Raw genomic sequence first — 72089 nt, 5'->3', positions numbered from 1 at the left:
AATGATCCTAATAAAAACCCTGAAGGTTCATAACAATTTCTATTACTAGTGCAATATAAACCAATTGCCCTAAGATATTGCCTTCATTAATGAGTTTGCAATAATTTATTTTTGCTCTATGGACACTACAGTTTGGTTTTAAAAAAATGTAATTATAAATAGAGACCAGTGTGACTCCAACACAGGATCTTAGTACAACTAAGACCTACAAAACCAAGCACACCCTACTTGCTCTAATAAACATGTCTGTAGGAGCTAATGCCGACATCCCAAATAAATAAATAACCTAACACCTCCTCCTTGAAGCTGTGGCCTCTTGCTGCCTGTCTCCGTAATGTGCTATCTATTGGCAATGGTTCAGCAGTCTGCTCTCTATAGGAGGATGGCTTGTTTCTCCACTTGGTGTCTTGGTTGACCCCTCAGGAGGTGTGGCTGAAAGTTCAGCATCAAATGGCTTTTAAAACCTAGGTTTTATCCTAGAATCTCCCTCAAGTTCAGCAATAATGAAGCAATTGCGTGTCCTGCCATAATAAATCTGAGTCAAAGTAAAGCCAGTGCTCCCTTCCTTTCAGTGAGCACAGAGTATTTTGGGGTTTAGATGGATATGAAAGCTTTTGTGCAGTGCTCTGATTGGAGGAGGGCTGGCAGCTCCATCTTTGGCAGAGAGCAACTCTGTTTTCCTTGTGCTGTATGCCCTTTGCATTAGAATTTTGATTGTCAAGGATTTTAAGCTTTGTTGGTAAATTTCTAATCCTTTCTTTCAATGTTCCTGCTTCGGTTGATGTCTTATATTTTATGCATTTAGAATTAATTCAATCACTCTCAAAGGGAAAAAAAGAAAAAGGTGCATACCTACTGAGTACCAAGCATAGCATTAGATTCCAGGGATCTTAGGATAAACAGGACATGGATATTTTGCTCTCAAAGGACTTTCATTTCTTTTTTTAAGTTTCTTTTAATTCACAATGCCATTGCATTCCCTTATTAGTCTATTTTATTTATACTATTTACCAGTATCAGATAGTATCCTATTTATTTATTATTATGCTTATTGCCCATTTCCCCAACCAGAATGATTCTCCATGAGGGCATAGATCTTGCCTTCTTTGCTCACTGCTGTGTTATCAGACCCAAAATAGTGCCTGAAATACTGTAGACATTCATAAAGAATGAGTAATCTACAGCCAGCAAACATTGGTACAGGACACTTAATAAGTTTGAGTGATTTGAGAACATTGTCTTTCTTCCCTAAGGACACTAATCTTATGACTGAGTTCAGAAGACTGCATACTAGCTCACCTCGTATACTTCTATTTTCTTAGAAGGGATTTTGGAATATCTGTTAAAACCCATCTGAAACTGTGATGTTCTAATGGCTGGATGATTTCCACAAATTTTAAGTGTAGTAAAATGCTTTCCCAAGAATCCCTTTGTCTTCATTCATTTGAGTTGCTTTAACAGAACACCATAGACTACATGGATTAAACAACAAACATTTATTTCTCACATTTCTGGTAGCTGGGAAGTCCAAGATCAAGGTGTCCACAGTTTTAGTGTCTGGGGAGAGCCCGCTTCTTGGTTCATAGATGGCTGTGTTTTTGCCATGTCCTCACATGGTAGAAGGGGCAAGGGAGATCTCTGGGGTCTCTTTTATAACAGTCCATTCATGAAAGACTCCACTCTCAGCATCTAACCAACTCCCAAAGGCCCTACCACCAAATACCATCACATTGGGGGTAAAGTTTCAACATACGAATTTTGGGGGACAAAAACATTCAATCAGTGGCACCCTTTCAACCATCTCCTTGACTTGAAAAAATAGAAAACATTTTCATGTGGATTCCACTTTATAACCCAGTGTCTAGAACCATCTGTTGTGACACTCTCACCTTGAATGACACCGTAGAATGCAAGCAACTTGTCAAATGGTTCTTGAGGAGAATCTCTGTAGAGATTATCTTTAACATTTTGAGAAATTCTACAATCAGAATTGCCTTCTAACTTGCGCATGACTTCTGTGGCAAAAATTCTGTTTTCTGAGGCACCTTCTCTTTACCCTCGGAGGAAGATACATCTCCCCATAATTTCTGGTGTTAGAGTAAGAAAAACATCTGGCACCGAGCGATATGATTATATATTGCAGGACCTTTGATTTATAGCCTTGAATGCACACAGAACATGCGTGTGTGTGCATGTATTGTGTGGCTGGGTGGAGAAATAGGCATTGGCCTTTTGCAGAATTCAATTCTGTGGTTTTTCCACACTGGGCATTTCCTATATTTGGCTGACCCACATGATAAGAATACTTTGCAGCTATGATGGCTTTGACTGTTAAGAATGTTTCAGTGAGTTTCATGAATGATGCCTTTTTCTTGGACTGTTAAACGTGTCCAGTGAAGAGGCACTCATAGACATTTATTTTTTTTGGTCTCTGCATATGAAATGCTTCCATGGCATGCCATATATTCCCAAGTTTCAGTGTTGACAGATGGTGCTGCTCTGCAATATAAGCAGCAATGTCCTCACAAGACTATTGATTTTGTTTGTGAACTATAAATCCCTAAACAGTGACTGATGGGCTGGTAAGAAATGCTTCTTTAATAATTCAATAATTTCATTAAATGATCTGGTCCTAAGTGAAACAGGAGTGGTGAGAGACTGGACTGGACTGCATTTAAGTCTCATATAAAAACAAGAACATGGTCTCCTTTGTTCATGTTCATCTATGTTGTTTGCTTCAAGATAAACTGAAATCTTTAGTATATAAATTCCAAGAAACAGAGTAAATGACATCAGATTCTTCACTGTGTCTCACAGCAGCCTTTACAGTTCAGTTGGCCCAAATTCAAGGCAATGGCTTGGCTCATTTGCTTACTAGGTAGACTTGAACATTGATTTATTTTGCCTGCTGCTGTTTAGCTTTCTTTTTTCTTAGCAGGCTCTTCTCTTAATAGAGAATGGGCTGTCTGTAGGGTGTAGAAACCAAGAAGATTCCAGCATAGAACTTTATTACAGGTAAAATGACATACTAACCAAAGCCTCCTTTTTCTGATGTGCCAGAAGCAACAAGACACAAAAACTCTAAAAAACAAATACAACCTGAAACTAAACCATAGAAACTCCTAGAAACACAACTAACATTAACCCAAGGATATCTTCATGCACTTGTGTGTTTATTATTTGAGTAAAGTCCTGTAGAATCCAGCTGATTTATTTTACCTTGATTTACTTCAGAAAAGATTTAAAACATCAGCAAATTCATATAATATGCTTGCTTTTACAAAGGAGTTACAAATCTGTTTTGTATATTAATTTGTTATCTTAATTAGAGACTCCTAGATCTTCAAAGAGATGTAATATATTTTAAAGTAATAGAATTAAGAGTCACAGAGTAAACACATATATAATTTATTCTTTTTGGCCAGTCTCCGAAAAAAACAATTTTGGTATGCTAATGGATTCTAATGGGCAAGTAGTAGCTATTAATTAAATAAATAACCCATCAGGCTGAAAAGTGAAATGTCAACACAAGGACAGTCTACTAACATTGTTGAAGAATAGTAATTAACTTAGTCTTTAGCAGTGGCACAGATATATTTGTATTTCATTTTGCAGATATTTGTGTCAGCTGTACCAAATTAATTAAATTAACAAATTAAACCAACAACTGCTTAATAAATGTCTACAGTTTTCTGTGCTAAAATTTGGACTAGCACAGGAAAGTAGAAGACATTATCTAGATTCTCAGAGAAAATATAATATAGGTGAGAGAGGCAAAACATAAGTAATTCAAAATACAATGGTTGTACATGTCACATATTAGGAATGTTTTCAGGCCTTACATCATCACTTACCATTTTTATCATAGTCCATCGTCACTTTCTAACATTTGTTGAGGATTAATAAGTAGGGAAAAAATAATGGTGAGATAAGGCCTGGGGATATCGAGAAGGTGTAAATCCTGGTCTCTGTATAGAAAACCAATGGTTTAATTTGGAAGGTTGATTGTTAAATGAAATCTCTACCAAAGTGGAAAGTCTACCAAAGTAGAATGGGAGAGAAAGCTGAGGGCTAGAATGTTCTGACAAGTTTTATGGAAAACTTGAACTGGGGTACAGGTAGAATATATCTAGACAAAGGAGGGGGAGGTAATGGCTCAGGTGGGGAACAAAGACTGGAGCCAGCATCATCATGGGGTATTGATGGGGTATCATGGGGAGAAGAGATAGATGTATGTAATTGGAACCACATTGTGTGCATTCAGAGGGTTGAGGAATTTGGACTCAGCTATCCTGAGGAGAGTGGCAGAGTTAGTGGTCTTAGGAAGATTGATCACATGAAAGAGTGCCAGGCAGATTTCTGGTAGGAAGTAGAGACTGGAGAAAGCAAGACTAGCTGGGAGGCCCCTGTGAAGGGATACAATATGAACATACCTTCCCAAACCAGATCACAGACTTTGGAAGGGAAAGGATAGTATCTTGCTTTTCATTTGTTTGTTTGCTTTTCTGGCACATTCAGTCCATAATATTCACTGCAATGCAATAACCCCTCATAGGGCCACTAAGTTTATGAGCTATCTAAAGACAGGTGCTGACCTTGGCCTCCTGGAACAAGAGTGCCTCATGAATAAAACAAATTAGAGAAACCGAATGAGATTTGAGCAGAGGTCATTCTATAGTGAGGTGATAAATTCTGTGACTATCAGGGACTAGTCACAAGCAATCATTATTGAATTGCCTGGTAATAACAACTGGAGGTGAACAAAAATTTGCAGTCTAAGCACACTGCAAATGCAAATTACTAGCTTCCTGGAGATCTGATCAAGTAAAACTTAGGTTTTAATTAAACTGTGACCAAGTTAATTGAAAGTTACTGTATTGTATGATAATTATCAACTAGAATGATTTTTATTTTGCTGTAGAATCCTGATTTCATTTTCTTCTTCTAAAAATGCAAAAGTCCTTTTAGTCTCTTAGTTATAGTCAGAGGCTAAAATATTGAGTTAGCAGAATGTATTAACAGTAATTTAATAAGAGCTCAATCATGGAAGCCTAAATTTCTTTTTTCTCTATAGTTTAAGCTCTCAAGATAAATTTTTCTGTGGCACATCTATTTTTTTCATGAATTTTTTATAAAATGTGATAATAGCAACTAACAATAATGATAGCTGTCATTTCTCTCTGTCGCCTCAGTGTCATTCTGTGCTGTGTTCACAACTGAGTCGTAATTGTCTATGTTAAAGGATGGTTCCTAGATTTTATTTATCTTGTTCAGCAAATAACGAAGCCTTTTAATTCAATTGGTTTCTTGGCTGATTTGCCTCTCAGTGTGATTAATCAATGGGAACTAGGGACCCAATTCACATTTTCACTTAAGTCGATAGAAATGTGGAGTGTGGTTGTGGTTGTTTAGAAGGGGATAAAATGGGGTCATTGACTTAAGGATCATTTCTTCTTGTTTTTGTCCCTTAACTTTATTTTCCCCCAGCAGGCTTTCTGGTAACTGATTCTCCTGGTTATAGAAGCCTGCAGGGAGCAGAAAGGGAGGTAACAATTTCTCTCCAGCAGACAGTTTCCATTAATTTTGTTATGTCTCATCAACAACTGATGTATACCCAAAGGTGATCTAAGTGAAGGTAAATGATCGGTTTCACTTCATATCTAATACTTTTCCCAAAGCATCTTGTGACCAATATCTAATAGAATTGAATAGAAATCTAAAGCTGGAAGAAAACGTGGGGGCTTTACTCTTCACCTCCAAGTTCTTCTCACCCATCTAGCACGAGACACAATGGTGCTGCTTCTCTTCTTCAAGGTGCCCAAGCTGGAGGCTCCTGCGACAAACCTAGGTGACCCATTTCAATATTAATACCCTTCATGGCCAAGAAAGAAGTAATTGGGTTCACATATAATGTGGTTCCTCCTCCTCTATGTTGAAAGCCCTTAATGATGCAGTGTCTTCCCTCAGCAGGGTTGGGTATTCTGTCAAACTGCCATGATGGATTATGCGCTCGGTGACCTTCTCTGACTTTCTGCAAGGCATAAAAAAGGAATGAAAGGGTGGCGAAGAGGCAGGGGAATACCTCTATCTGCCATGCCTGCCATCTCAGAGCCGGAGGAAGGTTCACGAAGAAAAAGCTGAAGGAGACTCTGTCCTCCCGCTTCCCTGCTCCCCATCTTCCACCCCACCAGCGACCTTCCCTCCAGGGAGGGCATGAGCCAACACTGGAAATGGGAGGAGTGCTGGCAGCAGTGGACTATATCCTCCACTTTGATAGCTTAACAGAAGGAGTGACAACTCTTTAGGGAAAAAGGGAAAATCTTCTGTGTGCTCAAGAATGCCATTTTCGGGATTGTTGCAGTTTAATACAAGGGAAACCTGGCCTCATTCCTGCACACCTCCTATGGTAACTCATTTGACATAGACATGATACAAATTAGAATACACTTAGTGTTAAATTCTTGTGGACACTTTTTATTATTTAAGTTTTCCCCCCACAAAGCAATTATGGAAAACAAAGAGCTCACTACATTTAAAGGGACTTAGTAAGAGGCTGTGACAACAGAATCAGGGGTTTGTTCACTTCAAAACTGCTCAGGTAAAGAGAACATCTCTTCACCATAAAGGAGCCACCCCACTGGACAGTGACCACTTTTAGTTTGTCAGAAGTAACCTCAGAATTATAGATGGGAGAGGGTTGCAGTCATCGCTCTATGGCCAGAGCCCACTTTGGATTTTGTAACACATGTATTTGCAAGAAACACTACCGTCAAACCATGAGATAGCAATTTTAAATAATAACATTTGTAAGCTTCTATCTTTGTGGTATTCTACAGTGGCCTTCCTGTGCAGTACCCTAGCTACCGTGTATTGTGTTTTGTCTTCCCACCTAGCTTGAAAGCTGGATCCTCACAACCCTCAGCCCCTGGCATAGTGTCTGGAAATGACTAGGCACTAATTAAACAATTGAGGAACGAATGAATAAACATAGACACTGCCATCTTTCTAATAGGTTTATCCAGAAAGACTAATTGACCCTTCCTTTTAAGAATTTTACTCTAGTACCTTATTGGGGGAAAAGAAAAAAGGAAGTATAGGTTTCACTCAAGACTATTTCTGATGAAGACCATGGCAATTTATGGACTGAGAAAGGCTAGGAGAAGGTGGGATAGGAAATGGGGTAAAGCATCATGAACCTCTCTGGGGTTTTGGGGGTTTTGTACAGATTGGTTTCTGCTGGGCACTTACTGAAACAGATTTTGGGTGGATCACTGAGTGAGGGTCTAGATGAAACTCATTTCATTGTTTAATGTGAAGGAGAGTGGAGATGTGAGGTACAAAATCAAACCAAGAGGAAAATGCAAAGGAAAATCACGTTTCCTTGAACACATTCTAAAGCTCTTTCTTTCTCTGGCCAGCTTATGCTTGTGACAGTTTACTCTCTGGACCAATATGTCATTTATTTTGGTTCTATTAAGTTGGTCACATACCACTGGAATGCAATTGTTATTCTTACTAACTGAGAACCATCTGCTCTTTTCTAGACAACAGCTATTCTGTTCTCTCTACCTCCTGCTTCTTTCAGTTCTCTCGTATTTTTCAATTGCATGCATTCTTTTCCCTGTGAATAGGAGATAGTAAGCGCCTGAGGAATTATCTCTTTGGATACATTTTTTTTTCCACAGGCATTGAAATATTAAATTTTTGTTTGTTCCTTTTCAGAGTTTCGATCTTCTATATGTAAAATAAAATGTTTCTCTGTAACACTGGAATGTAGTCTTCCAGAAAGTTTCTCTATAGTAGTCCTTAGATAAATCATAAGTCACTTTTTAACTGCTGACCATTTAATGTCATAGTATTTCCTCCATTTCTCAAAAAACCAGGTGAAAATCGTAAATAGTTACCAGAGAAAGTGACAGGTAATAGACGAAGAAAACAAAGCGATTTTGGTGTAAACTTACTCTCCTCCCTGTGTGATAGGCTCCCCATGACATTCAAGGCATTTTCAGTTAGACCTCAGAGGAGCAAACGCATTCCTGCTAGTGGTATTTACCTGGAGTTTGTGGCTTTGACACCCATGTTCAAGTTCATTTCTCACTTATGTGTCTGTCTGGTTTAGAGGAAACTGTGCGTGACTTAATGTACGGAGGTGTGGGTTCAAATCTAACTCCATGGCAAGTTATAAATACCTTTCTGAACTCGAGTCTCCTCATCCGTAAGATGCAATTGACACCTACGCTACAAAGGTGTTAGGAAGATTAACTGAGACAGCATATGGAAAAACCTTAGAATCAGCTGCTGTTCAATAACTGTTGGTTGAATTTTAATCTGCAATTACTAAAGAGAAGTCCAGAAATGAGATCACAATCTGGATAATGCATCCTTGCATTAATTTGGACTCTTTGCACAAAGAGAAAAGCTCAGGGTTTCAATTACTGTATAATTATTCAATTCTGCTCTGCATCTTCTAAACATACTTAAAATTTAACAGGCAATCATGTTCTTTCTGTAGGTAATTACTTGCAGGGAAAAAGGGGGATTAAGGAACTGTCTTTTCCATGTTGTCCAAAGATTTTTTTTTAAAAAAATGACACTATTAGAAGAGACAGAATCTAATGTAACATGTCAGTGTCACATCAGAATAAACCTGCTGTTATTTTCCAAAACTCTCTGGATTTATTAAGATATTATAAACCTAATTAGTAGGATTTCCATCACCCTCACATTATTTGGAGTGACCAAAACATAAAATCATTGTTAGAGCCACCTATTACTCAATTTGCTCTTCTACTTTTTGGTAATTGAGTTTTCCAGATGAAATAGTGTATCAACTTTAACCCTTTTCTATTCAATTAAAATTTTCCTTTTACTAGCCAGGACCATTTATGCCATTTTGTGTTGAGACTGTTCATGCTTATACTGTTAATCATTAAAATAATTAAAATTGTTTTGAATAGGTACCCTTTAGTCTCCGGACTCTTTTATGCCTTTAAGCCTTAAAAATTCTTGGAGTCATCTAAGGCCCTGTGTGATATTACAATTGAACATTTTAACTTTGATGTATAGATTTGCTATTAACTTATTAATGACATAAAGGTGAATTCCAGCACCCTCTAGCATCCACCATCCATAATATATCACCAGTCTCCTGGCCTTCAAACACGTTCACCTTTGCCCTAATATTGTTACTTCATCAATTTTAGGTATCATGATCCATTGAACTTAAATCCATTTGGTTAAAATCAACAATACCCTATAGTTATTGTCAAATTATCTTTTAAAATTGTATTTTTATACAAAAAATTTAAGTGGTATATATCTTTGTTTTTTGCCATGTTTATTATAAAATATCTCTTGAGGGCCAATATCATATTCTTTTGGAGACTCAGTAGGAAAAAAAATTTCATTCAAATGTGGTACTGAAAGACTTTTAATAAGTTAACTACATAATATGGTGCAGGCAGGGCTGAAGAAAACAAAAAGGTATGAGAATGCGTTCCTGAGGTAGCCCCAGTGGGAGCCATTACCTATTTTAGGCATGAATGAGCAAAGGGAGGAAGCAATTATTGAAACCTGAAGAGAGTAACTGTGACTAAGACAGAAGACTGACAAGATGTATGTCTTTGTTATGGACAAGATCAGTCCAAGGTGACCTTGCAGGGAGGGAGCTGGAGCAGTAAATACCCCAAGTCCATTTTCTTCCTACCCTTCCAACTCCTACTGGGAATTCCCATTGACCATTCCCAACTAGAAGCTAGAGGCAAGAGTGCCTTTAGATACGGGCAGTGCATAGAGATCAGCCTCTGGGGCTCACAGCGGGGCAGAGAATGGGAGAGCAGGAATGACTCAGAAGTGGCAAAGGGCAATTATCAGGTAAAGTAACTAAGCACGTGGGTCTCAAACACTTTTTGTTTGTGATCCTTTAAATCTTATTCATTTTAATTGAGCAAACATTGATGGAACAGATTAGAACCACTTTATCGGGTACTGAGGACACAAAGATGAAAACACAGCGCTGGACTTGGGTGAGGCAAGCACGGCACCTCGGGCATACTTGCAAGAACTTGAGAGTGAGTGCCACCCTCAATTTTGCATTCAAGGTGCTTCACCTGCTTCATCCTGGTCTAAACTCTATGAATAAGACTCCATTTTCCCCTTCAAGGATTTTTCAGTCTAGTCAAACAAATAAAAATAAAAAGAACTATAATGCGAAAGGTTTAATTACAAGTGTCATGCTAACAGTATGAGGAGTATTGTGGTGTATATAAATGTCTAACCACTATGCTGTATGCCTGAAACTAATATAAAACAATATTGAATATTACTTTTTTTAAAAAAGAAGTATATCTGAAAGCCCAGATATCTGAACAGGAAATTTCCATTCCAGGGATCTGGTATGGCTCCTCTAAAGACAGAACATCTAAACTGCATTTTGAAGGTCAAGTAGGATTTTCAGAGATTTATTTGTTCAACATATTCACCAAGCTTCTATTATGTGCCAAGTGCTGTTTTAGATGACAGGAGAAGAGCAGAGGCTAAGACATAGATAGTCCCTGCTCTCATGAAACTTATGTTCTGGTGGGAGCAAAATACAAGAAAAAAGTAGACAAATAAGAGAATACCAAGAAGAGAAGCACAGTGGATGTTGAGACAATTCTCCATGGATGTGCTGCATTTCTGCATGTCTATGAGCAAAGGCACTAATTTTCCTCTTGTTCTGAACTCTTTTCATGGTTATTTGTATAGCAAACAGCCTTAGAAGATAGAGTGTCCCCCTCTGGAGCAGAGGGGAGGTAGATCTGCCTACCATCCAGTACGAAAGATTTGGGTTCCCTAAGGCCAGAGTTCTAAAACCACCCAGTGTGTATGCGTAGCATTCACATGGGCCCCCTCCACATTGCCCTCACTGGATTTGAGGGGCCAGGGGAAGTGACAGAAACATGAAGCTCATGCCATTTGCTATACTTTGAGCAATAAGGTACTGTCTCTGAACCAGGTGTCTTAGTCTGTTTGGGGTGCTATAACATCATACCATAGACTGGGTGGCTTATAAACAACAGAAATGTATTTCTTACAGTGCTAGAGGCTGGGAAGTCCAAGATCAACCCACCAACAGATTCAGTGTGTGGTGAGGGCTCTGTTTGTGGTTCACAGATAGTCACTTCATCCTCACATGATAGAAGGGGTAACGGAGCTCTCTGGGGCCTCTTTAATAAGGGCGCTAATCCCATTCTTGAGGGCTCTACCCTCATGACCTAATCACATCCCAAAAGCCCTACCTCCAAATCCCATCATAATGGAGATTAGCCTTCAACAAATAATTTTTTTGTTGGGGGGAGAACACAAACATTCAGTCTACAGCACCAGGAATCTTGTGTTTCCAGCATCCATGAAAACTACGGCAGGCTAACCAATCAGCTTTCAAATCAGATCCTTCATAGTTCTTGGCAATTTTTGATGAGAGTATAGATACTGACAGAGACATGGCTTTCTGGAAAACAAAAGGTAAGGACCACATGGGCCAGGTTCAGGAATATGAAAGGACTTCATGACTTCAATTTATTTTATCAGATAAACTGTTTTTGTTTTGAAACTGCAATCCAACAGCAATAATCTTTTTCCAATTTATTGGGGTATAATTTACATACAATAAAATGATTTAATTTTAAGTATATATTTTGATAAGTTTTAGCAAATTTATCACCGCAATCAAGATATAGAACTTCCCCAACATCTCCAAAAGTTCTTGTGGCCTCCTTTGCAGTCAACTGCCCCACCATCACCACCGGCCCAGACAACCACTTACCTGCTTTTTGTCACTATAAATCAGTTGTATCTGTTATAGTATTGTATAAATATAATCATCATTATGTACTTTTAAGTGTCTGGCTTCTTTCACAGTGAAATGTTTCTGAGATTCATCTGGGGTGTTGAGTGCATTAGTTTGTCTTTTTTCCTGCTGAGTAGAACTTCATTATACAAATATATCACCATTTGATTATTCATTCACCTGTTGATGGAAATTTGGATTGTTTTCAGTTTCTGAGATTATGAATAAGACAGTTAAGGACGATCAGGTCTTTTTGTGAACATAGTTTTCATTTCTCTTGGGTAAATACTTAGGAATGAAATTGCTCGGCTGCATGTTAACTTCATTAAGAAATTGCCAAATTGTTCTCCAAAGTGGCTGTATTATTTTACATTCCTATCAGCAATGAAAAGAGTTCCATGTTTTTCTACTATTTATTAACACTTGGTTTTGTCAGCCTTTTTACTAATAGCCATTCTAGTGGGTATGCACAGGTCTCTCATTGTGGTTTTAATTTGCATTTCCTTGGTGAATAGTAATGTTGAACATCTTTTTATGTACTTATCGGTCATCTGTATATCTCCTTTTCAGTGTCTACTCAAATCTTTTGCCCATTTTTAGATTGGGTTGTTTGCCGTTTTATGACTGAGTTCTAAAAGTTCTTTAGATAATCTGGATACAAGACTTTTGTCAGGTATCAGAATATTTTCTCCCAGTCCCACAGCACTTTTTAAAATTGCTTTGATTTCAAAAGCTCACTTCTAGTAAACTATGCTTTGTTTAGTTCAAGACTACTGCTATTATTCCAAAGTTATTGTCATATTCTTTTGAATAGTTTAAAAGAGCAGTGCATTTTACATACATTCATTTCTATTTAATGCACTAGTATTTACTGATGTCCATTTATCCCAATACTTTGACGAATTACATACCTGTGACTCCGAATGCTTCTTAAATTTCCTGTGATTTCAGATGCCTGGGTTGGGTAAAAAATATTCCAATCACCATAATGATGTGAAAGTCATGTTATCTGAGGGTGGCAAGGACAATCATAGCCTACCCCAATATTATTGTCTCTTTCTTCTTGATTTTATAAGAAGAGGCCATGTAGTTAGCTAAAATACATTTCCCAGACGACTTGAAACTGTGTGTGGCCATGTGACTAATACTGGAGAATCAATTGTCACCTCCTTGTGGAAAATAAATGAAGAGAAAGAAAAAGACAATACTTTTATTTTTTTGTAGTTAGTGTTTTAAGACAAATGCCAATGGTCATCTTATACTTATTTAAAGCTTTATTAGATGTTATTTTTCTTCCCCCTTTCCATTTCTTTCCCCTTCTTTCCTTTCCCTTCCTACCTGTCCTCCTTTCCCCCTCTCTCCTCTCTCCCATTCTTTCACAGCTCTCTTCCCCCTTTCTCATGAATCAGAGCTTTCTATTTTTTATAATTATAATAGGTAGTTAGACAAGAGGTGGTCAACTGGTCGTAAATGACTTGAAACTGAGTTGGGAGGTGACGCAGCAGGGTACAGTTTCACTCTGATGTAGGGTCCTTCTTAAACTTCCATTTGAGGCTATTTTATACATCTTCTCTGGCACTTAACTTCATTTGCTTTTAATAATTCACTGTTCTGTGGTTCTGACTTCCCATTGCCTCCTACACATCTGTTTGGATTGATATTCTGTTGTTCGTCATGCAAGAATAATTTCACTTTGAAAATGATTTTCTTTTGATGGATGCTCTGGTTGTTCAGGCAAGCGTGGTCTTGTGTTCTTAACGTTCTGTTAGCTGGTCTCAGCACTCCAACAGTCACCCCTCAAGGTCTCAGGCATTCGTTCATGCCAGCTCTGGACTTCTTTGTAATTAAATGCCAAAACTGTTGTATTCCGTGGATTAATCTATATCAGGGTTTGGCAAACAACAGCTGGTGGGCCAAATCTGGTCTTAGCTTCTTTTTGTATGGCCTATTAGCTAAGACAGGTTTTTACATTTTTTAAGTTTTATAAGAGCAAGCAAAAAATAAGAATATGCACTAGTGACTGTATATACCCCAAAGAGCCTAAAATATTTGCTATTTGGCTATTTATTGAAAAAGTTTGCCTATGTCTGACCTATTTTAAGAAAATTAAGTTTTTGTGTGACACGCACCCTTTCATGCAAAATAACAAGCTATATATCTTTTTAATATCCTTTTTGGTATGGTTTGACTTTAAGTATAAGTTATATAGACTATTAAATAATATGTTAGGGAGATCCCAGGGAAGATATCAGGAAATAGGTAGTGATCTCCTAAGGCAGCTGAAACTGAGATTCAGTGACTGTGTATGATTGAGACATACCAGACAAACAATATGAGCACCAAATTGAAAATAATGAGGACTAATGCTCCAAATCATATGAAGACAGAGCTGCATCTCATTTAGCCTTCTCTATAGCAATCTGCATGGTGAGTAGCAGCACCAAAAATGTATTTATCTGATGATGGGCAATAATTCACTCAAGAAAACTCAGGGGGAGGTTAGCCAGTACCAAATAACCCTTTCACTCATTCATACCATTCATTATTCATACTACTCATTATACAGCATAAAGGAACAAACCTTGGTTACTTCTACGTTATGACATTTGCAATCCGCTTGAACGGAATACTAGTTATTTTTACAACAAAAACGCTTTGGCTATATTGTCTCTCTAATCTACCCCCAATTCAGTCTGTTTTCTCACTCTACTCACTTCACAAGCCGCAAACCCCGTCCTGTGCCTTTGGCCAGGAAGGTCTCCACCTGAAATACCCCTCCCCTAATTGTCTATTGAAATTGTTTATCCTTCAAGCTCCAACTGTCAACTCAAATATCACCTTCACTAGGAAACCTTCCCAGATCCCCTCAGTTGGAATTCTTTCCTCTGGGCTCTGGGGTCCCAATAGGCCTGGGCCAATTTTTAGGCTTGTTTTCTTGGCCTGGGGCTTCCCCACTATAGTATAAATTCAAGTTGTACATCCCAGTGTGTCACAAAACTCAGGTTTTGATTTCTGGTGACTGTTTTCCAACCTAAGGCCCCAGAAGGACAACAACCTTCTTCAAGGCTTGTCCAGACTAGTGGGGAAGTTTTCCTGGACCATTTTCCCTAGAGCAGGCAGTGCTTCCCACTCTGATCTTCATGCCCAGACCCAGTGAGGCTCCTCACTAGACCCAGGTTGAGCTTACTGGCCCTGAGTTGGCCATCCTGGGATCTCCATCCCATCCCATCCCTTTAGGCTACTGCTGCATCACAGTACTATTGCTCGTTGTTCTGGCTTTGGCTTCTTTGTGTCGGCTTCCTACACTTTTACCTTTCTTTTGTGCTGGTGTATGGTGGTGTTGTCCTGTGTTATCCAGCATTTCTATATTTTGGAAGCTGTGTGCAAGGATGATGATGCTGGGAGGTAGCCTGCTCACATCAGCTCATGCTGCCATCTCGCCTGATGATCATGGAACAGTACAAAGTTCTGTTTAATTGTGGAAGTTATCACAATTATTCATTCCATTTAATTTGAGTGAATAAAAGGATCCTGAACATCCTTCTTATATCACTACTTCTCTAACATCTAGAGATACAGGGGACCCACACGATATTGTTTCTGAATTTTTCCAACTCAAGAAATAGGTCCTGGTGAGGAAAGGTTAAGTAGCCAGAGATGATTGGGAGAAAAGCAACAGACCAAAGGAAATTTCAGACTAATGAAAATACAATCAATTTTCATTTACCTGGGCAGATGGCACTTTGCCACAATGCAGGTAACCAGGAATTCACTTAGCGGCACAGTTCAACTCTATGCCAAATAATACTTAAATTATAATTTAGCATTCTGAGCCAACACTTAGACCACTTTTCATATAAAGTGACTGTTATAACTAGTCAAACAAACTATGATTTATATTGAACATAGCTTGCATTTTAAAGGCCAAAACTTATTTTAAATGTCAATGGACTAACCTCATGCAATTTCAGTCAAGTCCACAATAGGGGAATAACATAGTACTGATGGTTAGAAGCCATAATAGTAGGGCATTATTTTACTTCTAAGTTTGAAGAAAATTAAGGGAACTTGATCTATTACCTGACACTACTTACTTTTAGTTATTATATATATGATACATTACATATATGATATATGGCATACACACACACACACACACACACACACACACACACACACAAAGGGTGCCAAAAAAATGTACACACATTTTAAGAAAGGAAAACACTGTACAAAAATTGTAACATTTATTATATACCGATAAAAGATGAATACAAGTCATGTGACTTCTGCAATTACAAGAGATGCTCAAAGTGGTTACCATCAGCATCCAGATACTTCTGATTATGGTAAACTACTAAGTAATACATAGATAACATCTCTTAAAATGTGTATACATTTTTTTTGGCACCCCGGTATACATAGTTTACATATATATTTTTAAAAACTTGAAATAACAAGAACCCTCTGAAGTTATAGCTCCCAGTATGAATCCTTGAATTTATTCCTACAATATGCATGACTGGGAAAACACTGAATTAAATCTTTTTGACAGGCAGGTTGTGTTTACTGCCAAGTTTCCATGAGAACAGATACTTAGTACTGCATTATGTCAGTAAGGACTATAAAAGTGGAGCAAAAACATCAAAGAATGATAAAGGGATCCCATATTTTTCTCTGCTTCGTGGGTCCATAGGGATTTGTAGTCAGATGGGAACTCGAAGATTGTGAAATACAGCTTCATCCTTTTTACACATGTGAAACCCAGCTTAGGAAAGGTGAAATGACTTGTTCAGGGTCACATGGCTAGAAGCGGGGTTGCAGCTGGAACCCAGGCCTTTTCCTACCAAGCTCCTCAGCACATTCATTAATGGGATAATTTGAGGAGCTTTGTATAATAGTACTTGAAGATAATGGGCTCTTTGGGAGTAAATGTCTACATCTTGGCATAATAAGCACTGCCTGTGTATGTGTAGCTTTGTTCAGAAGCAGACACATAATTGGTATATATTTTTTCCTTCTAGCTCTTGAGTCTAAACCATCTGAATGTTTCTAAACATTCTGTAATATAAGAAATTGCATCTCATTTCTCGTATTTTGTGCAGGGTGTGTGTGGTATTTATGTGGCAGTCATGTGGACAGGTGGAGAATTGTAATGGTAAAGATGAAGAGGACAATGCGAAAAGATATTTAATTTTCTTAGGTGAACTCTGAAATATAATATGGCAACAATCAGAGTGTGCGTTTTAAGAGGCAGCTGAGATCCTGGTTCCCTGGTACATTCGGCACACATTTTTTTCCAGATTGGCAGATCTGCAGCCTCTGCATTTGACATTACTGTGTTTTAGCATCTGGCATAGTCCTCTGCTTTCAAAGCTGTTACAGGACACTTGTTGGTTGACCAATTCTTCATATTATAGAACTGATGAGTCATGAGGAGTTTGTCAAATTTTTATTCTACAGTTGAGCAAATAAACAAAAGAAGGAAGGTATAGCTTTAGACTCACAAATTGTGTTGCATATCTGAGATACTTTTTGCAGTTCTAATATTGATCTAGGAGTGTTTTAAAAACATTACTATGGCAACAATCCCTATTCAGTGGGGGAAAGCAATGCATTATCTATGCAAAGAAGCAAGTGAAAAGAGTATTTCAGATTATGCGTTTTTACACTCTGCAGATGTGCCCTGACCTCTCAGCATTATTTTTGCTGAGGACAGTGTTTGGAAAATAAAATTTGTTGAGAGTTACTCAGTGACTCTGGAAGATATTGATTCAAGCACTATGTCGTAGAAAACTGCATCTCACTGATTTAAGATTTTCCACAAAATGAATACTGTCATCATATTTGAAGTTGATAAAGTTATCATTTGAGAACACCATGAAAAAAAGATAATATTTTCAGCCAGTAGCTAAAAATTGCTGCATAAGATGCATTATAAAGATATTAAAGATATATAGCTGTAGGTATTCATGAATTTGTTCATGTGGCATTCACCAGCAAGTATTTATTGAGCATAGTCTCTGAGAAAGAAGAGTGCCAGGTGTCAATTCCATCAGCAAGAGTTACGATAGTCTATTGATGCTTTCTGAACATTTACAACCAGATTTTGCTTTTATATCATTGAACAAGTCAAACCTCTGCCAAGAGTGATCTCACTCAACATTTCATTTCTTTCTTTACCACAGAATTTAGGAACAGTAACCATGTTTATTATCTGTGTTTCAAAAATCAGAAAACTAAGGAAATTAGGCTGTTCATATAGCATAAATTGCAGTGTAAATTGGGCTATTTTCAAAAGTTGCTTGATGTTGATAGCCAAACCTGACAGAACATTTAAAATATATGTATAGGTATGTAGGCATATGTATGCACATATATGCATACACACATATATGTAAGTACATGAATTATCTGGATTCACTAGGATAAGTAAATCACTCAAAGGCTCTATGCTTTTGTTACTCAGCTATGGTCCTTGGAACAGCAGCATACGCATCACAGGGAGCTTGTGAGAAATGAAGATTCTCAGGCCCCGCCTTACATCTACCAAATCAAAAAGCCTGCCTTTTAATAAGATCACCAGGTGATTCATATACAATTAAACTTCGAGAAGCATTGCTGTAACAGATTTTAACCAGCAAAGTGAGTTGAGAGTTTTATCTAAGGGGAAAAAACAAAAACAAAAAAAAAACCTGTTTCAATTATCCATATGATTTTTTTTTACATGATTATTTTGGGGAATGATCAGGATGTGGAATTATCTGGATAAGTATCTCAATTCTCAAAATTTTCTGCCTGAGTTGGTACTGCCATGATGACTGTTCAAGGGTAATCATTTAAGTCTCTTAAATCCCTAATGAATTGGGAGAGGCATAGCACTGCTCATCATTTAAAGATAAATTATTTATTGTATAATGATAGGAATTTAAAAATTAAAAAGAAAATCCTATATCTCACCATGTGGCTTTTTAATTTCAATGCCTTGCCAATATCTTCTGTATATTTACATACAATATTTGCATACTTGTATCTGTATACTTATTCATTTATTCCAAGGTAAGGGGCTAGTGTGGACCAACTTGTGGAGGTTAAATGGAAAGAATGTCATGTCTGAAGCTTTTGTATTCATTCTTTTTCATAAAGTACTATGTTGAAATAACAATCATGATTATTAATAACAATTCCAACTATAATCAAACTTCCTAATGGCTGCATCACATCCCATTGAGTTGATGCACAAAGATTATTTCATCATTCTCCTAGTCTGTGGATAGTCAGATAGTTTCTATGTTTTGCTTTTATACATAATTTAGTAATAAACACCTTTGCATAATAATTTAATTCATTACATTTATTTCCGTAGCATTAAATTTATTTCCATAGCACCAATATTGGGATTATTGGGTATAATACTATACATACTTGAAAACTTATGTATAAGCTCTTTTAGAAATGGTCTATAACAAACTTACTTTGAAACCTGCGTTGTTAGAGCATTCCAGTTTCACCACATCTTGCAACAGAAACAGTTATTTCCAAATTTGCTAATTAATAAGTATACAGCTCATGATTTTTCACAATGAAAATAATTAAAACCATCATTAAAATTCACGTTTTCTCTCTTGTTTTCTTAGAGCAGAATTTCCCAACACGTGTTTTGTGGCCTAAGCCATGAATGGGCTGCACATGTGTTGAGATACTGTGCTCTGCAATTTTCTGAGTAGAGCTGGAGAGAGCAAAAGCCTCCTGGACGGTCACCCTCCACCACTAACAGATTGAGAAAAGTTTGGTAAGTGCAGCCTTATGCTCACTGTTTTCCCACTTTAAATCTCTTTCTCACTATTTTTTAATTTAAAAAATTAATAGACTTTATTTTTTTAGCAGTTGTAGGTTTACAGAAAAATTGAGCAGTAAGTACATTGTTCCCATATAGAACATAGGAGCCTCCACCCTCCCCGCCAACCTGCTGAACCCAGTCCCCTATTATTAACATCTCACATTAGTGTGGTACATTTGCTACAACTGATGGGCCAATATTGACCACTGTTATAAAATAGAGCCCATAGTTCACATCAGGGTTTACTCTTTGTGTTGTACATCCTGTGGATTTTGACAAATGACGTATATCCACTATTACAGTAGCATACAGAATAGTTTCCCTGCTCTAAAAATCAACTAAATCAACTGTGGTCCACTTATTCACTTCTCCCTTACCTTAAACCTCTGGCACCATTAATTTTTGTGTTGTCTCCATAGTTGTGCCTTCTCCAGAATGTTTTATAGTTGGAATCATACAGTATATAGCCATTTCTGATTGGCTTTTTTAACTTGGCCATATGCGTTTAAGGTTCTTCCATGTCTTTTTATGGCTTGATAGCTCATTTCTTTTAACTGTTGAATGATACTCTGTTGTATGGATGTACCATAGTTTATCCATTCACCTTTGTTGCTTCCAAATTTTAGCAATTATGAATAAAGCTGCTATAAACATTTGTGTACAGGTTTTTGTGTGGACTTAGATTTTTAATTCATTTTTAGTAAACACCAAGAAGCTCAACTGCTCTGTGGTTGATGAGACAATAAGAGTAGTATGTTTAGTTCTTTAAATACTGTACTACCAAACTGTATTCCAAAGTAGCCATACCATTTTGCATTTCCATCAGCAATGAATGAGTTCCTTGTTGCTCCACATCCTTGCCAGCATCTGGTGTTTCAGTGTTTTTTATTTTAAGTGTGTAGTGATATATCGTTTTAATTTGCAATTCCCTAATGACATAGTGTTGAACATTTTTCATATGCTTATTTGCCATCTGTATATCTTCTTTGATGTCTATTCAGATCTTTTGTCCAGTTTTATATCAAGTTGTTTGTTTTATTGTTGAGCTTTAAGAGTTCTTTATATATTTTGGATACCAGTCCTTTACCAGACATGTGCTTTGCAAACATTTTCTTCCAGTTGGTGGCTTGTCTTTTCATTCTCTTAACAGTGTCTTTCACAGAGCAGACATTTTTTTTAATTCGAATGAAGTCCAACTTATCAATTTTTTCGTTCATAGATTAGGCTTTTTGTGTTGTATCTAAGAAATCATTGCCAATCCCAATGTCCCCTAGATTTTCTATGTTATCTTCTAGTAGTTTTATAGTTTGCATTTTACATTTAAGTCTAAGATTCATTTTGAATTATCTTTTTTTTTTTGCATGTGGATGACCAGTTGTTCCAGCACCATTTGTTGAAAAAGTTATCCTTTCTGCATTGGATTACCTTTGCTCCTCTGTCAAAGATCTGTTGACTGTATTTGTTTGAGTCCATTTCTGGGCTCTCGGCTGTTCCACTGAAGAACTGTTTATCTTTTCTTTCTTTCTTTCTTTCTTTCTTTCTTTCTTTCTTTTTTTTTTTTTTTTTTTGCCAACATCACATTGTCTGGGTTACTGCAGCTGTATATTAAATCTTGAAGTCAGGCAGTGTCAGTCCTCTGACGCTCTCCTCTTTCAAATAGTGTATTGGCTATTCTGGTTGTTTTACCTTTCCATGTAAACTTTAGATGTCAACAGTTTGTTGATGTCCACAAACTGGGATTTTGATTGGGATTGTGTTGAATTTACAGATTAAGTTGGGAAGAACTGACAACTTGAAAACATTAAGTCTTTCTATCTGTGTACATGGAATGTCTCTCCATATATTTAGATGCTCCTTGATTTCTTTCATCAGAATTTTGTGGTTTATCTCATATAGCTCTTGTACATATTTTGTTAGATTTATACTTAAGTATTTTGGGAGGGGGTGCTAATGTAAATGATTTTCTAAAATTCCAAATATAAATTTTCCTTGCCAGTATATAAGAAAGCAACTGACTTTTGTGTATTAACCTTGTATCCTGTAACCTTGCTATAATTCCTTATTAGTTCCAGATTTTGTTTATTCTTTTGTATTTTTTATACAGCCAATCATGTCATCTGCAAAAAAAGTTTTATTTCTTCTTTCCCAATCTGTATAGTTTTTATTTCATTTTCTTGTCTTATTGAGTTAGCTAGGACTTCCAATACACTGTTGAATGGGAGTGTTAAAAGCAGACATCCTTGCCTTCTTCCTGATCTTAGGGAGACGGCATCTAATTTCTCACCACTAAGTATAATGTTAGCTGTAGGGTTTTTGTAGATGTTCTATATCAAGTTGAGGAAGTTCTCCTTTTTCCTATTTGGCTCAGAGTTTTTATCATGAATAGGTGTTGGATTTTATAAAATATTTTTCTGCATTTATTGATATAATCATATTTATTTTTTAACCTGTTGACATAATGAATTATATTGATTTTTTAAATGTTGAACTAGTCTTGCATAACTGGAATAAATCCTATCTGGTCATGTGTAATTCCTTTTATAATGTTGGATTTGATTTACTAGTATTTTGTTGAACATTTTTGCATCTATATTTTTGAGAGTTACTGGTCTCTAGTTTTCCTTTTTTGTAATGTGTTTGTCTCGTTTTAGTATTAGAGTAATACTGGTCTCATAGAATTAGTTAGGAGGCAGTCCCTCTGCTTCTGTTTTCTGGAAGAGATTGTAGAGAATTGGTATAATTTCTTCCTTATATGTTTGGTAGTATTTACAAGTAAAGCCACCTAGGCCTGGTGCTTTCTGTTTTGGCAGGTCATTAATTATTGATTTAATTTCCTTAATAGATATAAGCTGTTCAGATAGTCTATTTCTCCTTGTGTAAGTTTCGGTAGATTGTGTCTTTCAAGGAATTTGTCCATTTCATCTAGGTTGTCAAATCTGTGGGCATAGAGTTTGTTATACTATTCTGTTATTATCCTTTGAATGTCCATAGGATCAGTAGTAATGGCCCTACTTTCCTTTCCAATATTGGTAATTTGTGTCTTCTCCCTTTTTTTCTTACTTAGACTCGCTAGAAGTTTATTGATTTTATCAATCTTTTGGGTTTTGTTGATTTTCTTTATTGATTTCCTGTTTTCAATTTCATGAGTTTCCAGTCTAGTTTTTATTATTTCTTTTCTTCTGCTTATTTGGGTTTAATTTTTTACTTTTTCTAGTTTAAAGTAGAAGCTTTGGATTATTGATTTTTAGATATGTTTCCTCTTCTAGTATATGCATTCAATGCTATAAAATTCCCTCTAAGCATTGCTTTTACTATATCCCACAAATCTTGATTAGTTATATTTTTATCTTCACTTAGTTCAAAATATTTCTAAGTTTCCCTTGAGAGTTATTCTTTGACTCGTGTTATTTGGAAGTGTGTAGTTTAATGTCCAAATATGTTGGTGATTTTCTAGCTATCTTTTATTGATTTCCAGCTTAATTTGATTGCAGTCTGAGAACATACTTTGTATGATTTCTATCTTTAAATATCTGTTAAGGCGTGGCCTATCTTGATGAATGTTCCAGATGAGTTTGAAAAGAATGAGTATTCTGTTGCTGTTAGATGGAGTATTTTAGAAATGTCACTTAGATCCAGTTGATTGATAGTGCTGTTCAGGTCAACTGTATCTTTATTTATCATCTGCTTGCTTGATCTCTCAATTACTTGAGAGAGGGGTGTTGAAGTCTCCAACTATAATAATGGATTTGTGTATTTATCCTTTCAATTCCAACAATCTTTGTGTCACATATTTTGACACCCTGTTATTAGGTGCATACATGTTTAGAATGGTTATGATTTCTTGGACATATAGTCTACCTAGCAAGTCAAGAGTAATTGTATAAGATTAAAACAAGATTTAAAAAATCAAATATAAGATGGTCTTTCATCTACAACCTCAAAACAGTATTCACAATTCCATCAAATATATTCTATAAATAAAAAAGAAAAAGAGGAGATGTACCACTATTAAGTCAACTGGTCCTAAGTTTGGTGTGAAAAAAAATTTCTTGTGAAACACTCGGAAAGGAGGGAGAATGTCCCTATCATGTTATATAGTGTTCAGACAAGTTCTACTGCTAGGGTAGAGGCTGGTGCCATTATGATGCTCCCTCTACAACTAAAGGCATCTTTATTAAATAAAATGTGAATTTAAAACTCAGGTGATAAGTGTATACATGATTCATTTATTTTAAAGGTACAGTAAGTCCTCACTGAATGCAGTTTCTTAGAAACTGCAACTTTAAGTGAAATGATGTATAATAAAACCAATTTTACTATAGGCTAATTGATATAAACAAGAGTGAAATTCCTACACCATATTTCTGATCACAAAAAACATCACCAATCTTCTAAAGATGCAAAAAACTTCTAATATTAAAGACTGAAATAAATGTGAACTCTCTCTCTCTCTCTCTCTCTCTGTATATATATATATATATATATATATATATATATATATATATATATATACATACATACATATATATATATATATACACACACACACACACACACACACACACATACACATATATAGATGAAAGATTAATAAAAACAAGTAAGATAATTCTTTTCTAATCTATTTATTTTAGTTCAAGGTTGCAGGTGGCCAGGAGCCTATCCTGGCAGCTCAGTGAACAGGTGGGAACCAAACCTAGACAGGATGCCATTCCATCACAGGGTGCATTTTCCCTCCTCCATCCTTCCTTTTCCCTCTTCCCTCTCTGTCTCTCTCTCTCTCTCATTTGTATTGGGACAATTTAGACACTCCAATTAACCTAACATGCACATCATTGAGACATGAGAGGAAACCAAAGTACCAGAGAAAACCCACACAGACATGGAGAGAATGTGCAAACTCCACACAGACAGTAGCCCTGCTGGGATTCGACTTTTTTCACATGAATGTTATAACAAAATGATATTTAGTTAAATGACATTATTCAAGGACCTGCAGTGCTTATAACTGATTATAACAGAGTACCTGCATAAAAGCTTGTCCAACCCAGATCTACCAGGGAAAAAGCCATCTCAAACTTGGGAAAGTTATCTAATGACTAGAAATCATGTCTAATAATGACACCTATTGGCCACTTTCCCCTAAATACTTGGCTCCTATAAAGGAACTACTCTACCTACTAGACTATTAATAATAAACATGCAGAGAAGAGGTTTTATTCACCAAATCAAAACTGGTTTTGAGATGTAAAAAATGTGGACTCGAGCAGCTATAAAACTGTCTCTCAAGAGAAAAAGTCTCAGAGCCTTGTCCATAAAATCTAAACTTATCACTGCACTGTAATGCAAAGTTGGACTAACTCCTTATTCATAATATTCAACTGGAGCTTTCTGAAAGCCTGAATTTTCTAGATTGTCGTTTAGAGAATAGGAGCACAGGGAAGGAGTCCACTATATCCAATACTATTCAAACTCATATTGAGCCCTTGAGCCATTCTCCACTACTCGGGTCCACTTCCATTTCTTTGAAGTGTACTATCTCTTCTAATAAATTACTCTTTCACCACTTAAAAAACAACAACAACAAAAAAAATACTCATATTGAGACTTTGGCTTATGCCAAAGATGGAATATGAGGGATCAGCTTTACCCTGTCATTTCTAGCAACACCCCCACTCACCAAAAAACAAAACAAAAAAACACCCACAAACAAACAACAAAAAGCAAACAAATAAAAAAAAAACAGGAATAAAAAGACATGAAACAACAGTTGTGAAGACACTGGCCATCAGGCTATGAAGTACAGTCATCCATGAATGACAGGAAACAAATGAGGTGAGCCTACAGTTGCCCCATTTTGCCCTGTGAGAGTTTCCAGTCTGTGGCACAAGGAGGGTAAAGTTAGGCAGAGCCTGGTGGACTCTGAGTGAGGAAATGGATTTGACATTACATAAAATGATAAACAAGTCAATCCTTCAAGAAGACATTGCAATTTTAAATGTGTATGTACTGAACAAGAGTTGCAAAATGTATGAAGCAAAACCTGATAGAACTGAAAGGAGAAACATACGATCCAAAATTATAGTTGGAGACTCAACACAGCACTCTCTCAGCAATAGAACAACTAGACAGAAAAATCAGCAAGGATATAGAACAACTCAACCGCACCAAGAACAAACAGAACGTAACTGACATTTATAGAACATTCCACCCAACAGTAGCTAAATACAAATTCTTTCCAAGTGATCACAAAAATTACAGGGGAAATCCAAAGATCAGAACTCTGTTTTATGTATTCATGTGGGACACATGTAGCTGAGTGGGGCTGTGCACCTATAACCTGAGTAACCACAGAGGGGGCACCCTATTCAATCTTAGAAACGTGGCTTAAATAACCCTACAAATAAATGCATTTGAGAGTACCACATGCATTCTATCCAGACTTATTCACAATGTGACACTTATTGCTTTCACCAAGTGACACATTTCTTTCACAAAATACTGATTGCCTTTCTCTAGAATATAATTTAATTTTCAAAAGCTTTTTCAACTCTTGTCACTAAAATAGAGAAAGAACATCTTTTGGGTACTGCTCTTCCCTTAGCACCTTGTCAATACTTATTGCCTTAGAAGGCATTTAGAAGAAGGGCCTTTGTGGGCAGCTCCATTAGATGAGAAAATAAAGGGGTAGGAGTGGCTGAGACTGGAATAAAGAAATGAGTGGACATTTGATAGACTGAGAAGACATACTGTGGCTATTTGAAAGCACTATTCCTATGTACAAAAATCCAGGGGGCTTCCTATAGTTTCTATGACAAAATTACTCCATTGTTTAACAATATAGTTTTAAATGACCGACAGAGAATGAGGGCACAACAAGGGTACAATCACTCTGGAAAACAGTGCCATTTTACATTTCCACCAGCAAAATATGAGTGATTGATGTTCTCTGCATTCTCACCAACATTTGGTATTGTCATTTTTTTTAAATTTTAGCAGGTGTTATTATATATTCTAGATACTATAAAGAAACTTGAGATTTGGGGGGAACTTTTGAGTTCAGAAATTAGGACAGTTTAGGCTTGTCACCTGGGAGTCTGTGCTCAGAATGCTCATCTATTTTGGAGGAATTAGATGAACAAAACAGGAGAGCAGTTAAGTTGGGTTTGCAATGGGTGCAAGTACAACAGTGTGGAAATGGAATTGTGGGAGAGACCTTGTTCCTCAGTAACCAAAGGAAATCAGAGTACTTGTCCTTACCATTGACTCAAAAGTAAAAGAAAGAAGCACAATATATGATCACAGCAGGGGTGAGTGTGCCAAAAAGATAGGGGAGAAATTCTGCTCTTAAAAACTTGTTCCTGGAAGAGAAAACTCTTTTCCCCTAAACATTGAAAATAGGATAAAAGTGGTTTGAAGGCCTTCTCTCTGGGGGGTTATTATGGGTAATGCTTTTTACTAATTCAAGCATATTAAAGCCAAAATCAATTTAGCTCCAATGTACCAATTTTCACAAATACTACTGTAAACTAACGTTAGTAACTTTGGCAGTGGTCTTCATCTTCTGGCTTTCTTTCTTTTTTTTCTTGTGGTCAACTCTAACTGCCCCCTGGACATTTCCACTTGATCTCATACATCCAACTTCACCTTAACCTTTGATCTCCAAATTAACATGTCTAAACAAAACATCTACTGACTTTCCTAATTCCCTTTACTTGCTCCTCTCCCTCATTATTTTAGGCAGCCAGTCCCTCAATTTTGTTAACCCTTCCTTTGTAATTTCTCTCATTCATTTCTTTTTTTCCCCATTATTATAGTAATTTTTTTTCAGGCCTTTATTATCTTGTGTTTATATTACAAAAACTTCATATTGGTCTTCCTTTTCAGAGCATGAGGTCCTTCTCTAGGGTAAAGTGGAAACCAGATAAATGATTTTACTTCCCTCCAGGCATGCCAGGTGAGCTCAGGAAAGGTAAAGGCAGATCAGGATAGGTGAGAGAGGTTTGGGTGGAGTGAGTGAGGCAGAGAAGTCACAGAAGACTCAATCTCTGCTCCTTGGAAACTGGGGGTAAAGGTGAAGATGTTTACTGCCAGGCAGGGTCAGGGGAGCTATGTGAACTGAGGTGAAGTGGGTCAGAGGAACAAATCAGGGATTGAGATTGAAATTCCTGGTCCTTGGTATTCTTAGGTCAGAGTAGGGTCAACCCTTCTGCATGCTGTGTCTTTACCCTCTGGCTAAATATTTACCTTTCACTTATGTGTGACTTTAACTAGATAGCATAAATTTGTTGAGGACAGATATTATACTGTTTCTTATAATTTATGTAACAATATTTTACAAGTGATTTGTATTGTTGCTATTACAGGTATTATTTTAATATTCTTTATTCCAGAGTCAAGTCTTTCAGTTCCTCTTTGAAACCCTTAATTTCCATTTGGATTCTCTTTTGAGCTGTTTATTTCATCATTAATGTCTCCTTGAATCAAATTACATACTTTAGAGTTTATTGGACTTCCTCTGACCAAAAAGGATACTATCTTCAGGAACTATGTCCTAATTTGACTTGAAATATTCAACAATATTACCTGTGACACTACTATAGATGGTTTTAAAGTTTGTATTTGAAAGCATAACTCCTTACTTATTTTTTTAGCATTTCAAAAAGAAAAGTTTTGACTCCTTCATTTGGCCAAAACACAAAAGTCTTTATGTCTCAAGATCATACCTAATTTTCCCATTTTAATTTCCCTCGTAATCTTGTCAGGTGCTGTATTTTATGGTATTTTAGTTGATATAAAATATTCCCAGAAACTCCTCACAATACCAATTTTAACTTTAATACTGACCATTATAAGCAGTTCTTGTCTTTTCCTATTTTCACAACTAGAAGCCTCTGTGAGATTAAAATTCAAATAAAAGTTTCTACTTTTGTTTCAAATAATCTATTTTTGTTATAAGTGGATCTGAAGACTCTCTTAGTATTTTTTGTTACTTGCTTACCTGTTAGTCTACTGAGGCCAGATATACATATGTTCCAAAAGCCAGAGTTTATTCCTCAAGTTCACTTTGTAGTAGGTTACTCTTTATCCCATGAATCTTAAGAATTTAGACATTAAACCTCAAAGTATAGGATAGTATATAGAAACATAGCCAAATGAGGTTTGTTACAAGCCCAGATATAAATCCATTGAACCTCCTACTCATTAATATTCTCTTACTACCACATTGTAGCTATTAGATCAAATCAAACTTGGAATAACAAGATAAAAAATTCAACCCTATTTTTTTTCAGTGCTTGAACTCTTGACTCCCAAACACCCCAATGAATGCTTCTTTATTGTTAACTTTAAATTATACGAATCACTAAGCACTGGATGAGCATTCAGGAGATCTGGCTGGTGAGATCCTGCTTTGCAAATCATTTGCTGGATGATTCTGAGTGAGACATTTAATCTATCCAGTTCTTTATCTCCTCATTTAAAAATCAGGGTCTTGGAGTAGTAGATGATTTCTAAGCTTCTTTCTGACTCAAAGGGTCTGTGATTGTATTCCTAAAGAAGAAATCTGAATGAATAGAGCAGGCTTCTTGAAATGAACATCAATCAACGGAATCTACCAAACTTTATTTCTTTCTATGGCACAACTGGACATATTGATACTGAACACCATCAAGAAGCTGTGGGGAATTACATTTCCTTCTACGATTTTCTACTGATTCAAGTGGGAATGCCAAGGTATTCTTGCTTCTAGTCTGAATCAACTCTAGTAAAAAATATGGCTCCTTTTTGGTAAAATAATTGACTCTTGGGTTAAATCAATGGTAAATTAGTGGATCATTGTCAGAGTAATCTCTTGGTGCCCTACAGTTGCTCGTTGCCCTTTTTAATATTTTTGTTAGCGACCTTAAGGAGACATATTTTCCAAATCAAACTTGGGAGAAATATCTAATATGTTAAGACAACAGAATCAGGATTCAAAAGAATACCAAGGAAGCTTAAAAAATAGGTCAAAAGCAAGAGATCAGAAATTAACAGGGGCAACGTTTAAGTCTGATATTTGGTTCCAAAAGCATCCGCTAGCCAAACACAGAATGGAGAAGAACCAGCTTGACAATAGTTGGACCCTCGCCCTTCCTCTCTCCGAGCTCCCCAATCTAGCACAATGAAGCCCCACACAGAGCTGAAGGCACTGCACAAAATCTTAAAATGTAATTACATGCTCGAGCTACAATAACACTAGTGTTTAGATCAAAGGACGTGCGCCCCTATATCACCTGTAAGTCAAGACTCATCTGCAGAGACGGAACTAGCTGGCGGCACCATACTCTCCATCAGGCTGTGAGGACTCCATCTTGATACGCGCCGACTTGCGTGTTCTGCTTAAGGAATCTGAAACCAAGTCACACGTAGACGGAGTCACAGCGAGGAGTAAACGTAGGAAGGACGAATGTCTTTCAGGAGCAAGCAGGGTGAGCGAGAAAGGCCCAGGCGGCGGTTAGCGGGTAGCTCAGGAGGCCACGCGAGCAGGGGCGGCGCCGCACGAGCGCCGGAAGGCGAAGCCGCGGCCGGGGCGCCGTCGTAAGTGGTCCGCGCGGCGCGACGCAGGCGGGCCCGCTCCCGTTCCGCGGGCGCCGAGGGCCGAGGCGGCGGGCCGCGCGCCTGTGACGAGCTGTGACGCCGCAGTGGTTGCCCGGGTGCGCCGTGGGGTTTCGAAGACCCGCGGCTCCTTCCTTCGACACTTTTCGTTGAGAGCGGGCGGCTGCGATTGCGCTTGGGCGGCCGTCGGGGCCGAGAAGCATGAGCCCCGGGGGCGCAGGCTGCTCCGCGGGGCTGCTGCTGACGGTCGGCTGGCTGCTCCTGGCGGGCCTCCAGTCCGCGTGGGGGACAAACGTCACTGCCATCCAGGATCCCGGCTTGGGCGGCGCCGAGGGCGAAGCTGAAGGCGAAGGCGAAGGCGAAGGCGAAGCCGAAGGCGAGAACGAGAATGAGAACGAGGGCGAGGAAGAGCCCGAGAACTACATGGGCGATGCTGAGACCGCGCCCCGGGAGGATGGTGAGGGTAGGAGGCTCCTTGCTGGGTTCGAAGGCACCTGTTGGAGGGCAAAGCCCAGCTTTGTCCGATGGCAATGAGAATTATCCGTGTTAACACCTACAGAACCCTGTCCTAAATAGCCCCAAATGTATACATTTTTCGCATGCGTAGTGGCCTTGAAAAAAGGTGTGTTAATCCTACAAGGCCACAGCAAGCTAAACGAGCCCACCTCTAGAAGTTGCTACAGAAATACTGCTAAATATTGCTCCGGAAAAGGAAAACGATGCTTTTTTTTTTTTTTTCTTTCCCAAATTGGTAGGAGTAACCTTCCACCTAGGGGCATTATTTTGACTTCCTGTGCAGTTAAGTTTTTCGTTCCCATTGTGGATTTATTTTGAAGTTCCAAATTGCTTGAGGTCTTCCTCCTTTCCACATTTGCACTTTGATTTTGAACACAATGGAATTCAGAATTCCCCTCACTGTGACACATCTAGATAGGCCAATATGCTGATAAAACTGCCCAGAAGCCCTTTATCAACTCCTTGCAGCCCTAACCTTGAGCACCTTTGCAGTGTGGTGTTTTATTTGTACATTCGACCCACAAAGGAACGGGTGGCCTTAGAATAACATCTGTCAAGGGATCCAACCAGTGGCTTTGTTAGATGATACGCGTTAACCAAGGGAGAATGAGCCTGTGCTTGGTACATAAATTTGCCTTACTCTGCTGGCTCATTAAGCAATAAAACTTGACAAGCTGTTGTACATGTTATATTGATTAGTAACTCACATACTAGTAGGTATAAGGTCAGTTGCAGGTTTGTAGCCATCTAAAGGGAAATGATTCCCTTCCCCCATAAATGACCCAGCTGAGATTCTTTTAATATCCTTGGCAGTCTCATGTCTCCTATACATACAGAGTAGGTTCTATATTTATCAGCGTTTTTTTTATTTCCTGATGACAGATAGTGACCCTCAGTGACAGAAAGAAATTGGCTATCTGAGGTTAATGGTGGGGTTGAGGTTTGTACTGACTTGATTACAGAGAACTTGCAGAGGTCCTTGACTTTGGAAATGTGAAAAAGAGGACTAGAGAAGAAAACATGTTTTAAACAAAGCACAGTAGCGTTTCACTCTAGTTTTAAAAGTAATTGAATTAACAATTTTAGTACTAAACTTGTCAAGGGAATAGTCCTAGCTATAAATGCTAAACAGAGTTTAGGCTAAAGCCAAGTGATGGAGTTAGAATGCCTTAGATTCAAATTCAAATGTAGGAAAGTTATTTATTCTCGCTCCCAGTCTTCATTTCCTTATCTGTGAACTTCAGGGAGTCCATGTACCTTCTGGATTTTTATATATACAATTTCATGCGTAGCTGCTTTTTCCTGGGGAGAGTGAGAATCCAGAACTTTAATCTGAGGTATCTGACATCTGAAAATTTCCAGAGCCATTATTAACATTTGTCCTCTTAACCCTCAGGGGACCAGTATAAAAATAGTCATCACCATTTACTATCTCATGAACTCTGTTTTTTTTACTTTTGAGTCATTTTACAAATAATTTACAAAAGTAGGAATAAAGGAATTGTGAAAACAACTTGCTTGAAATTTCAACAAGAATTTAAACATGGAAAACCCCCAATTTTACTCATTTTCCCTGGTTTTAAAGATATATGGGCAAAGTACTTTGAACGCAACTGAAAGCTCATCAGTTGTTATGCATGAGTCTGGAATAGATCCATCTTGTAAGTACTGATTCCAGATTTCAAGTACATTTCTAATAGATTCTAGTTATTGTTCTTTTTGCACTTGCATTGTAAAAACACAATACTTTTGAAAACTATGAAGGCACATATTTTGTTGAGAAGACTGCCATATTCTTTCTCCATAATTGCAAAACATGTTCATCTTAGATTTATAAAACAATTAGAATTATTGGTCCAATGAATTTATTCATTTCTACATCTTCTGGGTTTTTTTTTCAATCACCTTTGTATACACACCTGCCATCCTGATTTGTCTGTTTACAAACATTATCAAGTAAATTTTGTGGTATAAACAACTTAAAAAAAGGAAAGAATACTGTCCATATCCTTTTAGCAAAACAGGAATCGTCTAGCTTATTTTCACAAAATATTTCAGGATCAACTCCTTCCTGTTGAAAGACTAACTGGATGAGAATACCATATATCCTTTTCATCCTTAGAAATACAGTGTTCATTTATTGACTCTTGAATTAGAGAAAATTGATATAGGATATTCATCTAAGATACCATCTCTCATTTTGCTTATGCAATCAATTTCACAATCATCACTGGCATCTAGAATGCTACTCTATGTCTATGTTCATCTTCTGATTCATCCAATAATTGTGAAATATTTTTCTCTATCAGTTTTCTTTTCTTTCCCAGTATGGACAAAAAGAAATAAAAGAAAAATTCTAAAATCTCAGCTGTGTTCAATGAAAGCTGAAAATAATTTGTGAGAAAGGTGCCTCTAGACTTCTTTTACATCTTCCTGAAAGATGATGTGATCCTTTGAGCAAAGCAATAAGAAAACAAAAGGTGACGTAGTAGCTGTGATTTATTTCACAATTACATCATCTTTCTAGACAACTCCAACCATTATTCCCTTTATTATTATAGTTTTTTCTAAAAATGTAGTTGGGAATAGGTGATAAGTAGTACTAAAATCCATCATTATGGATGATGAAATAGCAGTGTTTCAAAATGTAGGAAAAATTACCAAGATATTATGTTAGATATATACTCATAAACCTTTTATACCCCTGTTCCTTTTATACCTTTTATAATATACCCATATACCTTTTATAAATCTTAAGATTTATAATTTATTCTTACCCTATTTACCCTTAGATTTATAAAAGGGACCAATAGTAGACCTACATAATAATTGCAAGATAGAGTTTTATTCTATAAAATGAGTTTTATCCTGTATATATTTTTTTCTTTTTCTTTGGAAGACTTCTATGGAAGGATAAAAATCATGAAATAACCTTACAAGTCAACTTTCAAAAAAGGAGCTAAAAAATTAAAAAATTGGACTCTAATAGTATATACCAACAAAGGGTGCTATCCAGAATTGAAGAGAACATTCCAGCATCTGGCCAGAACAACAAAGAGCAGGATCATGATCTGCATCATTGTAGATGTCAAGGTTTTATCAGCACATCTAAGACCAAATAGATTTTTAGGGAGCACTCAGCACACTCTTGACTCCTATTGAACTCACGTTGAACTTCACTTATTTTCACCTGTTCTGCTATCAAATTAAGACAGCCTATAAAGTACCTGGGGAATACCTGGCTTTTCAGTTCTGTGTACAGGACTTTTTATTTCTCAGGTTTCATTTTGTTATATTTGCCCATTATTCCACCCTGTCCTCTTTAGATCCAGATTTATCTCCAAACATATTTGCTATCCTTTGTGGTTTTGCAGAATCCCCAGATTCAGTCAGCATGAACTCAGTATTTTCTGTCATTAATAAAAATGTTGAACAAGACAGAGTCCTGTGACACTGACACATTGACACCAACCAATTAATTAGCATCAGTAGATCTTACTGTTTAGCAAGTTACACATAAAACTTTAATGACATTAAAACCATATTTTTCCTTTTCACTCATAGGTACACAACGGGAAATTTTGACAAATGCCACACTGGAGTCCAGATACATATAATTTCCCTTGTCCCACCATTGTAGGATCCTCATCAGAAAAGGAAGTCATTGAATGACTTAATGGGCACTCAATACTCAAAGAGGAAAGGGACTCTGAAAATAATCTGATTAAATCTTTCTCTCTTTCTTTTTTTAAAGTTAGGAGAACTTAAGTAACCTTCCCAAAGTAGCATAGGCAGTGAATAATCGAGCTGATTAAGTAATTTTTTAAATGGTTTTCGAAAAGAGGTTATTTTAAAAAGTCTAGTACTCATTCTCCTACCTGTGTTTTCTATATTCAAGATTTGGCTTTTAATTTATATATCATATGTTTCCAGCAGAAAGTATCCAAGCATTTCAAGCAAAAATGTCAATTCAAAATTGATTGTGATAGTCCAAATAATTTATTTAATAGTCAATGTTGATTTACTTAACATATATACTGGTGCTTACTATGTATTCAAGGCACTGTATTTGGTGCATATAAGTATAGAATAGAGGTGTTTATGAAAGTATTTTACAGTAATCAAAATACAAAAAAGAATTTAGGATTATATAAAGTCAATAAGTATGAAATGAGTGTGAGTGAAGTTATATCTTAAGCATACCTATAGCTCTAAACAAGTTACAGAATGTTTTCATACACATTCTCTCATTTAATTCTCATAGTTGTCAAATAAGACAGCTTATCCTTTTTCAAATTTTACTGAAGGTTAACTAGGCCTGACAGTTTAAGTAATTTATTCAAACTCAAAACAGCTAATTAGTGGTAGAAGCAGTAATTTGGACTTCAGTGCACTTTCCCATGTAATAGTATTGCCTCACGATACAATGACTTTTAAAAATTATCTTCTAATACTTCATTAATATTTTTTCTGTTGAGATTTTCATCCTAATCTGAGCTATGGAGAATTGGTTATATACTACACAGCTAGTGGAATTCATGCCAAATTTCAGAAAGATTAGAAAAAGAAACACATTATGTCATTTAAAACCAATGATATTTAACTGCTTAAATACTTTTATATTCCTAAATTATCCTGCTAAATAAAGTGTTGAAATAAATTCTTAGGAATAATTTACTATCTTAACCTGAGAATGAGTAGAACCAACCTATAACATGATTTTAATGAACACGTGGTATAAAGACTTCTGTTTTGGATGGAAATGATATATCCAATTTTTTTTTTTTTTGAGAAATAGGGACTAGAAAAAAATTAGACCTTACAATTAGCTGGCTTTTTTGTGTTTTTCTGACCTTCTATAGAACTTTAACTCACCATGTATTAAACTAATTAAAAAATTATTTTTAAGTTATACTCAAGGTTTAAATATAAACTTTATTTGCAAGTTATTTCATAATTTATTACTTTAAAGGCTTAGGCTTCTTTTTATTTAAACAATAATAGAAGATATACTAAGAATAGTACTGCTTTTCTGATTTAATAAAAAATTTAAAATATCTGCTTCCCACATGATAAGTACTTGCATCCTCCATTCCCAAGTAAGAGTTTTGCACTTAGAATAATTTTAATATAGTTAAATAATGTGTTTTGCACTTTACGTTTAGTTTCAAATTCGACAGCAGTCAAAGAAGTAGAATTTGGGATGTGCACCGTTACATGTGGTAAGTAGCATAGAGCACATAAACAATATCGTAATTTTGGGGGGGAGGAATGGTAAAAACTGTGGCAGTTTGTATTTGTAATTTTTGTACTCTCTCATTGATTTCTATTTCTAATGACTCCAATTTGCACACAAAATGGAAACTGATTTCTTTAAAAGGTTGCATATATCAGTTCTAAGTCTTATTTTAAGCCAGCTCCCTGTATTTTTTGTCACATAAACTGCCTTCAACCAAAGTAAAATTTTCTTTATCTCACAGATGTTCAGAAGATGAAAGATCTTCCAATGAATCTCACAGATGTCTTCCCACATACTTTGGTGGCAAATCTATGAAATTTGCTTATTTGTAATAGTCTGTTCTAAATTCTACATTTCTCTGATGTATATGTCATATCTTGGAAAAAAGAGGATTGGCTTTGTGGGGAACATAATATTCAGGGACTGTGACTTATTTTGATGATTCCATGGATGGAAATTGGCCATAAAATCTCTTACATGAGAATTGGCTTAAGGCAACACGTGTTCTATAATAGACCAGTGTTTCTCAAACTAACTGTTCACCCTTAGTGCCTGAAGCGCTTGTTAAAACAGATTGCTGGGCCTACCCCAGAGTTTCGAACTCACTAGGCCTTCAGAGGGGCCTAAGAATTTATATTTCTAAACAAGTTCACAAGTGAAGTTGATGCCGCTGGTTACAAGACCATCTTTTGAGAACCACTTTGAGAACCACAATAGACTAGCATGCTGAGCAGATAATAGATAATTCACAATGAAATTAAGTTTATTCTAAACAGAATCTGCCTTGAAAAAAAAAAGACAGTAATAGGAGGGAAAGACAAAAACCAGAGGGTAAGAGGACAGAAAAATCCATGAATATCTTGATCAGAATGACTTTTTTTTGTCAAAAATTATACTTGAATTGTTTTTATTTGCAATAGCTATGTGTGTGTGTGTGTGTGTGTGTGTGTGTGTGTGTGTGTGTGTGTTTGGTAAACTGTGTTAGGTAAACATAAAACTTACTATTTTAACTATTTTTAAATGTCCAATTCAGTGACACTAAGCACGTTCACATTATTGTGCGACCATCATCATCATCCGTCTCCAGAACTTTTTCATCATCCCAAACTGAAACCTCCCCACTCATTAAACACTAATTCTCCACTTCCCCCTTCCTCAGCCTTTGGAAACCACCATTCTACTCTTTGTCTCTTGAGATAGTTTTTAAACCTGTTTTTCACCTTAACTTCTTAATGAGTGAAAAAAAATTAAGCCTGTAATAAACCTGTGATTATTTATTTGCAATTTATGTCTTTCTTCTGCTGCTTGAGAAATTTTCATAAGAGAATTGTTTTCATAACAAATGATATGGTTTTAATCTTATTATTTAAGGATGTGTTTCAGAAATTATATGTTACATTTGTTCATTCAACAAATGATTCTCTGTTTTGGGGGCTTTTAAAAAACTTTTTACTACTACCATGTTTACCTGAAAATAAGACCTAGCCAGACCCTCAGCTCTAATGCGTCTTTTGGAGCAAAAATTAATATAAGACCCGGTCTTATTTTAATATAAGACCGAGTATAATATAATATAATATAATATAATATAATATAATATAATACCTGGTATAATATAATACCTGGTATAATATAATATAATATAATATAATATAATATAATATAATATAATATAATACTGGGTCTTATATTAATTTTTGCTCCAAAAGACACATTGGAGCTGATGGTCTGCTAGGTCTTATTTTTGGGGAAACACGTATGCGGTAGGCATTGTTTTAGTACTGGGAATACAGCAGTGAACAAAGCAGAGAAAAATCTGCCTTCAAGCAGTATGTATTTTAGTTGGGATAAAGTGATAAATAATATGTAATATATGTAATATATCAGACAGTGATAAGTTCTAACGGGGAAAATAAACCAGAAAATGCAATAGTTCACATCTAAGATATTTTTTAAATATTTAAAAATCTTTTCCATTTATAACAGAACTATACAGAGGAAAAAATGCTGTAGTGCTGTAGTGCAAAACAGTATTTTAGTAGTCAAAAAGTTTTCTTTTTCTGGAATACACAGACAGATTTTTTAAGTTTTACTTGGACTGAACATAAAAGCTCACACCTACACACATCATCGCAATGAACTGTATTTGGTTAAATAAATAAATACATAAAACACCTGCTTGAAAAATATTTATATATGTCAGAATAACTCTGTGCTTCTAGAGAAGTACCTTTCATAAATTCAAGTTGAGCCATACTGTAGTCATTCTTAGGTATTGCTTTTAATCAAAAGAGACCGTTTATCTTCCAACCTTCTATCTCCTTATCTCATATGGAATCCTCTTCCTTGCTACTCAAAGTTTGGTCCAGAGACCAGCCACATCAGCATTGCCTGGGAATTCGTTAGAAATGCAGAATCGCAGGACCTACTTGAGACCTGCCAAATCAGAACTTCATGTTAGGAAGATCCCCAGGTGATTTGCATGTACTCTGAACTTTGAGAAGCACTGTTGTAAATTTCAACTTTCCCTTGCCCTTGAGAATGGGTTTTAGGATTAACACCTTGTAGGAGTTGAAAGAGGAAATCTGGGAGACAAGGAAACCAAGATGGACAGTTCCTTGGCCTATGACTATGTCGTCATTATAGGTCATGTCGACGTAAGAAACGTCTAAACATGTGGAGAATTTTTATAAGTTTATTTGAGCCAAACTGACAATTGCCAGGAAGCAAAATTTCAAGGGATTGAGAAAATGCTCCAGAGAATGGCAATTTTGCAGCTTATTTTATACATTAGAATAAAAGGAGGAGATGTAAAGAGGGTTACATGAAATCCATTCGTAGTAGATTAAGGGGGCAGGAGAAATCAAACCAGGGAAATCTCTGGGATTGGATAAAAAGTGAAACAGAGAGACACATTGGTGAGTGCAGAGTAGTTCATAATAAACGTCCACAGCACATACAGATGGTATGCAGGGTACAGTACAACGATGAGGGGTTATGTGATCTCATATTCTCCTGTCCCAAGGTTGGGCCTTAAGGGGTCTGGAAAAGAAGATTACTCTGACATTTCAAAAGTATGTTATCTTAGATGCAAAAAGACTCTCTTATGGTAAAGACTGACCTTTGTCAAGGAAGCTACAGGCCTAGGACGTGACTACCCTCCATGACCCGCTTTTAGTTAGGAATTTTTATGTTCAAACCATCCTCTGTGGTTACTTTTGGTCCCTGAGTTTGTAAGGCCTGCCATGCAGACCTCTCTGGAGCTTGTCAGGTTAAGTATGTGTGCCCGTTTTTGTCCACAGTCATTTGTCACAGGACATGTTCAGCATGTCACTGCTGCAGCATTTTATCTCCCTCAATTCTGGTGATGAAAGGCAAACTCAGTGGAAATTTGAAATCAGTTAGTAAAGACTTGATTTCTTGTTATAAAAATGTGTGGCAATTCTAAAGAGAATATCTTGTTGGAAATGGAGATTTGATCATAAATACTTTGTCCTGCTATATTTATTACCAATCTAAATATTAAAAAGCATTATTTATGTTAAAATGTGATTTTGGAATTTCCTCCAAATCCCAATCCCCCAAATCCCCCTCTCCCTCCTAAAAGTTCCATGGTCAAATAAATTTGGGAGATCCTGTGTACTACTGTGTTTCATTAAATCTAAGAATTTATTGGCTGTAAGAAGCACATTTTATACACCCCCCCCCAAAAGGAAAAATGCTGCCAATTTGTGACATGCTGTCAATTGTAAGATGCATTCTGATTTCAAAGATGTTAGAATACAAAAATTTTACATCTTAGATCAATGAAAGTTTATACACAATAGCACGTTAATTTATTAGCATATTAAAAGTCTCCCGCAAATTGTGTAGTAAAGAGGTCCCTTTAATTTTATTTAATGTATCGTTTTCAAATGTGTATAATCATGGAATTCTTTTTCTTACGGTAACAACCAGAGGAACTAGTGTTTCATGTAACTTGCTTTGGTAATGCTGTTTTATGAAGTAATTCAAAATGAGAAGCCTAGAAGCATTCTAAATGTTATCACCTTGAATTTAGGAATTTAATTTCTGAAATTAGAAGAAAAGTCTCAAAAGAGATCTAGATGGAAAAAAAAAAGATTCTCTGGAATTAGTTTTCTTAACATTTGCTGATTTCTTTTACCAAAGGTGTTGGTATTAGAGAAGTTATATTAACGAATGGATGCCCTGGAGGTGAATCTAAGTGTATTGTCCGGGTGGAAGAATGCCATGGACCGGTAGACTGTGGCTGTGAGTTGGACTCTGTTGGTGGGGAGACGGAGGGGGAAAGAGTTTACTCTGGGGAGATAGCCTTAATCTCAGGTTGCCGTGAAGAACTGCTATACTGAAAGGAAATTGTAATAAAACTTAAAATTCCATTTCTCTAGATAGTTGCAGCTCTGAGTTACTTTCTGTTGTTGCTTTATATTTTTCAATGATGTCTAACATTTAACATATATTCTCTGGGATACACTGTAACCTTATTGTACGCAGGGCCTGTGGTCAAGCTGTCCTATAGTGAAATGCATTGGACATGTTAGTCATGCCATTATATCAGTAGATTGGTCCACCCTAAATTGGGAACTTTAAGAGATGTTCTATATCAAAGTACACTATTCTGAGATTTCAATATTTCTAATAGAGGCCCCTAACCAGTAAATTGGAAGCCACTAGTAGACCTCAAAGCTTATACGATCACTAAGTTGGTTGCCCTTACTATACCTCTTTTTCACAATTTATTCTGCAGAAGGAGCAGATAGCTGTGGTGTCTCCCACCTGCTGCTTTTGGTGACTTCATCTTTGCACCCATCACTCCTCTCTGTTCTTCTACACCCAAACACTCAATACATTTGATAACTTCCAGCATATAATTGATTTTGAAATTGGAGGTGGCTTTTAAAAGTAATATGGTTTATAAAGCAATTTGCAGTGCCCCATGGTATATGTGTATTTAATTTTTCCTTTTTTCAGGGGGTAAACCAATATCAGAAAGCCTTGAAAGTGCTAAATTGGCATGTGTTCATACATCGCCTGTAAATCGTTTCAAATATGTTTGGAAACTTCTAAGGCCAAACCAAGTGAGTAATGAATATGTAATTTGGTGCTTCCTAGTGAGTGATAAAATTTGTTTCGCAGTGCTTGATGACTGTCAGAAAACTGTCTTTAAAAGAAGTTTGCAAAAATGAAGTTAAAATCATACAACTTTATTGTTACTAGGATTTAAGTTTTTTCATTATTTATATATTTATATATGTTTTAGGGTTAGTTATCAGAATTTAAAAACCTCCATTTTATATAAAGTAGTCTATTTTGGAGCAAGGTTTTCATTTGTATACATAAGAGTTATGTAATGATAACAGTAGCTAACATTAATTGAGGGCTTATTAAGTGCCAGACTGTCGTGAGAGGGATGTGGTTATCAAAGTAGCAGTCTCACCCAGGTTTGTGTCTTTCCACAATGTCAGCCTTTATTAGAATAAAGCCCTGGATCTAGTCCTACTGACTCGGTTTACCACAGGCATTAACCAAGGCTCTGGCCAGAGGATAGCCTCCAATAGTCAGGGTAGAGCAGTTTCACACAAGAGGGTCACACCGGTTTGCAAGCAGTAGGGTTAGGCAAGGGTCTTACGACAGCAGGATGAGAGTCTGGTGTTCAGCAAGAGTACCTATGGTACTGGGGTTCGTAGCGTTGGGCCTCAGGCTGGGCTGGTGAGACAGTCCAGAGACGGCTTCAAGATCTCTGTCTGGGATGAGTGCAGATGCGGCTGTCAGCTCATCAGTGAGGCCTGGGCGATGAGCCGTCAAAGAGCTCTGATTTTATGTTCAACACTGGGTGCGGTGCATCCATCTGCAGACCCATAAAGCCGTCCAGATGGTCACACTCCACTCTGCATCTGGAGTTATCTGGTTAGGGCATTCACTAGGCATTCCTTTCACATGATGCCCTGGCATTGCTGTCACTTTGTGATTGACGTAGCTATCAGAATTATTAGCGTCCATTTTGTGTTCATAATAAATGCTCTATACACAGACGTACGCCGAGTGTTAGTGTTCCTTTTAACACACAAAGCAATCCTATAAGGTAATTTCTATCACACACCCATTTTACAGATAAGTAACTGAAATGCAGAAAGTAACTTATTCTAGGTCATACAGGCAGGAAGTGGTAGCATTGGTACTTGATGTCTGGTTTGTCTGACTGTAAAATTCATGTGCATAATTAATTACTGTCCCAGACTGAGAGACAATGACTCTTTTTTACAGGAAATAAAATTGTTTCCTGATCTTATGTTTACATGAAGAGTGTTGATACTTTCTTTTCTTTTAAAATAGCAACCCATTGTACTTGCAAATGATTCAGCAATCCTGGATGTACACAGGGAAATCCACCCCTTGGCTTTCCAGTGTGATACCTTTGATAATAATGAAATAGTAGCATCTATTAAATTCACAATCTATACAACAAATGGTAAGTGCCCAGCAATGTTTTGGTTTCCTCATATCTCAAACTTTAAAGAGGGTCAAAATCACCTGGGGGGGTGGGGGGGTGGGGGGGTGGGGGGGGCTTATTGAAACACAGATCCATAACCCCACCCACCAAGTTTCTGATTCGGTAGATTTTGGGTGGGGCTGACACAAGAATTTGCGTTTCTAACAAGTTCCCAGGTGCTACTGGGAGACCACAATGTGAGAACCACTGGTTTATACCATTTAGACTTTCTCACAAGGTAGTGCTTAATTTATTTTTCACAAAGTAAAGCCAGGTGTGCCTTACTTTGGGGAATCTGGTGTATTTCTGAAGTATCTCCAAAGAATAGTCCTCTAACTTGTATTATATTCTTACTTTTACTTCTATCACGAAAGTGAAAATGGATACATGGAATTCTTATGTATGCTAACAAAAATTTTTGTACAGTAAAGTAAATAAAATTAAGAAACATTATGTCAAGGCATGTCTCTCTGAAAATTATTCATTTAAAGAAAATGTTTTTGATGAAACAATAATAGTCATCGATATGTCACAAAAGGCAAATCTTGTCCTGAATGTAATTTTACATGTTAGAAATTACTTCCCTTGTGAAATGGATTCATGTGCATGTCCTTTCAATTTAAACTATGATGTCGTCTATATCCAAATAATTATTTATTTTTGTTCAGTTGCTCTTAACTGTTTTTATTGTTGCTGTCATCTTTGTTGTGAGTGTGGGGGTTTGGTCATAGGGTGTTTTGGAATCCAATCAAGCTCAAGAGGCTTTTCCCAGAAAAATGCCCACATTTACAAACATGCCAAAAGTTACCTGTAATTTTAAGGGAGTTCATGGATTTCTTGAAGCTATTTCTTAATCCTAAGTGAAGAATTTATGCTGTAGTCTAGAGATGCCGTACAACAACATAGCACCTTTTATTGAAATGAAAACAAGCTAAACTATTTGGGGGGTGGTTTTTAAAAATAAACTATAACTTTTTTTGATGTGTTGCATAGTGTCTTTGAAAAACATCTTTATAGTGAAGGCTAATAATCTTACGCCTATGTTGGATATCAGGTGTTATTAAAAGGATAATTTCAACAAGGTGCTACAAAAGCAAAAAAGGACCAAGCATCATCAAACTGAAAAATATCTAATTGAGTCCTAGTTCAGGCCATCAAAAGTTTTGGGGGCCATTCTCAGTTTTTGTCCTCATAGCCTGGTCCTTGTAAGACAACTCAGTGGTTAGCTCTTTCCGTGATTAGAAGGCAACATGCATTTGATAGTGTGTAAGCTAAGGGCTGGAACACAGACCCCAAAATGTCAGCCCTTAAGTGAGACAAAGTTGATTCTTCTCCCGTAGCACGCTAGGGCTGATGGGGTAGCTCTGCCATCTCAATACATGCACTGGTTAAACAATAAAGTGTTTTCAAAACACTTTGATATCTATTAGTTTCTTTTTTAAATGACAATTGGGTACACCATGTGACAGACCCTTTTGGTTGTTTAGACATCAAACAGCTGTGTTGGCTATAAATGTGCACACAATATGGTACTGGCTTGAAACAAATACATACTTGAATATTTTTAGGGTAAATATGATTTAGTTAATGAAAATTTCCTGTCATATTAGATTTTTCACTTCCACAGTAGTTGTCCTTCATAATTAGGCATTGTTTTGGATTGAATTGTATTTCCCCTAAAAAGATATTTTCAAGTCCTAACTTGTAGAACCTCATATTTGGAAACAGGGTCATTGCAGATAGAATTAGTTCAGTTAAGATACGGTCATACATACATACTAGAGTGGGTTTTTGATCTGATATCACTGGTGTCTTTATAAGAAGAGGAAAGTGTGGATGTAGATAGAGAGAGACAGAGGAGAATGCCATGTGAAGACACAGAGACACATGGGGGGTGGGGAGGGTTGGCGGGAGAAGACAACAGAGTTGTCTTATGAAAACGGAGTCAGAGATTACAGCCAAGGGACAGCTACCAGAAGCTGAAGAGGAAAGGAGGGATGCTCCCCCAGAGTCTTTGGAGGGAGCATGGCCTTGCCAGTACCTTGTGTTCAGAATTTTGGCTTCTAGAACTATGAGACAATACATTTGTGTTGTTTTTAAGTCAACCAGTTTGTGGTACTTTGTTATGGTGGCCCTAGGAAACTAATACAGACATAGGCTTAGTTTTAGTAAAAAGTGAGAGCATCAAAATTCAGCCTATTTTTTCATTAGAAAATTTCAATAGGAAATGCAACTTTTTTTGTTGTCATTAGCTATTGTCCATGTAAGAAATGTCCAAACTTATAGAGAATTTTTATAAAAATTTATTTGAGCCTGAAAGAGGATACACCTGGAAGTCAGAGCTCAACCGACTGAGATAAATGCTTCCGAAAATAACGGTTTGCAATTTTTTTTATGCATTTGAGATTAAGGAGGGAACATAGGGGAGATTACATGAGGTTGGGAGGAAGCAACAAGGGATGGGATTACAGGATAGTTAAGAATATGTGCTGTCTTGGGGGTGTTTTAAGGTTTATTTCAAAGATGTGTTAACCTAGCTAGATGCACAGAAACAATGGACAGGGCTTGGTTAAGGCAAAGATAAACCTTTTGCTAAAAAGTTATATACCCTGGGGCATGGATACCCACTGTGACCTGCCCAATTAGGAATTTATGACTAGATCACCACGTGAGATTACTTTCCACAGAACCTCCTTTTCTGTCCACAATATGAAAGTAATCTAAGTGACCCTTGCAAGAAGACTACTATTGAAATGAGCTGAAATCTTCATACCCCTCATTCTCCACCCTGTCTTGGCTAGTGTTGGGGTAGTGGATAAATGGAAAGGAATTTTGGATTTCTTCTCAGGTTTTAATCCTAAAACATGTCTTTTATTTGAGCTTAAAAATCCCTCTGCTTCTGTAAACCTAAAATTATCAAAAGTAAAAAGATTTTTAAAGTCCAACAACGTTGGAATATAAATATCATGTAATTTCTCTATCATATGTGGAACTATTTGGCGATCATTAAATTGAGTGTATAACTCTAGAATTACTAAGGAAAATGGAAAATTATACTCTGTGGTATTTAAAGTGTAGAAAGAAAAATTCGGACAAATAAACGGTTGAGATTGTCCATATAGTAGACTACTTCTGATACAGTGGTACTTACCAAAATTAAATGTTTAAAATACATAAAACATAGCTTGCAGAAATTATTAAATCTCCTTGGACATTGTTTTACTTGTCAGTATGATTCAACAGTTGCATCCCTTGTCCTTCCCCACCTAAATATTTTATGATTGTGTGATTTAGGGACCAGGAAGAGCCACAAGAAAGCTGTATAATTCACAAAATGAGTAATACTTGATGTAAATTGGCTTTTCACCAATTACAATGTAACAATGTTATATGATAGGCTGGCTTTGTCTCTTTAATAGCCTTATTTTCAGGAAGAGCAGAAAGATATAGGAAAGAATGACTGATTTAAAAGTGGTGTGTGGGTATTTGTATAAAAAAGAATGAGCTTCTATACCGTCCCTTACAATATATACAAAAATTAAAGATGTAGCATAGTGCTGGATGTAAGAACTAAATCCATAAAGCTTTAAAAAGGAAACATAGGAGAATATCTGCATGATTCAGGAGTAGGCAAGGGTTTCTTAGATATGACTCAGAAAACAATCACCATAAAAGGAAACATTGATAAAGTAGGCTTCATTAAAGTTAAAAACTTCAGTTCGTTAAAAGAAACCATTAAAACATAAATAGGAAAGCCAAAATCTGGGAGAAAAATAATTATAAAACATGTACAGTCAGTACAATCAATTTAGGAAAAGATCTTGCAGTTTCTTGGAAAAGTAAGTGTCCCTCTACCCTATAACCCAGCAGTTCCACTCTTAGGTATTTATCCAGAAGAAATGAAAATGTGTGTTCACAAAATGACTTCTACAGAAATGTTCATAGCAGTTACTTTATAATAGCCCCAAACTGGAACACTCTTAGTGTCCATCAGTAGGAGAATGAATATATAAACAAATTATAAACAAATTGAGGTATACTACTCATTAATAAAAAAACAAAAAACAAACAAACAGAAAAAAAACTAGTGATACATGTGCCGACATGGGTGAATTTCTAAAATATACTGAATAAATAAGCCTTACACAAAAGAGTACATAGCCTATGTTTCCGTTTCTATGAAGTTCTGGAACAGGCAGAACTAATCTATGGTGAAAAAGAAAATGAGGACAGTACTTGCCTCCGGAGGATGGGGTAGGGATTAACTGGGAGAGGCTCGAGGGAACTTTTTGGGGTATACTCATATTTTGTGTCTTGATAGGGGGTTTAAATTACACATGTGTGCTTGCATTTGCCAAAATTAAACAAATGTACATTTAGGATCTTTCAGCTCTTTGATCTGAAATTTTACGTCAAAAGAAAATATATAAATAAATACTGAACTCTAGTTAATGATATGCTTGTTGAGAAAAATTTTGCGAAAAGTGTACAGACAGCAAATTATGTTGGCATGCATCAAAAATATAAGATGGATCAATGGATTGATAGAAGCATGAATAAATAGTAAAATATTGATGGTAGTAGCTACCGTAGGTGGTGGGACTATAAGATGTTCATTGTCAAATTCTTTCAACTTCTGCATGTTTGAAACTGACATTTTAAACATGCAGAACAAGTTAGTTAATAATTTTCTTTCCACTGATTCTTTTTCTAGAGTTGTTTTTCAGATATAAAGTTTCCATTTAGATGTCCATTTCTTTTTTTTTTCTTTCCAGTAGTAATAATCATCAGGTGTGTGTGTTTTCTCTAGAATTACAGATGAAAAGATCAAGGCAACCAGACACTGATGCAGTCCTAGTTTTTGTGCTGACCATAGGAGTAGTTATCTGCATATTTGTGATCTTTGTGCTGATCTTCATAATTATAAACTGGTAGGTGAAGGACTGAAGCTGAGTCTCACCCTGGACTGATGTCCTTCTATCTGCCCCTCCCTTGTCCCATGAATTGAAAGCCCTGTCATTGATGCTTCTCACATGTGTCTTCAAACCGTCCAACTCCCTTAATTCCTCCCGTGACTGTCCTAGTTCAGGCTACCTAATCTCATGACTTGCTTCCCCAGTCATGAGAGAGCTTTTAAATGCAATTTTTAAATTTTTGCATAGTAGTTGCTAAAAAAAAAAGTTTATTGAATGAATATTTGTGTTGTCAGTTGTAGTTATCACAAGTCTAACATTTGGTTAATTATAACCTACCAATGCATTTATATGAAAATATTTCTAATACTTTCATGAGTATCACACCCTGGTACATCTGAGGGCTCATCTATTATCACAATGCAACTGTTGCACCACAAACTGGAAATATATTGTGACTAAGGATGCACTTTTATATAGAGAAAACTAAACAGAAATAGATTCTTAAGAGAGTTTTTTGTTTTTGTTTTTGTTTTTTCTCCCAGGGCGGCAGTTAAGGCTATCTGGGGGCCAAAAGCCTCAGCTGCTGAGATGCATTCTGAGCTGAGTTCAACGAGATACAAAGATTCAACTTCTTTTGACCAATCACCAACAGAAATACCTGGACAGGAAGATGATGCCTTAAGTGAATGGAATGAATGATGTATGGATGATATATAACAAACCAAAGGAGATTCAAGCATATCAGATTCATTATTATAAAAATAAAATATATAGCGAAATACTTTAATAATATTGCAGGTGATTTACCACAGTCTAAAGGTAATACAATATAAGAAGAGGCTGTTTTAATCAGTGCATCTTTGTGATGGAGTTATCAAAAACTATTTTTAATTTGTTTTCAACATTTACCATTTCAGATGATCACTTGGTACATTTATCTAGAGATACACACAAACAAAATCTTCTAACACATTTTTTATCACTTTGATCACTTCTAAGTTGATTTTCCTATTCTGTCTCAAGCAAGAAGAATGTAATGTAGAAGATGCCTTGCATATTAGACTTTCCCTCTGCTGGGAACACTGGTTTGAACTTGCTAAAGCTAATCATGTTTTATATAATTTTTAAGATTTTTATTAAAATACCGCTAACATCCAATATTACATTAGTTTCAAGTGTACACGATCGTTATTCAACATTTATAATCTAAAGAAGTGATCACAAGTCCAGCAACCATTATTCACTTCCCCATGCTGTATGTTATATCCCATGACTTACTTGTTTTATACCTGGAAATTTGAATCTCTTATTCCCCTTCACCTTTTCCTCACGTTTGTTAATTTCTCAACTACGATATTCAATATTATTTTATATTAATTTCAGGTGTACAGCATAGTGGTTAGACATTTACATAATTTAAGAAGTGATCCCCCTGACTAGTCTAGTACCCACCTAACACTATACAAATGAGGTCTGACAAGTAAGTTCGTGAACTTGTTGCAACAATGTTGCTAACCTTTTTTTGGATATCAGAGGGATTATTCATTATGAATTTGTACCAACTGGACAAACAGTTAACCAAGTCTACCATTTGGAAGTGCTGAAAAAGCTGCGTGAAAAAGTTAGATGACCTGAACTTTTCCCCAACAATTCATGGCTCTTGCATCACAACAGTGCACCAACTCACACAGCACTGTCTTTGAGGGGGTTTTTAGCCAGTAAACAAATAACTGTATTGCAATACCCTCCCTACTCACCTGATCTGGCCCCCAATGACTTCTTTCTTTACCCGAAGATAAAGGAAATATTGAAAGGAAAATATTTTGATGACATTCAGGATATCAAGGGTAATGCGACAACAGGTCTGATGGCCATTCCAGAAAAAGAGTTCCAAAATTGCTTTGAAGGGTGGACCAGGCACTGGCATTGGTGCATAGCTTCCCGAGGGGAGCCTTCAAAGGTGACCACAGTGATATTCAGCAATGAGGTATGTAGCACTTTTTCTAGGATGAGTTCGTGAACTTAATTGTCTGATCTTTGTAGTTATTACCATATGATTGACTATATTGCTTATGCTTTGCTTTATATCCCTGTGACTATTTTATAACTCCCAATTTGTACTTAATGCCTTTACCTTTTACACCCTGCCCCTCACCCCCTCCCATCTACCATGTTTCCCTGAAAATAAGAAGTAGCCAGACCATCAGCTCTAATGCGTCTTTTGGAGCAAAAATTAATGTAAGACCCGGTCTTATTTTAATATAAGATCGGGTCTTATATAATGTAGTATAAGACCGTGTCTTATATTAATTTTTGCTCTAAAAGACGCATTAGAGCTGATGGTCTGGCTAGGTATTATTTTTGGGGAAATGTGGTATCACCCCAATAAATCTAGTTCCCATTTGACACCATACATAGTTATTACTACCAGGGTGCCGAAAATATATACAAGTGGACAGTTTGGTTAACGTTGCTCAAGCAATAGTTTGCTGTAATCAGAAGTGTCTGGACACTGATGGTAACCATTTTGAGCACCTCTTGTAATTGCAGAAGTCAAACGTGACTTGTATTCATCTTTTGTTATCAGTATATATTGAGTATAACAATTTAAATATAATTTCCTTTCTTAAAATGTGTATACATTTTGAGTATACTTTGAGTATACAAGTGAGTCGCTTGTAGGCAGCACATGTAATGTTCTTGTTTCTTATCCATTCAGCATTTATTCCATTTACATTTAAAGTAATTGTTGACAGATATGTAGATATTGCCATTTTATTATTCATAACTTTGATGTTTTTTTCTATCTTAAATAAGTCCCGCTAACATTCATTGTAATACTGGTTTGGTGGTGAGGAACTCCTTTAGCTTCTTCTTGTTTAGGAAGCTCTTTATCTGTCCTTCAATTCTAAATAATAGCTTTGAGAGGTAATCTTGGTTATAGGTCCGTGCTTTTCATCACTTTGAATATTTCTTTCCAATCCTGTCTAGCCTGCAGTGTTTATTTTTAGAAATCAGCTGGTAGTCTTATGGGAGCTCCTTTGTAGGTAGCTAACTGCTTTTCTCTGCTGCTTTTTAAGATTCTCTCTTTGTCTTAAACTTTTGGCATTTTAATTATGATGTGTCTTGTTGTGGGCCTGTTTGGGTTCATCTTGTTTGGGACTCTTTGTGCTTTTTGGGCTTGTATGTCTATTTCTTTTGCCAGATTATGGAAGTTTCCAGTCATTATTCCTTCAAATAGGTTTTCAATTCCTTGCTCTCTCTCTTCTCCTTCTGGTACCCCTATGATGAGAATGTTGGTATGCTTGTTATTGTCCCAGACGTCCCTTAAACTATCCTAATTTTTTTGGATTCTTTTTGCTTTTTGCTGTTGTGAGTGGATGTTTTTTGCTACCTTCTAAATCACTGATTTGATCTTCTGCTTCATCTAATCTGTTGGTTCCCTCTAATGTATCCTTTTCAGTTATTGTAGTCTTTATTTCTGATTATTTTTTATGTTTTCTATCTCCATTTTTGTGTTTCCAGTCTGTTGAAGTTGTCACTGTGATCACTGAGCATCCTTATAACCAGCGTTTGGAACTCTGCGTCTGGTAGATTGCTTGTCTCCATTTTGTTTAGTTCCTTTTCTGGAGCTTTGTTCTGTTCTTTTATTTGTGAAATGTTTCTTTGTCTTTCTATTTTGGCTGCCTCCCTGTGTTTGTTTTTATGTAGGGCTGCTATGCCTCCCAGTCTTAATAGAGTGGCCTTAAGTAGTAGGTGTCCTGTGGGACCCAATGGTGCAGTCTCCCTGCTCACCAGAGCCAGGTGCCCCAGATGTATCCCTGTGTGGATTGTGTATGCCCTCCTGTTGCAGTTGAGACTTGATTGCTGTTTGTATGTCAATCAAAGGGATTGACCCTCAGGCTGATTGGTTGTAAGGACTGGCTCTGACTATAGCAGAGGAGCTGTTAAGAACAGGCTGACCCTACAGAGCAAGGTTTGCTTTAGTGGGGCTCTGGTGCCTACCTAGTCTGCCCTGTGGGTTTGTCATCCTTGGAGGTGGCCAGGTGATGCTCTGGCCTAGTCTGAAGCTGGCTACTGGGCCTACCAGCCCTGGGGCCTCCTAAGAGGGGAACCACTGCAGGCCAAGTTCAGCTGCAGTCTGTGCCCTGACTGAAGCCACTAGGCATGAACCACAAAGCAATCCAGAGATAGCTGCTGCCCACATTGTACTTGGACGTGCCCTGAGAGGCCAAGCTATGAAACAAGACTGGCTGTTGCAGTGCTGGGCTTAGGGCTGCTCAGCCAGAGCTACAGGACACACTGAAGCCAGATCTTCCTTGTTTGGGTTTTGTGAACCTTTAAGAGATTTTAGGAAAGTCTGCAGCATGAGCCAAGGCAGGCCATTTATATGGAAAAGCCAATGGAAGCGGCTTGGGTGTGCCGTAAAGTTGTGTGGGGTGTGGTCTCAGGGAATCACTAGGGCGGGGCAACTGAAAGGTGATAGCCAGTTTGGCGGAGACGCAGTTATGGCATGTGCCTGCATCTGCATGCAGGGAGAGGGAGGGCTTAACAGAGAAACAATGGCTTTTGCCAGCTTCTCCGTTCAGGAAAAAGCTGCCCCTCCAGCCCTCAGCCTGATTCTAGACAATTCAGTTTCTCCCTGTATATCTCTGGAACCTTTTGAGCTGCTGCCCCAGCGCTGGAACTCAGAGCGAATGAGTTCATCAGTGAGTAAGTCTGTATGCGGGCTTTTTAAGTGGAACACCTGGGAGTGCAGCTGCCCTCTGTCTCAGCCACAATCTCTTCTGGTTTTTGCAGCCAAAAGTTATGGGGACTTCTCTTCCCTGCACTGAAACCCTGGCCTGGGTAGGGGTTGGGACCCCTCGTTCCTCAGGGGTGTATCTCCGCAGCTGAGCTATCCCTCCTGATTCTTAATGGTCACATGGGGATGTGGGACCAGCCTATTCCATGTCTCTGCCCCTCCTCCCAGTCTTGAGGTGGCTTCTTCTGTCTGTAGTTGTAAGGCTTTGGTTCAGCTAGACTTCAGGTGATTCTCAATGATGGTTGTTCTGTTGTTTAGTTGTAATTGATGTGGTCCTGAGAAGAGGTGAGCACAGCATTTACCTATTCCACCATCTTGACCGGAAATCAAGCCAATCATTCTTTAGCATCTCTGCAAGGCATGAGACATACAAAGCATCCCTTGTAAGACATGAAATAATAATAATGATAACATACAACACTTAGTGACTACTGTGTTCCAAACATTGCCCAAAGCATTTTACCTATATTAGGTAATTTAATTATGATTGTATATTGGAAATGTGTAAAGAACTGGGGAGGAACTTGAAGGTGGCTGAGTAAATGTCATGAATTTAGCATACCCTGTATTCCTCACAGAAACGGTGAATTAAGGACTTTTGAATAACCACTAAGTTCCTTCAGTGTAGTTGGTATGCAGATGATAACATCTCAAAACCAAGGTACTTATTTCTGAACATCACTGCCTTTTTGTATGGTATCAAACAAGATACCACTGCATTAGATAACTTGATTAGGTAGACTTCAGCAGAAATTAATTTTCAGAGGTTATGATAGTAGCACAAAATACACTTAATTTTTGGTTTAGATGAATTCTATGCCAACTTCATTGTTATTATTACGGGATTTATATAATTCTAATGATAGAATTATCTCTGCATATCTGTGAAGAAGATATTGTAAATGGGCATTAATTCCTCTAGCAGCCTGAAATAGGCTGTGTTGTGGAATTATCCATGCTTTCTATTACATAGTATTTGTACTTGAGAGAAGCAATAAAAAATTGGCTAGAAAATGATTTTGTTATCTGTTGTGAGAATTCCACTAGAGATTTTAAGTGAAAAGAAATTGTTTTCATAAAAGATTCCAAAAGAATCTTTTTTTTTCTTTTTATGACACCCTTCCTCCCCCCAGATAAGTGAAAAAAATTAGCCTTCTATTTCTTATTTCTGATTAAGTATGGTCATGCAACTTTAGTCTACGTGGTAAACATTCTTGAATAGTAATTATTATCAATTCTTATTTTTAAAACCATGAACAGCAGTGGTTTCCAACTGTATTTCAATGACCATCGATATTCAGTCAGGTTAACAAGGTTTGGTTGTCAGTGGGCATGTGGTAGGATAGTACCTCCTCAGCCCCTCATGTTTGAGTGGGGCCATATGACTAGTTCTAGCCAATGAATTATGAGCCAAAATTTGAAATGTGACTTTCAGACTAGAACATTTCATTGTGAAAATCTTCAGAGCTCACTGTTTGCACATGCAGACCCAGGAAAAAGCCCCGAGATTGAAAATCTACCTCAATAAACAGAAGGGAGGGAAAGACCAAAGAAAGAGGGTAGCCACTCCAGTCCAGTAACAGAGTTTTTTAAGGGAAACTTACATAGGAGACATGTCCTGGGCATGTGCAAGACAAATTGGATCTGTACCACTTGGCAGACACCAAAGAATTATACAGGTAAGAGCGATGGGGCAATAGTAAGGGATACTAGATGTGAACTCTGCCAGGTATAGAAATTACTTTACATGCTTGACCAGGTCAGAACAATAACCTGCTCCAGGAACCAAAGTGAACATCAGTTACAATCAGACAGTCACAAAGAGAGAATCTGTGGAAAGTCAGCTCGGTTCTAGCCTGGGTCCACCTCACGGGACAGACGGTGGTCACATAATGAAAGAATCTGTCCTCCACAGTCACCTTCTCTCTGCTAGAACAACGAGAAATGCTCAGATGGTGACTGCTCTGACACCTTGATCCCAGAGTGAGGGCCACATGGCACAGAATGTCATCAACCAACAGTGACTATATAGCATGAGAAAGAGAGAAACTTGTTATGTTAAGCCACAGGGCTAGAGGTTGTTTGATAAGCAACCTTCCTAAGACTATCCTGACTGACACATAAATGTTTTCTGAAAAAAATAAGTTTTCATAGTCAAATGAGTTGAAGATTTCTTTAGTGCACGACTCCCCATCAATGTGCATTTCACATTGTTACTCTCCAAGAAGGGGATATAGGTACAATATTTCCAAATTTATTGGTGGTCTGTGGAACTAAATGAAGTATGCATGAATGTTAATATTATACCAACTCAGAAATACACTTTGGAGCAGGAGTGTCTGATAGGTCTGTCTACAAGAGATCAGAGCTCAGTGAGCTAGTCTTTCAATGTATAACACACAGCAAATCAGCAAAGCACTTGACAATAGTAGCGCGTTTTCTCTTAGCTCTCTGGATGTTACTTAGACTTTCCACTGGTCCAGACCCACTTTGACGGCCTTTCTTAAAATCATCCTACTCCCAAGACTAGGGGCTCCTCTCTCTTAAGTACTGTGACCACACTGCATTAGGTTGAAATAATCAATAAACTTTATATTGAAATAGATTATAATATGCTCCAGGTTTCCATGAAATGCCCCAGGTCTCACAAAGACCTTTTGTCATTTGCCGCTTATTGTCTGTGTGTTAGGGGGCTCTCTCCTTGCCGTGGTCCATGAGGTCTCCATTGCACACCACTAAATATTAAAGGGGCCAATCTCTTCCCTCTCGAGCAGACTGAGCCAGAGGCATCTTCTAGTTCTCATCTACTCAATTCTAGGCACCTGTTACTTTTCCTAGTCACCAAAATATCCACAGGGAAAGCCTTAAATTTTGCATTTGGATCCCTGAAGTAAATCAAGCCAAGCAATTATGTATCAAAAAGAGTCTTTCCTTTTGGATCCCAAGACATTGGTCTCTGTATATGCAGCAGCAGGATTTTGTGAAGTGTTCAAATAATTCCTTACTCACCAAGAGAATTCTTCATTCATCCTTTCATTCAACTAACATTCATTAAGCTATTCCTATGAGCCAAGTACTGTACTAGGCACGAGGAATATAGTTTGTGTGTGTGTGTATGTGTGTGTATGTGTGTGTGTCTGAGAGAGAGAGAGAGAGAGAGAGAGAGAGGGAGAGAGAGAGACAGAGAGAGAGACAGAGAGAGAGACAGAGAGAGAGACAGAGAGAGAGAAGATCCCTGTTCTCTAAGAGTTTGTCATTTACCCAAGACACAGACATTACAATTAACCACAACTGGGATGAATATATTGAAGGAAACCTGAAATTGTTTGTGAAGCTGTTATAGGGGGAACTGGAAAAGGAGACTGAATAGGAATTACCCCGGTCAATGGGGAGGAGAGCCTAGGCAGAGGAAGAGCAGGTGTGAAGGCTCTGAGTCAGGAAGGAGCATGACACGTGAAAGAAGGCTGGCTGAACTGGAGTGTAGAGAAAGGGAAAAAGAGTTGTGGGGGATGAGGCTGGGGATGTATGCAGCAGCAGGTGGTGTGTGTGTGTGTGTGTGTGTGTGTGTGTGTGTGTGTGTAAAATATAGCTAAATGACCTGAGAACACATAACAAGGCAGTCAGTGTTGAAATTAACACTCCTGATTATTTTGCTGCACCGTATTTGCCCACACCTTCCTGGAATCTATTTATTGTTGGCCTTTTGACAAATGATGACTGTTGATGCTTACCTAGATAGTTTATACTTTAATCTGGATTCCTTTGAGTCTTACTGAAATGCAAAATTGCATTAATTAGACCTTAATTCTCATTCACAACAGTTCCCGATTTATTCTCATATTATGCAGCTAAGAGCTGGACACAGGAGATTAAGAGCTCCCAACAATGACCACAGTGGGTGGGCATACCTCTGGGGCCAGCGGCAAGTGATAAGGTGGTTGTTAGACTTAGCAGGCTGCAGTTTTCTACAATCTTGGACACGACATTGAATAAAGCAGATAGTATTACTCATCCTGTTGAAACACATTCCAATTTCTTTCTTTTAACATATGCATAATGTTTCAGCTCAAAATGGTTTTCTTCCCAGAGTGGTTTTAATACAATCTTTATGTTCTCTGTTTGTCTTCTTGATCTCTTAAAAATTGATGTGATTTTTCCATTTTAGTTCCACTTTAATTATATTTTAAATCTACTTCTTCAGTCATCTTTTGTTATATTCTTGAGGACAATCTTTTTGGAATTCATAACCCATCACTGTTGTGATCCACCATCTGTCTCAAAAAAAAAAAAAAAATAGAACCCATTTACATGGTTATTTAGGCTTTGAGGTTTGTGCAATTTTATTATCTGTGATCAAGTCATTTGTATGAGAAAAACAGTTTGTCTTTGACCATTTTCTGCTTCTTGCTGAAAATGAAGCTTGGATATAGAAAATCAAAGGTTTTTTTCTTTTCACCATTTAAAGGAAATAAAATGGGGAAAAAAAGTACACATCTTTCTTTGATGTTCAATTTCTAATTTTGTGAAACTATCACATGTATTTAGATAAATGATTGGTATTCAAATCTTTTTTCTTGTTAAGAAGAAAATTTAAGATTAAGCAACAATCATTTAAATCATGCTCTTAGAGACATATATGCTAGTTTATTTCTTTTCGTATCTATGTATTGAAATATAAACATTATTTGAAATTAATCCTCTAGGTTCTGTAGTGAGTATTATTATTATTATTATTATTACTTTATTAGAAATGAAGTACTGAATACTTCTGCTAAGTGAAACATGCATGAGCAAAATTTCAAAGGCAGCAATGCAAATTGTCGCTTTATCTGATGACAGTACAATATGTGCTTGACAAAAGTTTCCATAGCTGTAGAGGAGTTATGCTGACCTATCTATGATGCTCTCTGAATTTCTCTTTCACTTAGATACATTTTTTCGGGGGAGGGGGCATTATTTTTTGAGGACAATAGAAACCACAGCTTTCTTTCTGTACATTAATCTCCCCCCCACACCTTTTTTTATTTTATATTTTTTGACAGATATGATTTTCTTCCAGCATTACTAAGACAAAATTCAAGGTGCTTTTGAACAAACTGGTTGGGTTTAAGCCCTCTCACCAAAGAGGCATTGTCAGATTTGTATTATTTATGCAGTACCCCAAGGTAACGCCAATAAGTACTTTACAAGGAACAGAAATCATCCGACAGTAATGAAATCATGTTTTTCCAGAACAAACAATATAAGGCCCTAGAGGTATTAGGGACAGGAAAGAGTACAGTACAAGCAATACTCTTTTGCATACTCTGGGGAAAAGCAGCACATGGCATACAGTTATTAGAGCTCGCTAGCTTCATAAAGGAAGTGGATAGCTGGGTTTCTTTGCAGCAGGCAGGAATAGGAGCTGTGGTCATGTGCACAAGTTGGGAGGTCTGCAGGGGAGGATAACGTGGGGCATGAGCCTGAAGTTATGAGGGCCAGAATCTGACAGTTACAGATGCCAGAGGAGATGACAGGGCCAGAGAAAGACGTGGGGGTGTGGTGCAGCCTGGGGGCTGCAGGAAGGATGAGGAAGTGTTGTAAGCAGGTGCAGAGTCGTGGGGAGGCTGCAAGGTGAAGGGAAGCCAAGGCAGAGTGGGAGAAACATAGACTGAACAGCAGGAAAGGAAAATGGACTTGGCAGTAACATTTGGCAAAGATTGCAGTAGGGAACTGATGAGAAAGAGGCCAATGAGAAGGAGTTTGTGTAAATCAAGGCAGGATGTGATGAGTGTCTTGGCAGCCGAGAGAAAGAAAAAAAGAACAGATTTTAGGGAAAAAAAGATTTTAAGTAAAGCTAGATTGAGGATATAGAGATAAAGAGAACATGAACCCTGGAGCCAAGTTTAATCTCTTTTTATAGTCACCTTCCCTCTCACATTCTCATGTTAATTAGCTCCTATTTTGTCAAAAATCTTCCCTTGACCTTCAATCACATTGTTTTCTTCTTTTCCATCTATCTCTCTGTCATCCCTTTTCACATGGCTTTAGTCTCTCTTTCTGATGCCTCTAATTATATATCTCCAACCTGAACAGATCCCCAGAGCTTTAATGTCGCATTTCTGCTCTTGGGTATTTCCTCTTCAATGCATGCACTGCTATCATCTCAGAGTATATAAAACTCCGACTTTCTTTATATGCGTATATTTTTAAAGTACCTCCTCTGTGGTATCATTATCCTCCAGTCATCTCGGCTCAAAACCTCACCTCTACATATCTAAATCGTCAACAAGGCCAGCAAATGTCTCCCCCAAATCTGTTCTTTCTTTCCATCCCAATTCAGGCTCACCTTTCCTTTGCCCTCCTAGGGGGCATCTCTGTGAGCTGCCTCTGGCCGTTCAGTGCCCTTCAGACAGATTTTCTATTAAAACACTACTCCCATTTCCTATGTACAGAATTTTACTTTACTTATTTTTATTCAAGTGCTTCCTCTATTTGGTCCAAACCCAACTTGAACTTTGTTATCCTTCCTATGTGTACATCTTTAGCTTCAACAAAATCAGTCCATCAACTCCCCCTCAAACAGGTCTTGTACACAAAGGTGTGGACCTTTGTTCTTATTTTGCTTCAAGTGGGAAATCTTATTTTCTTTCTCTCACCATCCTTCATTTTCACTTCCCTTTCATCTAAATCTTCTCTTTTACCACTGTACAGGTTACCCTATGATAAAAAGGAGACCAAAGCATTCCGTAACTCAAATAAGACAGAGATTCACTTTCCTCTCATGTAATAGTCTAGAGGTAGGCAGGCAGTCTGGAATGGCTAGGCCTCTGTTTATGAGATGATCCAGAGCCTTCTGTCTTGTTGCTATACTCATTCACATGGTGAGAGCTTCGTCAGGGCAAAAGGCAAAGGTCCGTGTTCCGGACTACAGTAAAAGCAAGAGAGAAAGTTGAAGATGAGCAGCTACATTTGGAGGGTGTGACTTGGAAGTTGAGCAAATCATTTACCTTTCTCATCTTATTGGGCAGTACTTAGTCACAGGACCACACTTAGTTAGCTACAAGGGGGGCTGGGAAATGTAGTTTCTGTCTGGGAGTCCCACCCAGGCTATTAGGTTGGTGCAAAAGTAATTGCAGTTTAAAAGGTTAATAATTGCAAAAGCCGCAATTACTTTTGCACTCACCTAATAAAATTCAGAATCCTATTACTAAAAAGAAGAAGGGGGTAATTCGGGGTCAGTAGTGCAGAGAGTGTTAGGGAGCCGGGGGAGGAAGTAACCACCAACTCCATGAGGATCTTGGATCTCTACTGACTCTTCTGTACTGGTCTACCTGTTATATGAATTTATGCTCCTTTCTTTATATTTTCTTCTACATTTTTTCTTAATTCTCTCCCTAAAATACAAACTCCTTGAGGACTCCAATAGCATGATATAATCTTTGTGTCCTGTGTACCTAGTACAATACCTGATATATACTGGGCATATTAAAATGATCATTCTTGCAAATTCTGGTGATGATGCCTTTTGGATCTGTACATGATTAGAATTTATGGCTCAAGCTGAGAGAGAAGAATCTATTCTGAACAGTACATTAAGACTCTTTGGTGGAAAGAATGTAAAAAACTCCAAGAGAGCTAAAGAGTGGACATGCTGCTGTCCTCTTGAGGTGATTACTCTCATATAATGAGGCTTAAAATGGGAAATGGTGGGATCCAATATGGTGTATATGTTTCTCAATTTCCCTTGGCTCATGGGGAAAGTTTTCCTACACACTTAGAAAGTGCAAGCATAATACATTCTTCTGGCTGCCATGTCCAAGCCATGGGCTGCCTAGGGCACTCTGTTCAGTGGTTGACTTCACAAAATAAAAGTAACTCCCTCTCTCCTTTGTACCTAACCAGTGGCAGCACCAAGGGGAAGACTAATTTGTGTCTGTGTGGCGGGGGGGGGCGGGGGGGGAGGGCAATGGGACCTTCATAAGCTTCACCAGCTCCACCAATTCTCTGATAGAAATAATAGCAGATTCCCCAGTGCTTTGCAAATAAAGCACTACTTAACCATCCCCCAGTCCCCATACTAAAATGCTGCCCCTAATTCCTGCTTTTACAGAAACTCGAGAGCTATTGTGCCCAGATAGGCAAGGTGTTAGAGCCTGCCCAGGTGCAATAGATGGGAAGATAGCAGGGAAGAGCATGATCTGATTGTATGGCACATACTTAGAACACACATGAAATCTTTTACCTGAAAGTGCTTCAACGTCATTCAGGTGACCTTCTTAACGTCGTGTGAGATGTCCTTGAGGATAATGATAAACCAGCAGACCTGAGGAGTTTATGTCCGGGCTTATGCTCTCAATGAACCCTTCTAACATCTGTGTGACGTCACTATCTGCCTCCTCTTAAAGATGAGGAAACTAAAGCTTACAGGAGGCTGAAGAACTTACCCAATATTATGTGTAGTTTAGTGATAGATTGTAACTCTGTTTTTTTATCTCAAGTCCAGCTCCCTTCCCACACACCATCAATTTATGAGAATGCTGCATTTAAGATGGCAATAAGATAAGCAGAAATTCTGAACAAAAATAGGAGTGATATTGTAAAAAAGCAAGGAAGAATTTAATAGGCAAACACATGGAACCCAATGAGATCATGCAGCCAACTGTACTCTTAGCTGAGAAATTGGGTGAGACCTAACAGAAGCCATATTGCAGTATTTTCATGCAAATGGAGTAAAAATACCCCCTTACTGTGTTTCCCCGAAAATAAGACCTAGCCGGATAATCAGCTCTTATATAAGACCGGGTCTTATATTAATTTTTGCTCCAAAAGACTGGGTCTTATATTAATTTTTGCTCCAAAAGACGCATTAGAGCTGTTGGTCTGGCTAGGTCTTATTTTCGGGGAAACACGGTACTTCCCCAGAAGGCCAAAGGGTCATGGCTCTACATGCTATATTGTTATTGACAAAAATTTCAGGCCAATATATGATTCTGTGAGCAATCTGAAAAGCTAAAATGAGCAGTGCAAGATGGTCTGGGAGTAGAGCAAGGGATGGAGGGTTTCAGAAAAAAGAAAGAAGGGATTACACGTGAATAGTCAGGGGGTCGTCACCCTGTTTGTAAGGGACTAGATTGGGATACAAAGTCCTAGAGAGAAAAGCTGGGGTGTGTGTGGAAGGAATCATGTAAACACAAGGAAATGACCTCTCAACAAGGGCAATGGAACCTAGGAGCATGGGAAAATAGCTTACTACAGATGGCCAAGAAACCATTTACATCATTAATAAGCACTACCACATTGAATGAAATTGGCAAAACCTAGCTCTAAGCTCATTTCATAAAGAAGGGAAAGAATTGTGAGGTACAGAGATAATTGCTTAATAATTTAAAGGCTTCTAGCAAAATTGAGGGGTCAGAAGAGGCTGGGTGACAAAAGAAGTCTTTGAAGTGGCAATTTTATACAAGGGACCATGCCTTCAAGTGGAGCTAATTTCATCCAGGAGTACAACTGGATCCCATTTCTTCTGCTGTATCAATGGGAACTCACAAAGCCGTCCACCACAGGATTAAGAATGATCGAAAATATGCTTCAGTTTTTCACTAGGAAAAAGAAAAAGTATCTTCTAGTTTTTCACTAGGAAAAAAAATTAAAGTGTACATTAACTTATTGATATAATTCTATAGTAATATCAGAAATCTGTCACAGAGATTTTCTTTCTAGAGATATTCTCCTATAATGTTGGAAGAAGGACAACCATTATAATTTTGGGGGCAAATTTGACAGGATCAACAGCTTTTTGTCTTGTCTTAACAATGGAGATAATGTGTACGGTAATATCAATAATATATTGCCTGTGCCTCATTTTACAGGGTGCTGTACCTGAGACTGGCCCCTCCATATTCTTTGACAGAATTGGGAGTACAAGTCTGAAATTTATTTTAGAGGTGGAGATATGAGTTCAACTTTAAGAGAAAATTGCCCTTGTTTGTATTGGGAAAACATCTGTTAGGTTAGTGCAAAAGTAATTGCGGTTTAAAAGGTTAAAAATAATTGCAAAACCCGCAATTACTTTTGCACCAACCTAATATTTTGGCTTTATGATTAAGGAAGATGAAGCCAAAAACCTTTTTTTTTAAATGGTAAAAGTTGGGAGGATGAGTCCCATAGCCCAGTCCCATTTGTCCCCTTGAGAGGTGTCATATCCCAGCAGAAGCTGCTCTGAGTCTGGGGGTGACAGGAAGACTCTGAGGAGTCCAGGTCTCAGATTGGGTGAGGAAGGAAGGTCAGATTGGCCCTAAATCATGATCTAAGGACAGAGACACCAATGAGGGACCCTGTAGAGGTGTAATCTAGGGACCTTGGGCAGAGTCCAGTTTATATCAATGTTTAAGTTTGCGATATTTTAATTACCTTTTGTGACTCCTAAACCCGCAGTAACATTTGGTGAAACATGATTGTCTGGCCTTAGCTGTGCTTTGGAGAAGTGAAGGATATGTGGGATCTGTGCCCACACTTGGGAGAAATAGTGAGAGGAAGGGGACAGCGGGGTGAGCAGACACAGGAGCTGGTGAGGGGGCTAGAGGGGGTGGGTACAGCCAAGCAGCCAAGACAGGTGTGTGGACCATGCAAGCATTCCTTGTGGGTTCTAGAAATGATCAGTAAGGGAAGCCTTGTTAGGGCTAGACTCCTGTGGTCACGTGGACTGGAAGCTAGAGCCATCACTATCCTTAAAAGAGATGCCATCATTGAAGTGCAGAGAGATAAAAAGACAGTTGTATTAAAATGTTTACCAAAAAATGCCAAAAACTTGTCCCCTCTGTAAAAATTTTACATATATCAGTTCCAATCATCAATTAAATAAATATTAATAATTCTTTGTTCTTTCTGATTGGTTCACATAATATCTTGAGACAGCTCACCTTCCATCCTTTTTCCCTTATTCTTCTCTGTCCAGAACAAGAGGCCCTCATGCAGGCGTTGGCTGGAATCAGACTATTATCTCTTTCTCTGCAGGCTGGAGCATCTTCCCCCGGAACTGGTGAGTTTCCCTTAGATCAAACCAGACATTTGAGACCTCTGAAGCCAGGTTCCTCCTTCACACTAACCCGTAAACCAATATAATCCCTTATGTCTCCTCTGCCATTTTTTCAATATTCTACAGAGCAATCAGAGACTTCTAATCCAGGGGAAGTAATACAGGCAAGTGTTATAACTTCAAGGACTCAACCCTCATTTAGAAGTCATATTCCTTTTGGGTGACCTGGGGTAAACATTATAAAAGATAAAGCTTCCTTGGTGAGCCAATTCTTGGGAAATTTTATTGGCCAGATAGTATCTTCCATGCAATATTCTAGTTCAAGGGCAACTCAAGAAAGGAAAATCTAAAAGAATTGTTAGCCAAACGTCACTGTATTTTGCCTTGGCCTCCCAGCTTATCAGGCCATTTACCAAAAGGGACTGGATAAGGAGGGCTGCCTGACGCTACCTAAGTGAGGAGCTTAGTTCTCTGTGATAATCTGTGGTTTATCATCACAGATGGATGGGTTCTTCGCTGTACTTCAGAGAAATGTATTACCTAAATTTTACCCACCAGTGGACTAAAAATCTAGAAAAGAAGAAAGTCATTTTAAACTAATTAGTTGAGATCAGCTGAAAGAAGATGATGAGAGGAAAGTTATTATGCAAATATCAGGTAATCCAATAAATTTAACATTAAAAAATCTTATATTGGAGAAGAAAGAGGCAGTCACAGAGGTGTTTTTTTTTGTTTGTTTTTTTTTAACAAAAATTTACTTCCTACGTTTTGCTGCTGCTGCTTTTAGCTTTTCCTGTTCTGTTTCGATAGTAGAAAATAATAGGCTTCTGAAACTTTATTAACATTTGTCAAGAGAAATAATATGAGATTTGAGATTAGAGAGCTATAGAAATAAGTTTCTTCAGAAACTTATTTTTCCACCTGTGGGTAAACTTACATCTCATTTTTTTGTTGTTGTTCTGGAAGCTCTTTTTAGGATATAGTTTGGGATTGCTTATTCTGTATCATCTTTTCTGGGTTGAGATTTTTCTTTCAACCTGTAGATTCAATTCTATCAATTATTCCAGAAAAGTTTTCTTCTGTGTTGTAGAATACTTTTCTCTATTTCATATGTTCTGTATTATTCTTCAGAAATTCCTTTCATATGGATGTCAGGTCTCCTCAGTTTGGTTCTTATGTCTACCAACCTCTGTCAAATCACATTACCTGCTTTTCATATAGCCACTCCCAACTGCCTGACATATAGCTAAATCTTGCTCTTTTAATCATAACATCCGTAGATGGTCCTTTTTGGGCAGTGACAGTTATTTTTAGCTCATCTGTATTTTGCCACAAGTCTGAGGAAGTACATGTTATCTCTCAATGCCCTTATTTATTTTGACCCCAATATAATAGTTGGCAGATATTTTATAGTATGTGATTTGGGGTTGTTGCCATCTCCTGTTGTATCCTTCTTGTTATTCTGGGTAAGTTTTGAAAGAAACAAATTTCATCTTTAGCTGAAAGTATCAGAGTTGTTTATAATAGTTGTTACACAATCCTGGTACAAAGATGGTGTGATTGGAAATGATAATTTTCTCCTTGATGCTTGCCTTCATGCCCTTAATTTGTATGGAAGCCATGTGATTGGGGAGATGACCTCAGTTTCAGGGCATGGCACATCCCGGAGTATGAAACTGGTTCAAGATTAGGCATGTGACAGTGAGAGGTGAAATGAAGTTTGCGAAGATTCTGGGAAATATCTTCTCCATCTTAAGAAAGAATGCCGGGAAGGACAGCCCGCATGTATGTGAAGCCCAGAAATGATGCAGTCTCCTTGATTTTATCTTAAGGATGAGGCGAACATATGGTACATTCAGAGACATAAAAACCTAAGGGCAAAGAAACTGGATCCACTAAATTATGCTAACTCACAAGTTGCCTTACCTTTGGACTTCTTATTTGAGCCAATACTGATATATTTTCTTATTGTTTAAACATGCTGAGTTTTCTGGCACTTCCAGATTAAAACCATCCTAACCAAAAAATATGGCAATATGGTTATTTTCTACTGGATCTGGGCCTACTTTGTGTGACTGGTGTTTCACCTCAATAGGAAGTTCACCTAGAAATATGACAAAGCAGAACAGGTAATGATAGTGGCAACAAATGCCAAGGACCATGGTATATGCACTGAAATGTCCCAGCGAAATTTTAAATTTTATTTTCATTGTAATAATTACGAGCAAAGTAATCATAGATCAAAGGCATCATTGGCTATATCTCTGTGATTTTTAGTAATAGTTGTGATTTACAACCTAAGAAAAGTAATACTGAATATATATGTATTTGTTGTTCTCCTTCTGGAAATGTTTGATGGAAGTAATAGTGTCAATAGAGATATTTGGGAACTGTAGAATAATTGAAGAGTGATAGAATGGACCACATACGACTAGAACAGGGTCTTTTTTCCAAGTCATTCCCTTCCATTATAGCTATTTTTAATTAGCTATAATTTTATAGGATAATTTTGTTTAAAAAATTAATCTAAAATAAAATTGATTTTTCCATGATAAAAGGGGAAATCTCTTTTGTAATTCCACCTCTGAATATTTAAATCAACTTGCTATATTTTTCATATTGAATTATTAATTCTTTTGTTCAATAGACATCTATTGAGTACTATTTGTTCGTCACATTGCCAGACACCAGGGTTTCCAGGGGAGTAGGGATAAGAGAACATAGGGATTAAGGAGATTTTCAGTCTTTGAAGAGCTCCTAGACTGTGGAAGAAAAGACTTGAAGAAACAATCCTTTCCAAGGTAGTTAAGAGCAATAACGTAATTAAAAACCCAAAGGTGAAAATGGTAGCTAATCTAACAACTAATTTATGCTAATGCGTTAGTACTGTACTGTGTTCATTCTTCCAAGGATATCTTTTTTTTTAAGAACTTCTTGGATACCGTGTTTTAGTTCTTAGAAGAAAAAAAAGGACAATGAAGAGGAATTTTGAAGAAAATAGTCCTCAAGTAATGTGATTCAGGGAGCCACTTCCTCTGTCCAAGTATACTAAAGATTAGACAAGGACATTTGCATTTATTTTTAGCAAATGGAAATAACAGTGAGTTGAACTAGTATTTATAATGTCACACATAAACTGAGGTTTCCCATTACAAAACGCTTAAATAAGTTTGGAGGTTACATTCATTTTTTCAGGTTATTCAAATGCTAATCATTAAATAAAGGCTGCAGTGTTGTATTCAAACACCAGGGACTCAAGGTGTTAATTCTGCTTCAAAAGATGCCTGACTTGTATTCAGGAAATAGCTTAGAACATCTAGTTGACATTTATGCATGTGGTTTGGAACTCTCTTTGACAGGTCAGAATATATCTTCAAACTCTATTATCATAAACACAAGTGACTGTTGGAATGGAATTTACAGGGCAAGGATTATTATATGTCTAGCTTTGGGATTATTTTTATTTTAGAAACGAGCACAGCCTTCCCTCCCACGATTAGCAATGGACGTTAAGCAATAGTGTTCAGGAGAGGCATTAGCCTATTTCGTGGTAACATCTTATAACGGTAACTGGCATTCAGGGTAATTGATACATCGATAAGTGATTTGTGGGAATTTTACCCTGGAGGAATAGTTAGAGCCATACGTCACAATGTCAAGCCTTTTAGATGATGATTGTATGCTGTTACACAGTTTTCCATCCTAGCTCCAGATTTTTCTATTGAAAATGGAAACTCGCAAAAGGAATGTAGAAATAAAGCTCAGGGTTACCCAAGAGTGTTTTTGTGAGAGTGCTGAATTTGCTTTCTTTGTGGCTGAGCTCACAGGCTTGCATTATTCCTCGCTTCTGTAAAACTAGGTGCAAGGGCAGAGGAAGCTCTAGTTTAGGGACTCAAGGTCCCTGTCTGAGGCCATATTTTCCAGTCTCTTCTAATAAATATGATTTTCAAATGCTTAATAATTTCTAGGCTTATCCAAAACCAACTCCAATCACAAAACCACACAGGATATCCATTAAATATAGACCCTTCCCCACCTAAGTTGATCTGACACAGCTGTCTCCATCCTACCAGTAACTCTCAAGGGATCATTCATGAAGGTGGTCCCCTAACAAGGCTTCATATGGAACACACTTGCTTAACTTTCAGATCTACTGCTCCCCAACTTCCTAGCCCTAGCCCCAAAACTCTTCAGAGGCACATGGAATTGAGACGATTTATTTCCCCTCCAAAACTTGAGTCAGACTGTCTCTGGGAATCTCCTTGTTCTTGCTAAGGACTGAATCCCTCAGACTACCTGTGACCACAGGGAACCTAATTTCACCAACAGACGCCCACATCCCCACTCCTCATCAGCCTTTTGATATAGAGACCAAAGGAAACCTGAAGTGTTTCTGAAAGACTCGGGAATACGAACAAAAGGGCCCCTCCATCCCGCCAGTTTGGCTGAGCCTGTGTCCAGAAAGACAACCACATTTTCTGCTCTATATGGGAATCATTACAGGTCTCACTTTCAATTTGAGCAAAGGCTTGGGAGTAGTAAAGGAATAAACTATTGAGCTGGAAGAGCCACAAATACCACTGTTGACAGTTCATGCAAACTTGTAGAATATCCACCAACGGCAGGACACCCAGGCATACATCCTCGGCCTACACTGTCCTCTTCTTACGCTCCCAGTACCCGGGTCTGATACTCCCAGGCTTTTGATGCTTCAATGGACATACAGCTGACTATCAGAACATTATGAACTCTATGCCTTTGCTTCCAGAAAATCTCCCTTCTCTTGTTTCTTCCTGGCCAAACTACTCTGTGCTAATATTGCATTCTCCTTAGTGAAGGCTACTCTGCCCCACCTCCTCTGTAGTACTTTTGCCAAAGTTACCTCACAAATGGTTTTCTAAGAAACCATTCTTCATTACCTGTAAAGCTTTGCCTGACAACATTATCAACTGAACCAGACCCTGCCTTCTAGGCAGTGCCCCTGTAAAATATTTCTGTCAGTTAGATGGGAGCATAAGCTTTGTCTCTTATGATGATGAGTGGGTATGTTTCCTAATTCTAAGTATTATATTCCCTTCCTTTGCCTTCACTGCCAGGAAATGTAAAGCTAGGTTTTATATCCCTTCTCAGTAGTGGTTGGGGTTTTAATACCTGCTTTGCTCCTCGTAACCTATTCATTCTCTATTTTTATTTCCATTGTTAATTCTTTGTATTTATCATTTTTGCGAACAAACTCAAATTATATTTATAAATAGGGCATAAGCAAAGACAAGACCAAAGTGTTACATTAGAATGATTCTTGGAGAAATTATTTCTGTGAATGGGTATAGGAATGAGGTCCAAGTGGATAGCCACCCCAGAACTGAACTGAACTCAGCCCACTAATGGAGCCCTGAGTGCCTAGGAAAGAAAACGGGTATCTCCGAAAGTATCACCCTTACAAAACCATCCCTTTAACTGGTTTTTGGATAAAAGCTAAATATCAGATGATTTAAATGAAGGTATTAGTAGCTTCAGCAAATTGAGTGCAAGAGAATGTGGATCTATAACTTTGGGCCAAAATGGGGAGAAGACACCTAATTTGGGAAACTGTGTCTGAGCCAAGTGATTTAATAGAGTGGGTCCACACTGCAGCATCCCTGGATAAACCCTTACTCTGTGGGGAGAGAGGCTTATGCTGCAAAATTCTTCTTGCCTTAAATTCAGCAGCAGATGCCCTGTCGAGTGGGAGTCATAGGGGTAGGTCGGGATGAGGAAAGGAAGATTCAGTGATTTCCACTCTGGAGAGTGGAGACAAAGGGAACGGAAGTAAGACTAGGTTTGGACACAGACTCCATGCTCATGTTTTCATTACTGAGATTTTTAATGACCAGTATCTACGTGCAGTCCAGCCTAATCCCTCTCAGTCTGTCCCTGAATCACCATTTTTAGCAGGAGGTACCTCTGAGACTGAAGGAAACCAAAAGCAGGTGAATCCCAGGGCCCAAGTATTTCCCACTGTCCTCATGAAGCCCCAGCCGTCACACCACCCCGTTCTGTTCACTACTACCTCATTCCTACCAGCCACCTCCAAATCCCCTGTGAGGAGAACCTGGGGAAGGGAGAGATGTGGATCTAGGGATTCCTTTTCTCTTTCAGGGCTGCAGTATCAAAGGGAGGTGGGACAATGGGAGGCAGAGAAAGGAGAGGCAAGCCTCGTTCCTAGAAGTTCTTTAAGATTAGGCATAAACTCTTCAAGTTACAGTACTCTTCTGAGGATGCCAAATACTTATCAGAAAAATAGGCAAAACGATTATATTTTTCTTAATACCATTCCTGGGCCAAACAATGTCAAAAGAAACAATCTTAAAATGGGGTACTACCCAGCCACGAATATCACTTTCTGTGTATGGAACTATCATTCCCCTACCACCACCAGTGACAGAAACTGCCAGCTTCCTCACCCCTCAATTTCTGTTTCAAGTTCTTGTCTCCAAAGGGGACTCCAACACTCACCATCTGCCCATTTCTAATCCTGGAGGGCTGTTCCCACTGGGCATCTTGCCAGAGAAGGTGATTGTTTTAACCCCCACTTCTGGTGGAGATGGTGGCAATGATGGATTCCATTTCTGATTTATCTACCTTTCCTCTGTCTGTGTGTCAGTCAGTCTCTACCACCAACTGTATCTTCTCCGTGTCTCTGGAAGCGACTCTTTCCCTGATAGCTACTGAGTTTCTCATCAAAAGACAAGCAAAACATTTTCATCTGCTACAAAGGGCACCTGGAAATCTCATGTGTTCTGTCCCCACCCTTTCCTTTTTTCTCAAGATCCATTAATATTTAAATGAATTATTTCCCAAATCAGCCCAGGTAGAAAACCTTATAAAGTATTTATTATCTCAATAGTGATGCATAGTTCATGGGTCAACTTTTATCATTAATCTCACCATTGTTTGTTTTTCAAAAAAAGTTTCCTTCAATATCTGAAATTAGAAATATTTCCAAATTAAAAGTTTACATAGTTAATTTCCTTCAATTAGCTTTCATGTTTATTTAGGATAAAAGAAAACATAGCATCTTGAAAATGTACTATCTACTTAATTGTATATCCAGAAGGCAACCCTCTGTCCTCTTCCCTATTAAACTCAACCAAAGCAAATAACTTAAGGTGAGACACTAGATAAGAGAAGTAACAAGTACTAATCACATAAAAGGTAGATTAGAGATCACCCTCAAGTTGAACATTTATTGCCAACTCTCTGTTGTCCACCCAGGTGTTTTTTTCTGGATTGCATCTTGACATTTTTGCCCATAATGAATGCAAATAGTAACAACGAGGCATCTACATAGTAATACTCAAAAATGTCACTGTGGCTTGTTCTGTAAAGCAAAATATAGATACGGAAGAAAGACAAAATTTACGTTTATTCTTTGAACCATGGTGCATTCCATCAGAGGCTTTAGGATGAGTCTCAGGGTCTCCTTCCATTGGTCTATTTGTTTTGCCCTGAGACTGTCTAGGAAGTACAATAGATTTCAATGAGGAGAACTACTCTGGTTTAACATATTGATGTCAGTGGAGCTTACTTTAGATATTAAAAATAACTGAAGTGTAAAAATACCTGACAGGAAGGAAAGCAATAAACATCTAATCCTTAAGTATATGTTTGTAGTGTGCCTCTGACAATATGATAGATGACTAGACAAGCTTGATTTCTTTTCTAATATTGAAAAACATTTCCCCCCAACCACTAGTACGATTTTCTTTCTCGTATAAACTTTTCCACAGTTATAGCATATAATACTATGATTAAAAACATAGAATGACATTTTGAAGGACTCAAAATCTGCTGTCCTCAAGTTGTTGCACTGGGCATGACAAGTCATTTTGCAAACACTCTAGTTTCATAAACATGAGATTCATTGATTGCATATTCTGTTTTGATGAAGATCCTTCTGATTCTAAAGCAATACTGTTAGCACACATCGCGTCACTGGCAGGAAACATTCATGGAATACTGTGTCAGATAGAGTAATATCAGGTTCGGGGTAAATATGGACTGTATATGTGTTTTCACTTATTTAGGGGAGGTTCGAAATATCTCAGTTTGTTAAAGAAATAACTTCCCAGTTCTCCTTTTTTATAATCATCTGGGGTTGGTAATTGAACTGGCAATCATCTGAGGTTGTTCAGTTTCATGGAAAAGTCAGGCATAGTCTGGTCATGTACATATTTGACATTGGGTTTGGAATGGGAGAGGTGGTTGGATGGGTGGGAAGGGAGAAGAAAACTTGCCTACTGTAGTGGAATGTCCATATTCACTACTGCTAATTCTGTATACGACGCCTACTAATGTCTTGTTAGTGAAGAACATGCATATAAAATCATTGATTTGATATAAGGATGAAGTCCACATGTTCTGCAGTGAATACAAATAACCAGTGAGAATTATCATCTTTCACTAATTCTAGGACATTCATCAGTTAGTTTTCTTAGAAAATGTTAATAATATTACATTAAATGAATATATGAATTGTAAGGTATATATTCTTATTTCAGAAATGTTAAAATGTGAAAAAAATGTTTTTCTAGAATTCAAAAAATATAGATTCAATTACTGACATTGTGCTAAATGATATGGGAATATAGGAAACAAAATCATTTGAATAGATTATACATAAACAATGAATCAATTAGAAAAACAAAGACTCATCTTGTTGTTATACCAAAAAATAAGTTATACGGGTTATAATCACTGAAACTCTGATTAATGTAGAAAATGAAAATAATTTGAGGAGTAATTGGAGAAAGAAGAGATAAGAGAAGGTATTTATATTTGAAA

The 72089-nt window shown here is 37.5% G+C and overlaps 1 protein-coding gene across 1 annotated transcript; it reads left to right on the top strand.

Annotated features, from left to right (window-relative positions):
• The first annotated feature begins 30345 nt into the window (after positions 1 to 30345).
• Positions 30346 to 49618, top strand: SPACA1 (sperm acrosome associated 1). Its single transcript, XM_019743243.3, has 7 exons — positions 30346 to 30720; positions 35945 to 36001; positions 40189 to 40290; positions 41011 to 41117; positions 42373 to 42508; positions 47340 to 47460; positions 47988 to 49618. The coding sequence occupies exons 1-7, from the start codon at positions 30465 to 30467 to the stop codon at positions 48142 to 48144; spliced, it is 936 nt and encodes a 311-aa protein (XP_019598802.3). The 5' UTR covers positions 30346 to 30464; the 3' UTR covers positions 48145 to 49618.
• Positions 49619 to 72089: the final 22471 nt, after the last annotated feature.

This window comes from Rhinolophus sinicus, chromosome 2, assembly GCF_057876585.1.
Source record: "Rhinolophus sinicus isolate RSI-liver-muscle chromosome 2, RSI-T2T, whole genome shotgun sequence".
Classification (NCBI taxonomy): domain Eukaryota; kingdom Metazoa; phylum Chordata; class Mammalia; order Chiroptera; family Rhinolophidae; genus Rhinolophus; species Rhinolophus sinicus.
This window is presented reverse-complemented; position numbering and strand designations above follow the sequence as displayed.

Excerpts from the sequence above, each read along its gene's own strand:
- SPACA1 (XM_019743243.3), top strand. The coding sequence starts at position 30,465 with ATGAGCCCCGGGGGCGCAGGCTGCTCCGCGGGGCTGCTGCTGACGGTC. Across the intron at positions 30,721-35,944 it reads GACCGCGCCCCGGGAGGATG|TTTCAAATTCGACAGCAGTC; the intron begins GTGAGGGTAGGA and ends CTTTACGTTTAG. Across the intron at positions 42,509-47,339 it reads CACAATCTATACAACAAATG|AATTACAGATGAAAAGATCA; the intron begins GTAAGTGCCCAG and ends TGTTTTCTCTAG.